The sequence below is a fragment of the Vigna unguiculata genome, chromosome 10, assembly GCF_037176805.1.
Source record: "Vigna unguiculata cultivar grain cowpea cultivar isolate G323 ecotype 2 chromosome 10, ASM3717680v1, whole genome shotgun sequence".
NCBI lineage: Eukaryota > Viridiplantae > Streptophyta > Magnoliopsida > Fabales > Fabaceae > Vigna > Vigna unguiculata.
Genome location: NC_140801.1, coordinates 37,772,770 through 37,844,858, shown reverse-complemented (window position 1 = coordinate 37,844,858; position 72,089 = coordinate 37,772,770). Strand labels below are relative to the sequence as shown.

Below are 72,089 nucleotides of genomic sequence, written 5' to 3'. Positions count from 1 at the left end.
GCCTAACTCCAAACACATGAACACATCTTATATCTTTGAATCTTATATACCTACAACACATGTTTATCAAAGTACTCCCAAACTGACAAAGTAACATCACCAAGTCATCACCAAGTACCAAACCCAACAACACCAATTCTGATCACCATTCCTACTAACAATTCAATGCATTTTAAGCCACACATATGTATCTCCTCTATTCACAAATTCCCACCTTAAGGCATCTAAATTCTCAACACTTTCTAATTGATACTCTACATCTTTCACATCTTAACTCCAGCAAGTTAGACCACCAATGCAGAACCAATACCCTTACCAGGTTACTTCTAATAAAACACAACATCCTACTTCTCCCATTACCTCAATCACAAGGAATTCAAGTGCTATTCCCTTCCAGTTTTATTGACCTAATTTCTATTCCAATCCATTCATATAAATCTCTTTCACGACTAGCCAATTCAAGATACGAAATTTGCCTTTGTACCAGTCATCGCCTGGCGGCACCCTGCTTGCCGCCAAGCGGACATCAACACCTGGTAAAAACCCCAGGTTTTTGTACCTACGAAGAACTTGAAATTCCTAGAATTTAATCCAGGTTCCAATTGCACCAGAACACAACAATTCACACATGTTTTATCAAACCAACCCCCAATATTATCCTTTACGCATCATACAACTTTCAATCACATCTTAATCACCCCTGAATCCATAATTCAGATTAATCCCTTAATTCTAATATGAACTCTTCATGTTTACATCCCCAATTATAATCGCGAGCACCCTCAATAATAGGAATATCATAGCATTACGCAATCACACAGACATAGAACCCTAACTAGAAGTTCAACATATCATGAAGTCCACAAAACACAGCAAAATGGTGACAAACAACGTGCATCGCCTGGCGGTTCGATCTTGCCGCCAGGCAGTTCATGACAGAACCTAGAAAATTGGGTCAAAGAAGATGCGTCGTTTGGCGGCACACTCATGATCGCCAAGCAATTTCTGGGCAGAAACCCAGAAACTATGAAAAACAGCGTAACAGAGATGGAATTTCATGCAATAGGTCGTGGCAATGTTAAACACATTATTCACGAATCAAAACAGATAAGAATAGCTCCCCTTACTTGAAAATCCTTGCTCCAAATGGTCTTCTAATTTGCTTTATGATGCCCAAGAACCTTCCTTTGCTCATCGAAAAACTTAGCTCTCCCTCTTCCAAAAACACGATCTCTCACAATTTTACCTTCAGAATCCCCTTTCGACACGCCCAATTCAGTTCCTCTCTTCCTCTCTCATGTTTTCCTTCTTTCCTCTCCAAAAACTACCTTAGTTAAGTGTAATTAACCCAAAATCGAAAATGCCATTGAGTTTCATGTTAATGGCTATTCAAGAAACATTATTGGTTATCTCCCAGCCCACTAGGCTGCCTCTCTTGTCAGCTAGGATTCCTCTTCCTTTTCACCTTCATGCCAAAAGAAATTTTGGCAAAAAAAAAGTTTAATTCATTCTTAGTAAGGTTTGAACACACAACCATTCAATCACAAAGCTAATGCACCACCAATTCATGTTTCGTGATAATTCTTATAATTTTAGGATTACATTATCACTACTCACGCTCAAACATAACATTAAAATAATGCACTTATTAAAATAATCATACAATTAGCATACATAGGACTCAAACCCAAGTCCTCTCACACAATCAAGTACTCTCAACCATTTGAGCTAATATTTTTCCACATCATAACAATCCACATTAAATGCCATAAAGGCTCCCACTACCCACATTTATAAAATAATTATTTATTTAAATTTCTCGGGTCTTACACCATCTTCAAGTGTGTCTTCATCTTAAGATCTCATCGCTCTATAATTTTTGAAAAGGCAACAATCTATTTTGCAATTATCAATACTTAGGTGCAATTCTTGGTTGACGAATTAAGTTCATTCCCTCATCAATGTAATTTATACTTTTGTCTTGTTTTGGTTAATTTGTTTGAATTTAATGTAATTTATACTTTTGTCTTGTTTTGGTTAATTTGTTTGAATTTAATGTAATTTAGACTTTATCAAAATCACACAAAGAACAAGTATTAAACTAATAATAATAAAATTTTAACATAGATATTATATCTTTTGAAATTCAATTTATGTTGGATGGTGATAAAAAAATTCATGGCGAATACATTAAGATTTTATATTATAATAAATAAAATGTATTTATACAGTTATAGTGACAAAATTACAGCATGATTATAATGGGTTAAAAAATAAAAAATATTTATATAAAATATATCAAAATAGTATTGTATTCAAAAATTATCAAATTTGTACAAAGTGCACAAAACAAAATAAATGTATAATTAAGGGTATTATAAGATGAAAATACCTTAGAGATCTACGAAAACTTTTCAAATATCAACATAGTCAATGACTGAAAAATAACGAAAATTATTTTAGCAAAACAAAAGAGTTCTTCAAATCAAATAAAAATTAATAATAATAGAGTAAAGAAGATAATTTTTTTATATTACCTAGTAAATGAAAGATTTATGCTATTAAACATTTAAATTGAGAGTCTTAAAAATATATTGGAGATGCGAATGAATTCACTACAAAAAATAATTGAATTACCAACTGATTTTACAGACTAATTTTCATATTTTAATTACAGATGAAAAAATTTGTCAGTAATATAGATTTCATTTTTAGACAGAAAATTCGTCGGTAATTTATTTTTTTTACCGACGAATTTATCTACGGATCAATCCGTCGATAAAAGAAGTAGAAAATTTCCAGCCCTTCATCAGTATAATTCGTCACCACATACATAACTTAAAATCCGTTAGTAAAGTCTGTCGATAATTTAAAATTTTTTTATCGACGAATTTGAAGAAGAAGGAGGAGGAGCTTCTTCTTCTTCTTCTTCCAGTTATGAGTGTAGCTTGTATTGTGGTAACACGTGACCACTCGAGGTTGTAGCCTAGTGGTTGTAGAAGTCTAGTGTGAGTGTGCGAGATCGTGGCTCGTACGGGTGGGTCCCGAAAGGTTGCCCTCTTCGGTGTTAGCCGGCGAGTTTGGTAGTCTTGGGAAAAATACAAAGTGCAGTTCGTATTGGGGAACTCCACTTAGTGTTGCAGATTGTAGTCTGTAAAAAGATCATCCCACGTGTGGATTTCGGGTGGTGGCCTGTAGTGAGAGGAGAGAGTAGACACTTGTGGCAGCAAGTATCAACTAAAGGAATCATCAGATGGTGTAGAATCTGGATGCTCATGGTGACGACTGTGGGGGGTGGCTAGTGACCAAAGATGGTACTTTTCGAGAGGGTCGTCAAATTAAGTTAGTAAATGGGGTTGTTTTCTTTTATACTGTCGTTATTTCTTTTATTTTGAGCTCACCCTCTCTGTTTGTGTTTGGTGATGATCATGTAACTTGTTACACGGGAGTAAAGGATGTTGCAAGTGGAGTTGTTGAAGAATAAAGTCGAAGAGAGGGCTTGTATGGGGATACTTTTTAAAGACTTGTATTTATCTCATTCGTTTTCAATGGAATATGAACTTGGAGTTGTACTCTTTTAATTGAATATTGGTTTTGGAATTTGTTTTCATTTGGCGCGATTAATAAGGATGAAAATTTTTCCCGCATTTTTTAGTAAGATGAATAAATAAATACGACTATTTAATGATATCTTATTTAAGTTTAATTAAATTAGTAATATCCGGTCTTGATGTTACAAATGGCATGCTTCTTTTTCTCTTTGGTTGAATGCTAATGGTGCATAAAGCCACTCTTTTAGCTCAAACCGAGATAATAAGTTGCTGGAAAGACCAGTTTACAACCCCAAAACATATTCAAATGCAAGCATATAAACACCCAAAAGAAGGTAGTAGTAGTGATTTTAGCTCACCTGTTTTGATCACTTTTTTCTTGATTTCTCTTTTCCTTTTTTTATTAACTTCTTTTTTATTTTTCTTAATAAATTTTCATCACCGAAATAGAACCACTACAACATATTTCCCACATATATATTCCACTTGAACAAATAGCAACTCAAAATGGAAAGAAACCTACAAGAATCAAAAGATAGATATGAAACTCAATAAAACATAATGGAAACCTAACTTTTTGTGTAACGTCCTAGCCGGAAATTACTTATTTAAAATAAAATAAATTAAAGATAATAAAAATAACCTCATTTATTCTCAACGCCTTTCCCAACGCGGGAAAATTAAATTCCAAAATCATCGCGTCATTAATAAATAAAACTGCAGAGTTTAATTATTACAAAATCAAACCATCCATAAAAGTATTACAAAAGAAAATCCATATTAAAACTAGTAAACAGTCCCATGGTTGATCCCACTCCATCTCTATGCATCCTCACACTCGCCTGCATCAACCTCCGCTCCCATGTAACAAATTACATGATCATCGCCAAACACACACAGATAGGGTGAGCCCAAATAACACAAATAAACATAACATAACGGAATTAAAATTTAATATCAAAACTCCAACACATGTGATCATTTTCCCTTTTTCTCAGTCCCTCAGCCTTCAACCCTTAATTTAGACGTCTATTATTTCTATACCTTTTGGGTGAGATCAATGATTGACCTTTGCTGCACGAGTGTCTACTCGCCCCTCTGACTACAGGCCACCACCTGATAGTCCACACGTGGAAATAACTTTGCCAGGGCCTCTCATCGCGACACCAAGTGAAGTTTTCCAAAACGAACATAAGCTCGTAGTTGTTTCCAGACTACCACAACTCTATCAGATGCACTGAAGAGGGCAATCATCCGAAACCTCGTCGTACGAGCCACGATTTCGCACACTCTGCTGGACTTCCTAAGCCACCAGGCTACAACCTAGAGTGGCCACGTGTTACCCCAATACAAGATACACTCGTAACTGGGCCCCTAACCAAAGCATTGCATCGTGAACATCACCTAAAGCTGCGTAGAAATCCTTCCTCGTGCATCAACTCTGCACCAAAACCGCCTGGCGCGCCTCTCACGCCGCTAGGCAGAATCTGGTCTAGACCGTCGGGCTGGTATCTCACGCCACTAGGAGCCAAGCACCTTATAGAAGCCCTATCGCTTCGTCACCGCCTGGCGGGCCCAATCCTGCCGCCGAGCGCCACACGTAGATAGTGGCCACTGCCACTGTTTTGAGACCCTACCGCCTGGCGGCTCACTCCGTGCCACCAGGCGTCATACCAGTAGCGTAATCCTACTGGTTTTTGGCACTTTAAATAGATCTCAAAGAACCTCAATCATACAACACACAAAATTATAGCATCATTATGGTTTTCCGGTCATTTACCACGAACCCATTTAGGCATGCCATCAAATCAATTATTATCATGCATACATACTCTCCTTCATTTACCACTTTAAACATGCCACATGCACTCAACATACTTCCATTCTTATGATCATACAGTTTAATATTTATATAAACTCATGCCACCACAATTTGGTCAATGTTACACATGTACTTTAATAACAAACCAAAACCACAAAGACCATGTCTCGGGGGAAATTGCACCATCCATACCATATCACACAAAATCAAGCACTCTTACCAAATTAGCATACATTCTGAATTATAGTTTATCACATGCAGCCAAACATTCAAAGGCAGCCACTACCCCATATCACACTTCACAACTTTCACTTATTTTAATCTCTTTTAGTCCCTATTATGCCACAGTCATCTACCTGCTTAATTTTCTTAAATCTTATTCGCATTAATTTATCAAGTAAAAACACCCAATATTACACATCACCAATGAGACTCCAATTATCCCGCTGCACTGAGATGTTGCCTAGCGGCAGTCCAGGCTCCGCCAAGCAGTGCTTAGCAATCTAGGCTTTGACAGATTTCTTCTACACCCTTCGTGACCCCCTAGACGCCCCAAACACAGTATTCAACTTACTAGTGGCATAATTTTTAACACGCACAACTTATACAGGTTCATGATTTGTTCATATAAACATATTTTCTCTTGAACTAGCGTATCAATCATTGACAAAACTCATGCTTACTTATCACCAACCCCAATAGGAACCCTAATTCCCAAATTCATTCAAGAATTCATGCAATTTCCACCGAATAGTAATTGTAAGTAATGATTCATCACGACAATAGTATACTTCCAACAGAAACCCAATTTAAACACCATATCACCACTAACAAACCAACCAAACCAAGAAAAATGATAGCAACGAATACATCGTCTGGCGGGTAACTTTCAGCCGTCAGGCGGATCATCTGAAAACCCAAAAAACTGGGTGCAAACACATGTACCGCTTGGTGGCAGTTCATGTGCCACCAGGCGATTTCTGGAAAAATCCAGAAACCTGAGAAATTTTGGGAATGGAAAAGTTCTACACGTCAAGCACAATCCAGAATACATATTCATACAACATCAGAGTTAAAATGCACATTAAGAACTCCCCTAACCTGGATTCCTCGCTTTAAGATTGATAATTCTAGAGCTTTCCTTTGACCAACAATGGCTTGCTTCCGCAACAGCCATCCACCTCTCTAATTGTGATACTTATGCTCTCCAAAACACTTTAGACTGTTCCCTCAGAATGCCCTCTATTTTTCACCTTATTTCTCCTTTCTCACTCACTCTCAATTTCCTTAATTATCCATAATTGAACCAAAAACGAAAAATGTCATTATGGTTGTGTTAATGGTTATTCAAGATACATTATGGGCTATTTTCCAGCCCCTCCCTTGGTTGCTCCTTTGGCCAGGTAGGGTTCCTATGCCTTTTCACATTCATGCCAAAAGTAACATTAGCAAAAAGAACTTAATTTGGCTCTACCAATGTTTGAACCCATGGCTATTCAATCAAAAAGCAATTGCACAACCAATTCAACCAATTTCTGTTTTGTGATAACCTTTATAAATCTAGAATTTTATACTTTCTTACCACTCCTAAACATATCATAAGAAAAGAATAAAAATTAAATAACATACAAATGGCATATATAGGACTTGAACCCAAGTCCTTTCACACAATTAAATACTCTCAACCATTTGAGCTAATACTTCTCCACGTCATAAAAGTTAACATTAATTGCCATAAAGATTTCCCCTACCCGTATTTATTAAATAATTATTATTTAATTATTCAAATTTAGTGGGTCTTACACTATGAACTTGATAATGATCTAATAATGAGAAAGCACTCAAAGGAACATATATGGTGACGTTTTGAAAATGAACATATATTTTTGAAATTTTTCAAAAGCTAAATTAAGAAAATGACATAAAAAGGACTATACATGATTCCAGACAATATGGATTGATTTGAAAAGACAATGAACATATGATGACTGAATATAAACAATAAGCTAGATGCATTTTAATTTTTCAAATCGTAGATGTTTAATGCTAGAACTGTTTTGTGTGTAAAGAAGGTTGATTGGGACCATTCCAAGATGCCCATAATAAGACAAGGTTAAGAAAACACAAAGGCAAAAAAAAAAAATTTAAAAACCTAAGATTTGATTACCTAAAGATTGTATATGTTCCTCCAAGCTATATGACTCAAGCCAAGGGGAGACTCTCAAATGGGTGGTGGTTTACAGAAGCTTGATGGTGGTGGAAATATGGTGCGTATATGGTGGTTTTGATGTGATGAGATGATGGCTCCTTCTCCAAGCTATATGACTCAAGCAAGGGATGAGACTATAGTTGTGTTTGAGTGCTCTCAAGAAAGGTTGGTCTAACTCTTAAAGAATGGTGGCTAGAGAAAACCTAGAAAGGGTGTTTTGTTCTAGCCTTGGTGACCTAAGATGAGTAGTATGGCACAAATTTAGCAGCATAACAATACTCAATTCAAAGGTAGATTTTGTAAAACTAATTAAGGATCTTTAAGAGTTACGATTCTCACTCGATAAAACATAATAGAGCACTAACCTTGATCCATGGGAGATCCTATGAATATGCGTTCTTCAAATTTGTAATCTTGTGTGCTCTTCAATCACTGTTTCCTAATCTATCTCTTTGCCTTTCTTTCTCTTCTTACACGTTCTTGATGGGTTACTGTGAAAAGAACCTTATGGCCAGAGACAGAACCCCAATTCCTTTTATAAACCAACGTCCATCAAGTTGGTTTTTATTTTATCTTTATCTTTATTTTATTTTATTATCACTTCCCATAATAATAACCAATAAGTCTTTATATTTTATTAAATCACAATTGGGCCCATCATAATATTTCAAATGAGTCACTAATAGAATTAATTCGTCAATTAATTCTAACATTCTCCCACTTGACTCATATGATGTCATAACATTATGTGATTTAATACATAAACATAATGCGCAATAAAAGACCTTGCATAAATTGGTTCCATCATTATTCATAATTAAAGATACAAAAATAATAAGAGTCATGGCGGTCACACATCTTTTGTTCGACATGATCCCGTCCATGTACTACTATATCATCCCTTTCTCCTTAATATGACCTTAAAAACGAGAAGCCCATAATGGGTTCAAACATAATGTCATTTTACAAAGCAATAACATAACATAATTTGTTTTCTTCATCATAATTTGCATGCATAAACATAAAGAAGAAAACACAGATTTCAGAAATTTATACATTAGGAAGCTTAGAGTGTCACATAAACATTCAAAACATTAACATTCAACATGCACTAGTAGAAATAATGCCCATATTCTTTACATGACCAGCATACAATTTGGGCGGTAACCCTTTTGTTAAAGGGTCAGCAATCATAAGATTTGTGCTAATATGTTCTATTGACACTTTACGTTTCTGAACTTCTTCTTGAGCGACAAAGTATTTCAACTCCATATGTTTAGCACCTTTAGAATACTTGTCATTTTTAGAAAAGAAGACTGCTGCGGAATTATCACAATAAATTTTCAGCGGCTTGGAAATACTGTCGACTACTCCAAGTCCTGAAATAAAGTTCCACAACCAATTAGCCTGAACTGTGGCCTCAAAGCATGCCACAAATTCAGCTTCCATGGTGGATGCAGCAATGACAGACTGCTTCGCACTTTTCCATGAAATCGCTCCTCCGGCTAAAAGATACACATAACCAAATGTAGACTTTCTTGTATCCACACAGCCGGCAAAGTCTGAATCTGTATAACCTATCACCTCAAGGTGATCAGATTTTCTATAAGTAAGCATGTGATTTTTTGTTCCGTGTAGGTATCTTAAAACTTTCTTTGCAGCTTTCCAATGCTCCAAACCTGGATTACTTTGGTATCTACCAAGCATACCAATTGCAAAGCTAATATCTGGCCTCGTACAGGTTTAAGCATACATCAAACTCCCAACAACAGATGCATAAGGGATATTTTTCATCTGTTTCCGTTCCAAATCATTCTTTGGACATTGCATGAGACTAAACTTGTCTCCTTTCTGCATTGGAACAGGAGATGCTGAACATTTATCCATTCTGAATCTCTGTAAAACTTTATTAATATATGCATTCTAAGACAAATCTAACAATCTTTGTGATCTATCACAGAATATTTCTATTCCTATCACATAGTATGCCTCACCCATATCTTTCATTTCAAAGTTATTAGAGAAAAGCATCTTAGTCTCACTTAATAGACCAAGATCATTAGTCGCAAGCAAGATATCATCAACATACAAAATCAGAAATATAAACTTACTCCCACTGACCTTCAGATATATACACCGATCAACGGTGTTTTCCTTAAATCCAAAGGACACAATAGTATCATTGAACTTAAGATACCATTGCCAAGAAGCTTGTTTAAGTCCATATATCGATCTCTTAAGTTTACACACCATGTGCTCCTTTCCTTCTTCAGCGAACCCCACCGGTTGGTCCATATAGACATCCTCTTCTAAATCCCCATTCAGAAAAACAGTTTTAACATTCATTTAATGCAACTCAAGATCATAATGAGCTACTAATGCCATGATAATTCTAAAAGAATCTTTCTTAGAAACAAGCGAAAATGTTTCCTTATAGTCAATGCCATCCTTCTGAGTAAAACCTTTGGCAACAAGACGAGCCTTGTAACGTTCAATATTGCCTTGAGAGTCACGCTTAGTCTTAAAGACCCATTTACACCCAACTCTCTTGCATCCTTATGGCAATTCCACAAGGTCCCAAACGTCATTATGTGCCATTGATTTAAGCTCATCTTTCATGGCATCTAACCACTTATTAGAATTATCACCATTAATGGCTTCTGAAAAAGAAATTGGATCATTATCAATACTTAAGTCATTTTCTGACTCTTGTAGATAAACCACATAGTCATTCGAAATAGTAGACTTTCTATCTCTGTGAGATCTTCTTAATACTATTTCTTGTGGTTGTTCTATTATCGGTTCATTATTAACCTCGGGATCATTAATTTGTTGTTCTTCTTGATTGTTGTGAGTTTCTACAACATGTGGAACAACAACTCTTGAGAAAGAAGTACTAGTTATAGGAACTTGTACTCTAACTTCCTTAATCTCCACATTTCGTGAAGCTTCACTCCCACTGATTTCACCATTTTCAATGAACTGAGCATTTCCATTTTCAACGATTCTTGTACTATGGGTAGGACAATAAAACATATACCCTTTTGATTTTTCTGGATAACCAATGAAAAATTCACTGATTGTTCTTTCATCCAGTTTCTTTTCTTACGGATTGTATATTCTTACTTCTGCCTGACAACCCCAAACATGCAGGTGTCTCAAACTGGGTTTCCTATTCGTCCATAACTCAAAAGGAGTCTTTTAAACAGCTTTACTAGGAACCCTGTTCAACAAATACATGACAGTCTTTAAAGCATACATCCACAATGATACAGGTAAACATGAATTACTTAACATACTCCTAACCATATCATTTAAGGTTCGATTACGCCTTTCTGATACACCATTTTGTTGTGGTGTGCCTGACATTGTGTATTGAGCACAAATACCACATTTCTCAAGGAACTTAGCGAACGGACCAGGGTGTTGTCCACTTTCATCATATCTTCCATAATACTCACCACCTCTATCAGACCTTACGATTTTCACCTTTTTGTCTAATTGTCTTTCCACCTCATTTATATAAACTTCCAAGGCATTTACTAACTGAGATTTCTCATGCAGTAGATAGACATGTCCATAACGCGAAAAATAATCAATAAAGGTGATGAAGTACTTCTCTTTATTGAAAGAATTTACATCAAACGGACCACATATATCGGTGTGTATGATTTCAAGAAGCTGAGTGCTTCTCGTGGCTCCTTTCTTTGTGTGTTTAGTTTGTTTGCCTTTAATACAATCCACACACACATTCAGATCAGTAAAATCTAAATCTGGAGGGATTTCATTCTTTACTAATCTTTGCATTCTTTCTTTGGAAATATGTCCCAAACGCTTATGCCATAAGTAAGCAGATCATTCATCCACTAAACTACGTTTAGTGCCAACATTGTGATGCAAAGTCATAAGAGTTTCAGCATATAAATTATCCAAATTCAATTTATATAAACCATCATAAAGTGTACCAGATCCAATCATAAAAGTACGCTTAAACAAACTGAAAAAACCATTCCCAAACTTAAAAGAGTATCCAGCAACATCAAGCTTAGACAAAGAAATTAAATTCCTAGTGATACTAGGTACATAAAAAGTATCCATAAGGTTTAAGTGATATCCAGTGTCAAGGATTAGACGATAAGTCCCGACCGTTTCCACTGGAACTTTCTCTTTATTGCCTATGAAGACAAACTTCTCATTTGGGTTTATGGTTCGGGTTGTAAGAAATCCCTGCATCACATTAGAAACATGAGTCGTACATCCAGAATCAATCCATCACGTATTATGGGAAACTTCAGTTAAGTTTGATTCAAAACATACGTAAGCATTATGCTCACCTTTCTTTTCGAACCAAGCTCTACGCTTTATGCAGTCCTTCTGGAAATGTCCAGACTTCCCGCAGAAATGACATTTGTCATTTTTCTTCTGGATTTTGGTTGAGGACTCGTCAATCTTCAGTGGTCCTTTACCCTTTCCATGTTTCTTAGCAACTTTCTTTCCAACAGCTTCTTGATTTTTCACATATTGAATAGAGTGGCTTCCTAAGTTCTTCAGTCGGGTCTCCTCCTGAACTAGCATACTGTGCAATTCATGCACATTCCACTTGTCTTTCACGGTGTTGTAGTTCATCTGGAACGGACCATACTCAGACGGTAATGAGTTCAGAATGAACTGCACGAGAAAACTTTCATCCACTGCCATTCCTAAAGACTTAAGTCTTGCTGCGATATTTGTCATCTCGATCACATGCTCATGCATAGTACGCGAACCGTCAAACTTCATAGTGGTCAACGTACTCATCAGTGTCCCAACGAGAGACTTATCAGCAGTTTGGGAGCGCTCTTCCACAAATTTCATAAATTCTTTTGCGTCATCAGTTTTGGGAAGAGCTGACTTTATATTGCTTGATATGCTCATTCTCATAAACATTAAACTAAGTCTGTTTGATCTTGCCCAAGCTTTGTAATGGGTTTTCTCTTCATTGCTACTAGCATCCGTGATAGCAGCCGACTTTTCAACTTGAAAAGCTAGATCAAGATCCAACACACCTAAGTGAAATTGGACTTGCTCACTCCAGTCAGGGAAATTCAACCCATTAAGAACTAGAACAGACGAAGCATATGAGTGTAAAGATACTGGAATAGAGATTGCAATTAACACATGCCTAACATTAATGCTTTGAGTCATAAAACTAAACGTAAAAACAGATTCAGATATAAACAATCATTCTATGCATACTAATTTTCTCCTTTGGGAGATCCACTGATACACAAACATAAACATAATGATGCTAATCACATTATAACATTATTGATAATTAAAATATGCATCAACTAGAATCACCTACTACCTTTGGGTATATAAATAAAACTAGTGACGCATACAAAATTATCTACAATCATGTTCATTAATTATGAGAACAATTAATCAACCTTTGGGCGATCCTTAAATGCCTTATAATTAATGAATTTTAATTAACCCATAAATTTAATTATTCATAATTTAGCATCCATACTATGGGTAATTAAAATAAAAACATTAATAATTTGAAATCATATAAACTTTAAAATTTTGGCCACTTTGGTGACTAACAAAATTTATCATACTTAATTTCAAATAAATAAATAAATACACATACATTTAATTACTATAAACTTTATATAGCATCCTCATTAATTTTAATTTAACAATAAAAAACATAAATATTATTGTAAATTAAAATAAAATTATTAATTGTTTAAATAAATAAAATAATTATTATTAATTTATTGGTAACGTAAACCAATCAAAACATTACCTATTTTCCCTAAGCACGTTCAGACATGGGTAGTTTTATTCCATTCACTACCTCATTTCAAAAATCACGTTCACAGGTAGGTTTTTTTAAACTTTCAATACCATTCACTTTGCCATTCACGTTCACAGGTAGGTTTTTAAGTCATTCACACATTACTTTATTCAAAATTAAAATAAACAACTTTCAACTTTCATACTATTAATGCAAAATGATGCAACGTAACTGCGGAAAAACAAGAATCCAATTTAATTCAAGGCATGGCATAAGGAAAAGCTTTGAATTCTATTTTCAGTTAAACCTTGCATTGCAATTATAAACCCTCATTAATAATTAGGGTTCGTGAACATTGGGAATAAAAATAAAATTGGAGTTTATAGCATAAGGGGAAAACATCATAAAAGAAACATCACATAATAGGAGAATCATAAATCCTACAACTTTGCTCTGATACCACATGTAAAACTAATTAAGGATCTCTAAGAGTTACGATTCTCACTCGATAAAACATAATAGAGCACTAACCTTGATCCATGGGAGATCCTATGAATATGCATTCTTCAAATTTGTAATCTTGTGTGCTCTTCAATCACCGTTTCCCAATCTATCTCTTTGCATTTCTTTCTCTTCTCACACGTTCTTGATGGGTTATTGTGAAAAGAACCTTATGGCCAGAGACAAAACCCCAATTCCTTTTATAAACCAACGTCCATCAAGTTGGTTTTTATTTTATCTTTATCTTTATTTTATTTTATTATCACTTCCCACAATAATAACCAATAAGTCTTTATATTTTATTAAATCACAATTGGGCCCATCATAATATTTCAAATGAGTCACTAATAGAATTAATTCGTCAATTAATTCTTACAGATTTTAGATGGTGGAGACACCTGTATTTATAAGCTTAGGTAACCCTAAAGGTGTATCACAAAATGAAGAAGTAAAATCCTAATTCTACAAACTTTGCACCAAGGAAAATCTTGTCCATTAGGAGTGTGCGACATGGCAAGAGCATGTGTCTCATAAAAGATAGCAACTTGTAGACCACCCTAGCTAACGACCAATAAGTTGTAGAAGTTTTATGCTCTAAGCTAGGGTTTTTAGTTTAGATCCAAGTGTCTCCTTAGGACTCATATCCTCCAGTCCCAAATGCCTACACTACAAACCTGAGTCCAAATACAAGGCACAAAAGAAAACCTAAAGTACTTGACCCATTATACAAGGCCTAAGAAAAACCTACTCAACTGAGAACTCACTAGTGGCCCATGATGATTAAGATCTCGGGCCCACCTTCCACGCACGACTCCAACTCTTCTTGAGTGTGCTTGGCCATGGCTATGGGTTATGTTATCTGCTCTGGAATTTTGAAAGGTGATTTATTTGACGCCCAGGATGATCTTGGTGAATATTTTTAAATGATTAACTCTAAGTCATGTTCCTCTTAGAGTAGACATTTCAACTCATTAAGTGAGAGCTTAATTGTAGCAATGTCATTTCTGTATAGGTTGGCGAAGAGGATTCAATTATTTACCTTTTAATTTCCTCCACCCTTTGACTATTGTTTTTCTCTTAGCAATGAGACAAAAGGATTTTGCATTTTAATGCTCTATTGACATTTCTTTAATACAAACACTTTGCTAATAAAATTTGTATTCTATAGAATGATTTAATCAACTTAGTAGAAAATCTTTGTTCACATGTAATGTAAAGAACTTGTCGGTACAATGAATTGGCATCAGAGTGATCTTTGTTGATCAAATTAGTGGGAATCAACCCAAGAATGTAGGACTCTATATGTCTAAAATTTATTCTGATATTACAATAATATTTTCACTTAGAGAGAAAATAATATCAGTTAGAAATCGTCTTATTACTTTTTTATGAAAGGTTTTTTACTATCAAATCCTAATACAAAATCCTGCTTGCAATGTTTAATTATGGGTATTAATTTAATTTTTGTGCCCAAAAGAATGTCTTAATGGACAATTCTCATAATTGGGTTTATCAGACTTGTGCGATAAAAATGTCTTAAAAAGTAATTTTAGTTGCATAAAATATTTTTGAATGTTCTAACGTTTGTTGATGCAGCTGAAGTTAAATTTAGTTCATTAAAGGTGTGAAATTGAATTGTTCAGAGTTACAAAATCAAGCCAAAATCATATCATGTCATCAATCCACCACTTTCAAATTTGGCCAACCATATGCTGCCATGTGTCAACCTCTCAATGCACAATCAAAGATGGTCAAAGTCTAGTCAAAGCTAGTCAATGTTGGTCAAATAAAAATGGGTTAAGATGCAATTATTCATATATTGGGATTTTCCTACAAATTTGGACTACAAGAGCGCAACGGCTGAATTGGAATTTTGGGCATGATTTAGTTATTGCTAATTATTTAGATACTTTTAGATAATTAATGAGATAATATCAACTAAGATAGGGGAAGCAGAAAGGGTAGCTCGACACTTCGGAGTTTAGGAACCCTTAAGGGGATCTAATTTCTTCCTCTCTCCATTCTTCTTCTATATTTCTTTTATTTTGATTTTATGGAGTTTTAAGCTTCTTGGTTGGTTCCATTCTAATTTCATGATGAATTATGAGGTTAGAATGAAATTATTTCTTTGTTCTTTTCATTATTTTTGTGTTTTTCATTCATCTATGTCTTTTATCTTTGAATGACGTAAAAAGTAATGATTTTAAATTTATATGTATGTTGGTCATATGAGTTCAAGGATTTTTAAATTTAATTGAGATTTTACTTTAATTTTATTTAGAAACTTTCATGTGATTAAATGAGTTTTTACTAATAATTGAGACTTTACTTTGGTTAAAGGTATTTACTCTAACTAAAATTAGTCAAGACTTAACTTTGATTAATTAGGCTTTTTATTTGTTGAGTCGATAAAAGAATAGACATGATTAGGCATAGTAAAATTTGATTGAGACTGTACTTTGGTTGAATTTACTATGAATAATCTAAACATTTTCACTTTTAATTGAGATTGTACTTTGGTTAAAAGTGAGAATGCCAACAATTAATTGAGAATTTACATTGATTGATTTACAAATCTACAACAATAATTAATTGAGCAATAGTCTTTAGATAACCGATGATGGATCTATTTTGAAAAATCAATGGAATCAATTTATTTTCTTTATCATTGTTTTTTTAATCTTTTTATCTTTATCTTCTTTTGTTATTTTTCCCAATTTTATTTGACTAACTATTTTGTATAGTTTTTTTATATGAACTAATTTGAAATAAATCAATTTCGTGTCGTTGGGAGACGACTAAGGGTTGACTTTACCCATACTAATCTTTTGGCTACTTTCTTAACAATACTGAAGTTGTTACATATAACTAGTATTAATTTGATTGCTTCATGACAGCGTTATCAAATTCCAAGTGTAGAGATGGTTTCCACAAGGAACACAAAAAACCACGGCCAGCAACCTCTACTGAGGCGTAGGCCAATATCTTTAGTGAAATGGCATTGTTATTAGAACTCTAGAAAAATTTGTTAGATTTGAAAACGCATATATAGCACAAATGAAATGAATGCCCTTCGGGAGGAGAATGCTAATATGAATAAGAGGTTAGAGGAGGTGGATCAAGAAGATGTTTGTGTCTGTGTGTATGCGAAGAGGGGGGAGGGGGAGGGGGGCACTCAATTGACAATGCTAGGAAACAAGAGGCACCCTTGTGGATAGAATCATGAAAACTTCATTGCCAAGAAATTGGAAGGCCCTGACTATAAACGATGACTTCACAGATCTTGACAAGCATATAGATGTTTTTGTGACTCAGGTTAACTTGTATGCCATGGATGATGTGGTTCTCTACTGAGTCTTCCTAACATCCCTCAATGGGGCAGCCTTGGGTTGGTTAACAAGACTCCGACCATTTTCCATAGATTGTTTCGAAACATTGGTATCCTCACCTTGGTACACGATTTGTCACAAGTTGACGACACCACCTCATTTCTATAGGCTTTGTTGATATATGACAAGAGAAGGGGAATCTATGAGAGTATTCATGGAGTGTTTTGGGAAGATAACGCTTAACATTTGTAACTTGGTCGCTTAGCACCACATGGTGATGGCTCTATGACTGGGTCACTTTGTAGACAACCTATGTAAGAAGTCGATTGTAAGACCCTTGGGAATGGCTAGAGTTTGAGTAGATGACTTAGGAGTAGAAGAGGTGCTTCGGTAGGTAGACAAGATGAGGGTGGGTAGATAATGAACTGTATTTATAACCGTATTAAGTTCATTCAAAACCAATTTTTCCCCTAAAATATAGTATAAAGGCAATAGAGGTGGGTAAAAAATCTAATTTTCTTGATTCAATCCACTTTTGCTATGATCTAATCCATTTAAAATCCATTTTATTAAAAATCCAATCCATTTAAAATCCATTTAATGGATCTGGATTTTAATTTAATCTACATTTTATATATTTTATGGATTGGATATCAATTTTATAAATCAAGATTTTCAAATAATCAAAAAAATTCAATCCAAATTTTTAATTTAAATTTTTAGTTGGGTTAGGCTAAAGGTTGAGATGGACTAGGCTAAATTCAGACTCGGACAGGCCTTGCTCGACGACCTATACGGATCGGGTAGGCCCGACGACCATAAGAGGTTGGGCAGGCCTAAAGATATGTACGGGCTAGGCAAGCCCGACAAATCAAATGAGTCGATCGGGCCCAACGATCTGGAAAATTCGGGTGAGCCCGATGACCCGAACGGACCAGGCAGGCCCGATGACCTGACGAGCCAGATGGGCCCGAAGACCCGAACGGGCCAAGCAGGCCCGAAAACCCGAATTGGCCAGGCAGGTTTGAAGATCCGAACGGGCCAAGCGGGTTTGAAGACCTGAATGGGTCAACGGGCCCGATGACCCGAACGGGTAAGGCAGGCCCTAAGACCCGAACGAGTCAGGCGAATCCGAAGACCCGAACGAGCCAAGCAGACCTGATGACCAAAACAGATCAGACGGGCCCAAAGACCCGAACGGGTTAGGCAGGCCTAAAGACCCGAACTGGCCAAATGTGCCCGATGACCCGAATGTGCCAGGCGGACCAGATTACCCGAACGGGCTCGATGACCCGAACGGGAATGGTGGGCCCAAACACTCAGATGGATTAGGATGGGTCGGCCTAACGACTTAGACGAGTCATGCTTGACGACCTGTACGAACTGAGTCATGTTGGCCTTAATGACATAAGTTTTAAAAAATTCAATTTAAATTTCTTTTATAAAAAATGGATTCTGGATTTTGAATTTGAGTCAAATATTTGGATTGGATTTAAATCTTGATCCAAATATTTGGATCTGGATTTTAAAAAAATCCAAACTACTTTTACTAAAAAAAATGGATTTGGATCGAAAATCTAATCCAATTATTTGGATCTAAAATGGATATGGATTGGATTATTAAAAATTCAATCCATGCCCACTCTTAAAAGGCAACCTTGGGTATCTATCCTACGAAATGACAATATGGGGATGCAAATGTTTGTAAACAACTTGTGTTGGAAAAATTAAACTAACTATCTGAAAATTAAATTCTAAACCTACTAAGCAATGCAAGTCTACGAATAAGAACTTCACCTAACTAGCTTGAATTAATCTATACAATGCCTAGATTATGGAAAAATTATGATTAGCATGCACTACTGAACATTAATATAATATATATATATATATATATATATATATATATATATATATATATATATATATATATATATATATATATATATATATATATATATATATAAAAGCTAACACTTAAAATCAACTAACAATCACTGAAAAACATAAATAAGCAAATTGTTTGATGAAATGCTCATCAAACTCGATTAAATGCATCAATGAAAGTGGACAAAATAATGAAGAGAAAATTAGAAAAAAGTGTTTCTGAGTTTCTGCAAAATAAATAGTATTTAAGTAGTGTGTGATGTTTTTTGCTTCTATCCTAAGCTATATACAATGGTTCCACTCCCTAAAATAAACTAACAAGGTATGGTTAACTATTCTACTTCTATAACTAGAAAACCTACTTTAAATAACTAGTCTAGTAACTAAACATGGTAGAGTCAACCTTGATTAAGTACAACAACTCTTTCAAAAGCTCTCCAATCATTCCTTAAGCTTCCAACACATGCAAACAAGTCATGTTTAGGGTCTCTAACAGCCAAAACTTGATTCAGAGTTTTTACTTGAAGAGTCAACCTTTGGGTCAACTATGCATCTTTAGTCCTTTTAAGCTGTGGTTTAAAATATGCACTGTTGCTGGATTTTCTCTTGATCAATCACTAATCACCTTTAATTCACTGCATTAGATTTCTGGAACTGCAAAAAAGTTACACTGTACAAGTATATTAGTTCTCTTAAAAATACTAAACTAGGCTAAACTAACTAGACTAATTAACTAAACAAGAATAAAATGATGTGCCTGATTTAGTCAACTTCTAGCCTTTTTTTCCAAGGTTCTCCAGCTCCTAGAAAGTGTATTTTGATGTCTCTTGAAGTTTTCCACGACTGGTACAAAGCTAGGAGTTAAATAAAAAAAAGTCAACTCAAAATCAACATTTTAGATTTTTTGCCCAAAGCTAGTCACGCCCAACTTCAGCGGCTGGTTTTTGCATTTCTTTGCTCTTGGTCAACCTCAAACAACTCCATTTAGTTATCCTTGGTTGACTTTTGCTGCACCTATTCAAGTTACACAAATTAGTTATTCTAGACCAATGAAAAACACTAGTTAACTAGACTATTACAGACTAAAAACATAACACAACTATAACTCTATTTTAACTAGTCTACGCTAACTCTAATTTCTAACTGCTGATTTAAATTCGAAAAGTTAAAACCTAAAGAAAAACTTATTCTAAGTTTTAAACTCTGAAACTATGTTTAAGTAGTACTACTCTAGACTAGGATTCACTACCAATTCTATTCACTAATGCTAAACTAGATTACTAAATTACTAAGCTAAATTCCAATTTAATTCTAATTCTAAAACTCAATGTAAACTAATCAACTATAAAATATCATGAAATTCTTCAACCCTAACTTATTCTAGACTGGGGTTTTTAACTCGCCTTATAGGCCTCGGTTACTGCGAGACCGAAGCCTACAAGGAGGCGGTGGCATTTTTGAAATTTTTCTCAGCATTTTGCCTCGGGTCCCAAATCAACCGAAGCATATAACCAGTTTTATGCTTCGGTTCTCAAACAACCGAAGCCTATAACTCATCTGTGGCCCCCAGATTTACAAAACTGCCACTGACAGCGCACACTTTGGCCTCGGGTGACAAAGGATCGAGGCCTATAACTTCGATTTGGTCTCGGGTGGCGAAGAATCGAGGCCTATCATTCTTTCTGCCTCGGGTGTTTACAGAACTGAGGCCATATCCTTTATTTAGGTTCCCAAATCGCGCGAACCCTCACTGTTCATCATCTTCTCTCTCGCGAAGCGATCCCCCACCGTGCCCTCCGTCAGGCACCCTCTCCATCGCCCTCTCCATCGCCGATTGCGCCTCCATCCACGAAGTTTGGGTCGCCAGTCTTGCTCCGCCACCGAACAACAGGCGAAAAGGAGGCAGCCACCGTCGCGCCACCGTCCAGCCCTCGTTGCGGCCTTCGTCGCACCACCGTCGCTCCTCTGTTGCGGCCTCCTGCGCGCCACCGTCACGCTGCCTCTGGTTGCACCCTCTTTCGCGCGTACGTCGCGCCCTCCATCGCGCCCTCCGTCGTGCCTCCGTCGCCCCACTTCGCCACGGTCCCCCACAACCACCACTTGGCGACAAACGTTGCACTGCTGCTCCGTGTGACTGCTCCGGCGAGTATCTTGCGCCTCGTTCGCCATTTCCAGCCACCGTTGCACCGCCAATTCTGTTCGGGGTAAATTCAAAACGCGTTATTTTTTCTTTCGTTTTGTATATTTTTTTATGATTTAGGTAATTGTTTTGCATTTTGATGAGATTTTTGGTTGATTTTTGCGTTTTTCTTTTGCTATTTTTACGGTCTCTTATTTATTTTATTACCTCTTATAGCTTTTGAAGACCTCAGTATCGTGGGTGTGCATCATCTTCCATTGTCATCCAATTTTCACGCTCCCAGGTTCTTAATTCTGTTATTTTGTAAGATTTTGTTGTTTATTATGTATTAGTAATATGTTATATATATATATATATATATATATATATATATATGTGGTTTATTATTTACTTAAATATTTGTTTGATTTGTGAGTTAGCCTTAGTTTCCCGTTTGAGATTCAATACGAAAATTATGTATTGTCCTTGAGTTTTCATTTTGAAAAAACTACATTTTTTTTTTAAATTAGATATAAGGGGATACAATACTAATAATTTAAATGTATTGAATCTTGAATTGTCCGATTGGACAGTTTAAGAAGATTAATCACTTTCTAGTAATTTATTAGTGCATATATATATTTTAAAATACAGATCTTAAAATTCATGAATCTTTGTCAATTGTGTTTTGTATTGATCTTCGGGTGCATATTTGATTGTGGTTTATAATCACTTTCATTTCGTGTATCCTGAAGGCCAATGCGAAATGCTGGCAAAATTTCGTGAAATTTAAGATTTGTATTTTAAAAGTAATATGTACCAATAAAATAAAGAAAGTGAATCTTCTTAAATGGGACAGGGTCACACCTTCATTACGACGTGAGCATTGATTCAAAGATTACTGAAATTATTCACGCAATTTCAGTATGGATCGAGATTGGATTAATTTACCATGTATTAGCACTGAGTATGAGAATGGAGTAGAGGAATTTATAAAATTTACGCAGCGTTATGAGGGGAGAAGTGATGATGAGGTGAAGTTCAGATGTCCTTGTGTCAACTGTTTGAATGGAAGAAAATTGAATGCAACTCAAGTTAGGGAACATCTTATTTGTGATGGTTTCCTTAGAAGTTATACAATATGGACATGGCACAGCGAATTAATACACATTCCAACTGTTTCTTGGACTGAATATCTTGCTAATTCCTCCATGAAAGAGCGACGGGAAACTAAACTAAACTACTAAACTAAATGACAAAGATACTCCTAACAATGTGCTAAAACTACTTTATTAACATTCATTCTAAAATAAAAGAGAAATTATAAAAACTAAGAGAATCTATTGTAACACAAGCTAATTAACTAGAATAATTCTTAAGAAAGACACCATTAACTAGTAAAAACATCACAAAATATGTACTTAACAATAGATAGGTTGAGTGTGAGTAGGCAAAGCAAGCAATGTTAAACTAGTCTATCATTAGATGACTCTCTATATACGGATCTAGCATTAGACGACTAGAGTCGGCTCAAGAGTAAAACAAGTAAAGTCACTCGCTTTAGGTCTATAGTAGAAGAAGTCTTCAAAAAAATTATTTTTACTATTAATATTTTCCTATTAATTAATTAATTATAACATTATATTTAAGAAAAAAAGCCTCAAAAAATATTTTTGTACTAATATACCTCTATTAAATTAATTATAAAATTATTTTTGAGATAAAAAAGGACTCAAAAAAATATTTTATAACTAATATAACTCTATTACATTAATTATAAGTTTATGTTTGAGAACAAAATTTAATTAAATTATTATTAGTGCATGTTAATTTTTATTGGTATTAAAAATAATAATTAATGAGCTAAAACAATTATTTAGTAAATTATAATTTTGTTTACGAAGAAGATAATGATTAGTTATTTTTATTCTCATATAATTATATTTTCTTTTATCTTTTTGAGACTTCTCTCGGCTCTCCTTACTTTCTTCTATTTTGAAAATCATTTTTTAAGGATTTGACATATTACATTCCTTCAATCTCATATTGTCCATGTGTACCAATTTTTCATCCGCATTTCTAAATAGTATTTTTTTTTTCTTTCTATTTTTGTTGTTGTAGTTTGTAGTCTGTTTTGGATTTGTACTAAATTAGAAATGTGTTTCTTTTGCTCAATTTTTTTTAGTATTTTTCGGTTTACAAGTTTTAAGATTCTTATGCATATATTTTGACGAGGAACTGAAATTTTTCTACAAAACTATTAATTAGATTAGGGGTTACTCTTTTGGTGGATAATAGATTAACTGAAGCATAATTCAAAGTTGGGTTTTCTTTAGAAAGATAATTCAAATTTAGGAAAAAAAAAGACTTACTATCGAATTAATAAGAACCTAAGTTTTGTGGAAAAAACGTACTAGACGCAAAATGAAACAATTTAATGAGAACATTAAGAATGAAATTGTAAAATCTCCTCAACAATCGTTTAGAATTAATTATTTTTTGTATATTGTAGATAAAGAAATTACCACATTTTATAATAGATTTGAACAATTTTAAATATGTGAAGATAACTTTTGTTTTTTATGTAGTGTTAAAAAATTAAAGTCACTAGATAGTACATTTTTGAAAGAAAAAATGCTTAAACCTTGAAAAATCTTTAAAACATGATAATTTGTTGAATAGTGATGAATTTGATTTATTTTCATAATTAAATATTTTAAGAAAAATTATAGGCCTAGAAAATGATAAATCAATCGACATTCTTAATTATATCAAAAGATTATATTTTTTTGAAATGCATATATAATTTAAAAAGTAGGTTAACAAATCTCGTGTCAACAATGTCTCAAGAAAAATCAAATGGTAAAATAAAAAATCTCATTTGTTAAGTTTATTTTAGGCGTCCTAGACTCTTGAAGTGCGCTGTAGACAACTCTCACATTAAACAAGTGCTTGCTAGACAAGTGGAGCTTTAGACGTCCGAGGGCATCAGACGATGTGGTAAAAACCTATTCTTCATATTTGGCTTTCTGGTTCCACTTGTTCCTCCAAAAGACTCTCAAAATTCAGAAGACGCAAAAAACCTCCACAACCCTCAAAAGCACCCCCCGCTGCAGCAAGCCAAGTCTGTGAAATCGCCAACCTAGTCCATGCCACTACAGAATTGAAGAAACAATGATCAACAACACAGTGAGGAGGAATCAACTACTATTTGTGCAGAAGAAAGCACATGTTCTCATCCGGTTGGTTCCCGGTTGTCAAAAGGTCTCGTTTCCGAATCTTCTAAAAGAGGCCACAGACTACATCTCTGCCTTGGAGATGTAACTGCGAACCATTGGCCCCCCTCGGTGCATGGTGAAAGTGTGCGAGTCTTCAGTTCACACCCTTCTCCATATCTTTATCATTGGAACATGGTTCAGAAGTTGTATTACTCGTTGGAGCGTGGTTTGATGTTTAACAAATGATGTGGGGAAGACGGTGTGGCCGTGGTTCCATTCACAAAAGTTTGCCACGCACGTGCAAAGGGCATAGAGTATGCGTGCAAGACGTTGAGAAAGGGGACCGGGAGGCGGAGATAATGCAACACATGTTGGGGCAATTTGGGGTTGCATCAGACATGCATGCCTGCAGTATCAAACAAAGAATGAAATGGAGTGAAAGAAAAGAAGTTATATAAACCGAAGCACACGTTCCGGAAGACAATATTTTTTTTTTTTTCAGATTAAGCAACTCGATCTGGTGAGACCCTCCAAATTATATATTCTGAAAAATATATTTATGTTACAGAATGTCTAATCTGAAACATCTCATCGGATCTAGAAGTGTATTCTAGATAGTTCAATTTACAATTAAAATCCCCAAATGCTACACACCCGTGAAGGAAGGTAAGGAGATCTGTGATCCAAGAAGGGAAGAAGGGGTTGTGAAATTAATATTTTAGGGTTTTTAATAAATTTAAAAAAAAATTAAAATGAGAAAATATTAATTTATTGAGGTAAGGAAAAAATGCCCTTCTAGAAAAGATCACATGACAATAATCTTATTCTTATTAACTTACTTTTAAGCACTAAACATTCATTGAACATTTCTTCCTACACCTCCATATTTTTTATATGGCACTTGCACAGGTATGTTGAAATAACTACTTTACCCTTAATGAAAAAAACATATTTTAAATTAATTCAATATTTTTAAATTCAAAATTATCTTTGAATTACACAATTTAAAACATATCTTTTTAAATATATTTCAGATTATTAATTGCAAATTGTATAATTCAAAATATATTTCTAAATCTGAAGATATATTTCAGGGATTACACAATCCGAATAAATTTAAGAAAATCATTCTAAATTCTTTTATTCTTCCCATTTCTTTTATATCCTTCAACCTTGACTCTCCTTTTTCATTTGCATGCCTTTCACCTCCTCTCTCTTTTAATTGATTGCATCTTGCTCAGTGTGGTGCAGATATGTGAGATTCTTTTTTTCCGATCGGTTTGCGCATTTCAGTGAACGATGAATGGGAATTTGGGTTTTGGAAAAGGAGTAGAAGGATTTGTTCAGGAAAGGGCACTCGGTCGTGTATAGTGGAAGGGATCGTGAAAGAGGAATTGAAGGTGTTCACGAACAAGTAGGAGATTAGAGTGTTATTTACATTCTAGACGAATTATATTATCCGAAAGATAAATTTTATATTTAGGATGTCATAATTCGAAGTTTAATGTAACAAAAAGAAAGAATAGTTTAACCTTAGTGAATGACTCACTTAGGCCAAAATAAATTTATCCCTTGACTATGGGAATATTTTTTTTTTATAGAGTAATCAATTACAAATATTAAATTTTGTAGATAATACATAATAATAAAAAATTATCTTTCTTAAAGATAATCCAAAATATCTCCCAAAATAATAACAACCCCCACAAAATAACCACTTGAGAAATATTTCGTGAATCTTCCAAAAATCAGATCTCTTGAATATCGGATATCAACTATCTTGAAATCATATTTCTAATTTCTGCAAAAGCCTCAAATTTATACTGATCCCATTCTGCATATATCACCTCGTCCTTACACCGATCCCATTCTGCATATATCACTTTGTCATTACACCAATGCCATTATGAATTTCAGTCTTTCATACACAACTCTGGATTCTTAAATAATAGTTCCTTGGTACTTGGCCTGTTGCCGAGAATACTTTCCTTACAGTTCGACAAGATAATGAAGTGCATTTGCTAGAAAGGTACATAGCTCTCCAACTTCTGAGCATCCTCTTCTCAGGAACGAGAAACTCAAAAGTTGTCTCATCAATAACTGTCTTTCGCCATTTCCCACACTATCATCATTGCTTCTCAACTACTCCCTGCCACGTGTAATTCATCAGACGATTTCTTTTCAAATCATGATCAGTGCAGCTTCTTTCCCTCTTTATCTCCTTAAACGTACAACCCTAAATAACTATTCACCTTCCCACTTCCCCACAATCTTTCTGCTTCCTTCATGTCTCTCCACTGTCTCCATTTCCTCTACAACACTTCCTTCCCTAGGTATTTTTTCTTTCTCTCATTTCATTTGGATCTCTTTAATTTTTCTGTTTCATCATTATTGATATACCTCCCTTGATTGCCTTCTGTTGATTGTTTATGTTAATTGCCCTTTATTGATTGCCTTTGCCTCTACTGATTGTTTTAGCATTGTGACTACTATTTTCTCCCCCTGATTGTGCTTAACTTATTTTGGAAAAAACTCCTTGCCATCTGCAATACTCATTTCACTGTGTTCAATGACTACCTACTGCGACTCCCTCTATTCTTAGGCTCCTCTCGCCTTGCGGAGGGAAACCTCCTCCATGACCACCTTAACTAGGATTAGGGCATTAAGACGCCATCAAACTTTACGTAAAAGTCTCGACAGGGATTTATCACAAGTAGATGTCTCCAAATCCATCGTTGACGGGCAGCTCGTCGAAGCTGAAGATTAAAGTTTTTTATTTAACTTTAGACTTTTTGCAACTCTATATTTCTTTTTGGCCTGTACCCCGTACATCTTTTAAGCTTTATTTATTATGACTCGTTTTTAATGTTTTGTAAATGTTCATTTACTTAAAACCAATTATTTATGCATTAATACTGACGTTATAACCTTATGATAATTCCCAAAAAAATCCTACTTATTCAGTTAAAAACTTTCATCTCTATTACACCTCTGCACTTATTTTTCACATTATAGCGAGCTTGCTCTTTTTAACACTACTTATTTTTCACCATTTCTCTCGTTAAACTTCGATCTCTCACTACGTAACTACCTCTGCCTTATATACTTAATCATTATACTTGATTCCACACCGAGCTCTCATTCTTTAACACTATTATATCATATACTTAACCATTATGCTTAACTACTTTATACACTCACCCCTTATACTCGGTCATACACCGAGCTCTCAGTTCTTAACACTACTATAATATATACTTAACCATTATGATTAACTACTTTATACACCAACCCCTTATACTTGGTCACACACCGAGCTCTCAATTCTTAACACTACTATATTATATACTAAACCATTATGATTAACTACTTTATACACCTACCCCTTATACTCGGTCACACACCAAGCTCTCAATTCCTAACACTACTATTTAACCATTATGATTAACTACTTTATACACCTACCCCTTATAAGTCACATACTAAGCTCTCAGTTCTCAAAATAATTGAGCCCACTAAGCAATTGGAATAGAACACAAAGGCTTTTTTAAACATTAAGCAACTCGGCTTGGAATAGAACACAAAGGTTCTTTTAAACATCAAGCAACTCAGCTTGGAATAGAACACGAAGGCTCTTTTAATCATTATGCAACTTAGCTTGGAATAGAACACGAAGGCTCTTTTAAACATCAAGCAACTTGGCTTGGAATAGAACACGAAGGCTCTTTTAAACATCGAGCAACTCGACTTGGAATAGAACACGAAGGCTTTTTTAAGCATCAAGCAACTTGGCTTAAAATAGAACACAAATGCTCTTTTAAACATCAAGCAATTGGGCTTGGAATAGAACATGAAGGCTCTTTTAATCATCAAGCAACTCAGCCTGGAATAGAACACGAAGGCTCTTTTAAACATCAAGCAACTCAGCTTGGAATAGAACATAAAGGCTCTTTTAAACATCAAGCAACTCGGCTTGGAATAGAACACGAAGGCTCTTTTAAACATCAAGCAACTCATGATTTTTATATATAAAAAGAAAAGTACAAATAACTTAAACAATAAAAAATAATGTCACCTTCTTAACTAAAATAAAAACGTAAATTTGTTGCGTTCCACGTTCGTGGTATCTCCTTACCATTCAATGTTTCCAACTTATATGCTCATTCTCCCAGCACTTCTTTAACACGGTAAAGTCCGGTCCATTTTGGTGCCAATTTGTTGTCTATCTGAATCAGCTAGGCCTTTCTTAACACTAGGTCCTCCACTTGAAAACTCCTGGGTACTACCTTGGTTTTATACCTTCTTTCCAATCTTCTCTTAATTGCTTCTCCCGAAATCCTGACTTCCTCTATGGTGTCAAGATTTACACAAAGTCCACTCTCAGAAGCTATAGCCACAAATGATCTTACTCTCCCAGTATTTTCAACAACTTCCACGGGTATCATGGCATTTGTACCGTATACCAAACTAAAAGGAGTTTCACGTGTAGATGACTAAGGTGTAGTATGATAGGCCCACAACACTCGGTGTATCTTATTTCGGCCATTCCTCTTTTGATGCTACCAATCTTCGTTTTACTCCTCTAAGTATCACCTTGTTGGCCACCTCTGCTTGACCATTTGTTTGAGGGTGTTCTACAAAGGAAAAAACCTGCTTGATCCCAATCGCATCACACAGTTGCCTTACCTGTGAACACGCAAATTGGGTCCAATTATCCAAAATAATGCACTGAGGAACTCTAAATCTACATATTATATTCTTCCAAATAAATTCTCTAACTCTGCTGCCAGAAATTACAGCTACGGGCTCAATTTCAATCCATTTTGTGAAATATTCAACAACAATAATCAAGAATTTATGTTGTCTCACCCCTTTAGAGAACATACCTAAAATATCTATTCCCCAAGTAAGAAATGGCCACGGTGTGTTAATAGAGTGTAACACTTCAGGTGGTGCCTTACTCCAGTCGGCATGTTTCTGACATTGCTCACACTTCCTTACATACTCCATACAATTATGCTTCATAGTTGGCCAAAAAAATCCACCACGTATAATTCTCAACATCAATGCCCTTCCACCAATATGACTCCCACATATACCTTCATGCAGTTCAGTCATAATCCGAGTAGCCTCCCCCATGTCCACACAAATTAATAAAGGACGAGAAAATTGTTGACAAAAGCAATGCAAGTCTAAATGCTGAAGCAAGATTTTGATGATGATAAAAGAAGCCTGAAAGCCATCTGGAAGACAATATGAAGACTACTTGTTATAATGTTTAAAGCTATCTTGTAAAATGTAATTAGATTAAGTTAGAAGCTGTATTGTACAAGAAAATTCTAGTATTTCTCGAAACATCAAAATGATAATCGATTATCACTTGAAATAATCGATTATCCTGAGCTGAACAATTTTTTTCAAGAAAGCACTGGAATAATCGATTATTACTTCTGATAATCGATTATCTGCTCAAAAATTTGTTTTCCATAAACCACACTGGAATAATCGATTATCACTAGTGATAATCGATTATCCTGGTCTGTTGGGGCGCGACTGTTCAGCTTTTGACCTAATTTTTGGAACCCCTATTTAAGGAACTTCAGAGTTACTTCTCAAATCACCTTTTTGAGAAGCTAGAGTACTAGTGTTGTGACTGCAAGAGAGTTCTCTGAGTGTTCTCAATTGAAGCTTTGAAAAACCTAGTGTGGGTAGAGCGATAACTTTTCCTGAGAGGTGTTCTAGGAGATTGAGTGCTGCTGCTGTTGCTAGGAAAGCTAAGGTCAAGGTTCTCTGTGTGATTCAGAGAGGTGTTCATCTCTTGTGTGTTTCAAGAGAGGTGTTTTCTATCCTTACACTCTTATTATCTGATTGTAAATCTGTTACTCATTAGTGATTTGGTTAATCTCATTTTTTGTGAGATTAACAACTGGACGTAGGGTCTTTTGATCCGAACCAGTATAAATACTTGTGTTCAATCTTCTTCTTTATCTCCTTATTTCATCTATTATTGTGTTCAAAGAAATTAACTATTGATTTAATTGATAAATTTTGGAAAAATTTTTAAAGTATTAATTTATTATTCAAAAACCAATTCACCCCCCTCTTGGTTTTGTCCGCACGCTCAAACATTCCGCTGCGCGATACCAACAATTGGTATCAGAGCTTGCTTTGATAGTTATTCAAAATTTTCGAAAATGGTTGGACAAAATCAAACCTTTGCCGAGGGTGCGTCTATCAACAGACCTCCTCTATTTACTGGTGAAAATTATCCTTTCTGGAAAGTTAGGATGCAAACTTTTTTGGAATCTGTTGATAGAGGTATTTGGGATGCTGTTTTAAATGGTCCATTTGTTCCTGTTAATATTGTTGATGATGTGCAGGAACCAAAGCCATTCTCACAATGGACAGCAGACGAAAATAGAAAAGCCCAATATGATGTAAAAGCAAGAAATATAATTTCATCTGCCTTAACCCTAGATGAGTTTTACAGGATCTCAGTATGCACCAGTGCACAAGAAATGTGGGAAATATTGCGTGTAACCCATGAAGGAACAGATGATGTAAAAAGAGCACGCAAGAACTCCTTGATCCAAGAATACGAAATGTTTCGGATGCAGCAAGGAGAAACTATATACGATGTGCAGAAACGATTCACACATATCGTCAATCATCTCAAAGGTCTAGGTAAAACTTTTGACACTGATGAATTAAATATAAAAATTCTTAAATCCTTGAACAGGACTTGACAGCCTAAGGTGACGGCCATCACGGAGTCACAAAATCTTGCGACAATGACGATGGCGGCTCTGTTTGGAAAGCTGAGAGAACATGAGCTTGAACTAGGCAGATTAAATGATGAAGAAGATATTGGAAGAAAGAAGAACATAGCCTTTAAAACCGAAGTGGTTAAAGGCAAACGACAAAAGGAAGAAGAAGATTCAGATGATGATGAAAATCTGAGTCTCATGATTAAGAAGTTTACAAAATTCATGAAAGCCAAAGGTAAAAATCAATTCAAGAGCAACAAGAAGGATAATCAAGGATCTTCCTCAAATTTCAAATGCTATGGATGTGGAGAATCTGGACACGTCAAAGCTGACTGCCCAAATTCAAAGAAAAATGAAGAAAAGAAGAGTAGAAAATTCTTCAAAAAGAAAGCATATATAGCTTGGGAAGACAATGCCTCAAGTTCATCAAATTCCAGTGATTCTGAAAATGAAGAAGCAAATTTATGTCTGATGGCAAATCATGATGATTCTGATAGTGAGGTAAATTCTTCTTGCCCCGAAAATGATTATGATGATTTGTATGATGCCTTTCAACAATTGCTTATTAAATCTAGTAAATTGGATACTGCTCATAGAAAGTTGAAATCTGATTTTAAAGATTTACAAAGTAAATTTGAAAAATCTCTTGAAGAAGAAGAATTTTTGAAAAGTAAAATTTTAATTTTAGAAAGTAAAGAAAAAGAAACTATTGAATGTGCATCATGTAAAAGTTACATGTTTGATATATGTATTTTGGAAAAACATCTCGAGGATGCTTTAGAAAATAAAAATTGTGAAAAGTTTAAAATCAAGGAAAATTCAAATAAGACCAAGCATGCTCATAATCATAGTTTTAAAAATAAAACTAAAAGAACTCGTAGAGTTTGGGTAGAAAAAGGAACATATCATTCTAGAAATACATATGCATGTACCACTACATGTTTTTATTGCATGAAAAAGGGTCATACTTCAAACAAATGCAATATCAAACATCTTGGTGTTCCTAATAAGAAATATATTTGGGTTCCTGTTCATAAGTAGATATTTTTTTCTCTAACCCCAAGGACCCAAACAAGTTGTTGGGGACCTAAATGAATTGTTTCCTTATTTTGCAGATAACTTCTAAATCCAGAAGATCATTGTGGTATCTTGACAGTGGTTGTTCAAGACACATGACTGGAGATAAAAAGAAGTTTAAGAACTTTAAAAAGAAGGAACAAGGATTTGTCACTTATGGGGATAACAACAAAGGAAAAATACTTGGAACGGGTGATGTAGGTGGAGGAAATACTTTGGAGATCAAGGATGTACTATATGTGGAAGGACTAAAGCACAATCTTCTCAGCATAAGCCAATTATGTGATAAAGGACTCAAAGTAATATTTGAGAGTGACTACTGCACTATTCATCAAAAGGACTCCAAAGAAGTAGCATTAAAAGGTATGAGACACAATAATATTTACTTGATTGATCTTGATACTGCATCATCTAGTGATATAACTTGTTTGGTTGTTAAAGAAGAAAATCCTTGGTTATGGCATAAACGAGCTGCTCATATTAACATGCAACAATTAAACAAACTAATTTCCAAGGAATTAGTAATAGGATTACCAAAAATAAAGTTTGAAAAAGATAAACTATGTGATGCATGCCAAAAAGGAAAACAAGTAAAATCTTCATTTCATTCAAAAAATATAATTTCTACATCAAAACCATTAGAACTTTTGCATATGGATTTATTTGGCCCTTCAAGGACAAAAAGCTTTGGAGGAAACTATTATGCTCTTGTTATTGTTGATGATTACTCACGATATACATGGACTTTCTTTCTCACACTAAAAAGTGAGGCATTCAAAGCTTTTAAAAAATTTGCAAAAGCTGTTCAAAATGAAAAGGATTTGAAAATTAAAGTTTTAAGAAGCGACCATGGTGGAGAATTTCAAAATGAATTATTTGAAAACTTTTGTGAAGAAAACGGAATTATGCATAATTTTTCTGCACCTAGAACTCCTCAACAAAATGGAGTTGTAGAAAGGAAAAATAGATCTTTAGAAGAATTAGCTCGCACCATGTTAAACGAATATGATGTGCCTAAATATTTTTGGGCTGATGCTGTAAGCACTGCTTGTTATGTATTAAATAGAATGCTCATTAGACCTATTTTAAAAGTTACCCCCTATGAATTGTTTAAAGGAAGAAAGCCTAATGTAGCACATTTAAAAATATTTGGATGCAAATGTTTTGTTCTGAATAATGGAAAAGAAAATTTGGGTAAATTTGATTCTAAAGCTGATGAAGCTATTTTCCTAGGTTATTCATTAACTAGTAAAGCTTATAGAATTTTTAATAGAAGAACCTTAAATATGGAAGAATCTGTGCATGTTGTTTTTGATGAAATTGTGGACCTTGAGGAGAACCCTCTTGAGTCAAATAAAACAAATGCAGGTGATGAAGAATATTTCAAAGAAGCCCTTGATGAGATGTATCTAAATGAAAATCCACTGACTGAACCTGAAGATCTTGCCAAAAGTTGGAAATCACCTAGAGGATTATCTCTGGAAAATGTCATTGGAGACATATCAAAGGGAGTTGTTACTAGAAATATGTCAAATTTCTGTATGACTGTTGCCTTTGTTTCACAGATAGAACCCAAAAGTGTAGACGAAGCTCTTCAAGATGATCAATGGTGCATTGCAATGCAAGAAGAGCTTAATCAATTTGAAAGAAATGAAGTTTGGGAACTCATTCCTAGGGATGATTCACACCAAGTAATAGGAACAAAATGGGTGTTCAGAAACAAGCTGGATGAGGATGGAAACATCACTAAAAACAAAGCCAGACTTGTAGCAAAGGGATACAGACAAGAAGAAGGTATAGACTATGATGAAACTTATGCTCCAGTTGCCAGGTTAGAAGCTATACGTTTACTTCTTGCCTATGCTTCTCTCATGAAATTCAAACTATATCAGATGGATGTCAAAAGTGCTTTCTTAAATGGATTTATAAAAGAAAATGTGTATGTTGAACAACCTCCTGGTTTTGAAGACTATAAGTTTCCTAATCACATTTATAAATTAAAGAAAGCATTGTATGGACTAAAACAAGCACCTAGATCTTGGTATGAACGATTAAGTACATTTTTGTTAGAAAATGATTTTGAAAGAGGTAAAATTGATTTAACTCTGTTTATCAAAAGAGTAAATAAACATATTTTGCTAGTTCAGATTTATGTAGATGACATAATATTTGGGTCTACTGATAGTTCATTATGTAAAGGCTTTGCAAGCATAATGCAGGGAGAGTTTGAAATGTCAATGATGGGAGAGTTGACATTCTTTTTGGGTCTTCAAATTAAGCAAATGGAAAATGGAACTTTCATTTCTCAATCTAAGTACTGCAAGGAAGTACTTAAGAAATTTGGAATGGATACTGCTAAGGAAGCAAGTACTCCTATGGGAACCTCCTGCTACTTAGATAAAGATGAATCAGGAATAGAGGTAAATCAAACTATGTTTAGAGGCATGATAGGTTCTTTGTTGTATCTTACTGCTAGTAGGCCTGACATTATGCAATCTGTATGTGTGTGTGCTCGTTTTCAAGCCAATCCAAAAGAATCACATCTTACTGCAGTAAAAAGAATTTTAAAATACTTAAAAGGCACTGCATGTTTTGGACTATGGTATCCTTCAGGAGCATCTCCTAATTTGATAGGCTATTCAGATGCTGATTATGGTGGTTGTAAAATAGATAGAAAAAGTACCAGTGGTACTTGTCACCTCTTAGGTAGTTCATTAGTTTCTTGGCACTCAAAGAAACAAGCTTGTGTGGCTTTATCAACTACAGAGGCTGAATACATAGCAGCTGGAAATTGTTGTGCTCAAATTCTTTGGATGAAACAACAACTAGAAGACTATAATATCTTTTTAAATCACATACCTCTGAAATGTGATAATACTAGTGCTATTAATTTAACCAAAAATCCCATAATGCACTCTAGGACAAAACATATTGAAATAAGACATCATTTCCTAAGAGATCACATTAACAAAGGAAATTGTGAGATAGAATATGTAGATACAAAGCATCAATTAGCTGATATCTTTACAAAACCTTTAGCTAAAGATAGATTTTATGAACTAAGAAGAGACTTAGGCATATTAGAGATCTCTTAATGCTTAAAAAATTCACAATCCTTAAGAAATCCGAAAAATAGCGTAAATAATCGATTACAAGTGTCAATAATCGATTATCAGACTCTCTTCAAAAATCTCAAAACATACTGGAATAATCGATTATTTTGGATAATAATCGATTATCATTAACATCTCTTCCTAAAAATTCAAAAAGATTTTGAAATAATCGATTATTCAGGGCCATAATCGATTATCCTTAAATTCTGAGCCAAATATCAAAAACTCACTGGAATAATCGATTATCACTTAGGATAATCGATTATCAGCTCGTCAGACTTCATATTTTGCCCAGTTTATGAACCAATAATCGATTATCATCTTGGAATAATCGATTATTACACGTCGTTGGACAAACAAATTTCAAAAACTAGCCGTTGCAACGGCTAGATTTTCATCAAAACGCGTGTATATGGCCGTTGGAGTCTTCTCTTTATAAATATTAGCCATTTTTTCACCAGAACACTCTTTTCTCTCCATCAACACTCAAGACCCTTCCCTTTTTCTCAATTTCTCACAAAACTCTCAAAGGCTTCCCTTTTCTCTTTACCTAAACCATGGCTGAATCCTCTCGTAGAAAAATTCCTACACGCAGAAGGACTGCATCTCATGCCTCTCGTCCCTCAACTGCACCAAGAACAGCCTCCATTGAAGGATGGATTTCGGATGAAGAGAGACGTTCTGAATTCATCACGCTATGGAAAGACAAACCCCTCATCACTCCAAAATTCATTCAATCTCAATGGTTTGTAAATCACCATTTCACCATTCAAAACTTTCTGGCTGAACAAGGTGTGAAATTCTTCACAGAGATGCAAGGCACTTACTATCCAGATTTGGTTCGAGTCTTTTATTTCAACTACAAATTCAGAGATAGAGTTGGGTTCACAAAAGTAAAAGGTATTGATATCATTTTAGATGATGATATTTGGGAAAATGTTGCACAATTTCCCATTCATGAAGGCACATCTCCCATTCTCACGGCTGGCATAGAAGGGTTCAACAGAATTCTTGCATACAGATCCTTTATGCGACGCCCAGATCAAGAAATTGGTCGTCAATTACTAGCTGGACCTCTCAAAATCAATGAGCGTCTACTTCACTATCTCATTGTTTGGATTCTCTGTCCACGTGGTACAAATCACGCACAGTGCAGTGAAGCTGATCTTATGATAATATATGCCATGCTCAACCACATCCCCATCTATTGGCCAAGCCTCATTCTTGACACCATGCTAAAAGCCAAACGATTGCCTCAATATCCTCTTCCGTATTCCTTGCTCATCTCTCGTATTTGCGAGTATAAAGGAGTAAATGTCTCTGATGAACAGTCTCATAAGACAATTGAAGCATACAAAATTGCAGAAAATTCCTTGAAGCAGATGAAATTCATTCCTTTTGGGAATACCTACATTCACAAGGATGATATGCCTTCTTCGGACAATGAAGAAGAAGAAAATCCTCCCACTGCTCCTATTCCTCCTGTTGACACACATATTGGATCATCCAGTGGTGTTGGTGGCTCATCCTCTTCTTTAGAGGATCACATTTTAAATCTCAATCAGAGGCTTGAAGAATTCTTTCTTCTCTCCACTCACAGACATGAAGAAGTCACTGGCTTAATTAGAGGATTAGATTCTAGGATCTCTAACTTAGAACATAAATTTGACAAATATGAGGATGATGATGACATGAGTCAAGACTTTTAACAGTCTACATCATTGTCTCATTGTTTGCAATTGTAATATGTTTTCCAGTTTTATTTTATTTAATATAAATATATTTGTCTTGTTATTCTTTACCTATGCCAAATTGAGGGGGAGCTTCGTTGTTAAAACCTTTTTCATGTGATCAAAACAGGGGGAGAAAAAGTTTAAACATTTAAAAAAACAGTGCTACTAACAAATCTCCTTGTAAGATATTTTGATTGCAGATACTTTAAACATATTGTTTTGATCATCATCAAAAAGGGGGAGATTGTTGACAAAAGCAATGCAAGTCTAAATGCTGAAGCAAGATTTTGATGATGATAAAAGAAGCCTGAAAGCCATCTGGAAGACAATATGAAGACTACTTGTTATAATGTTTAAAGCTATCTTGTAAAATGTAATTAGATTAAGTTAGAAGCTGTATTGTACAAGAAAATTCTAGTATTTCTCGAAACATCAAAATGATAATCGATTATCACTTGAAATAATCGATTATCCTGAGCTGAACAATTTTTTTCAAGAAAGCACTGGAATAATCGATTATTACTTCTGATAATCGATTATCTGCTCAAAAATTTGTTTTCCATAAACCACACTGGAATAATCGATTATCACTAGTGATAATCGATTATCCTGGTCTGTTGGGGCGCGACTGTTCAGCTTTTGACCTAATTTTTGGAACCCCTATTTAAGGAACTTCAGAGTTACTTCTCAAATCACCTTTTTGAGAAGCTAGAGTACTAGTGCTGTGACTGCAAGAGAGTTCTCTGAGTGTTCTCAATTGAAGCTTTGAAAAACCTAGTGTGGGTAGAGCGATAACTTTTCCTGAGAGGTGTTCTAGGAGATTGAGTGCTGCTGCTGTTGCTAGGAAAGCTAAGGTCAAGGTTCTCTGTGTGATTCAGAGAGGTGTTCATCTCTTGTGTGTTTCAAGAGAGGTGTTTTCTATCCTTACACTCTTATTATCTGATTGTAAATCTGTTACTCATTAGTGATTTGGTTAATCTCATTTTTTGTGAGATTAACAACTGGACGTAGGGTCTTTTGATCCGAACCAGTATAAATACTTGTGTTCAATCTTCTTCTTTATCTCCTTATTTCATCTATTATTGTGTTCAAAGAAATTAACTATTGATTTAATTGATAAATTTTGGAAAAATTTTTAAAGTATTAATTTATTATTCAAAAACCAATTCACCCCCCTCTTGGTTTTGTCCGCACGCTCAAACATTCCGCTGCGCGATACCAACAAAAATGTATACCTAAACAAATTGCCATTAATAAGTGTATATCGACTCGAATTCTTCGATATTCTTCTTGCCTCCTCTACATCTCCAAGTAATTGATTATCTGCAAGATACCTCTTTATTGGTGTCATCCAGGATTCTTGAGTTGTTTAGATCTCCATAATTTGATGTTTTCCCCTATATCTACTCGAGGGGACATTAATGTTTCTCTTATTACTAACTTGTGCTGACCTGGCTTCATACAACTTGCTAATTTTGATAATAATTCTGCTCGGCAGTTTTGTTCTCTAGGTACATGTATGATGAGCATATCATATATAGATATATTCATGGATTAGTTTAGGACATTTTTATTCATTTTTGAATTATTGGACTCATTTCATCATGCATTATCTAGTCTCGAATTATACATTTGGATTGGCGCGTTGTTTGTGTAAACAGGTCTAAAAGAAGTACGTTAGGCGCAAAACAGTATGTTTCACAAGTGCCTGGTGGAGTCTTCCACGACTTGTGGATGTGGCTTCAGAAGATGCAAGTTTCAAAACAGTTTGTTCCATAGGTGCCTGGTGGATTTTTCCACGACCTGTGGTTTTGTAAAGTGAATCGGAGGATACAAAATAGGGTGTTCCACAGGTGCCTGGTGGATTTTTCCACGACCTGTGGTTTTGACTTCAGAAGATCATGCGCAAAACAGAGTGTTCCATAGGTGACCTGTGGATTTTTTCACAACCTGTGGATTTTCTAGCGAGAAAATTAAAGATTACGTGGACTCAAAAAGATTTAAAAGAAAAAGAAAATATAAAGAGGAGAGATAGGGGGAAACGGTTAGAGGAGAGAGAAAGTGATCTCAGCAAAGAGGAACGTGAAGGAAATATAAAAGGGGAGCGTTCACGGAAAAGAACCTTCTTCTTCCTCTCGTTTTTCATCTGTTTTGGCTACCATTTAGAGTTTTTATTTTCAGTATGTAGAACTAATTTCATTTTGTTGGAGGATTGATGTAAGACTTTGGATTATAGGTTCTACTCTTTACATTTGATGTTTTGTTAATGTTCTTCATCTCAGTGCTCTGTTTATGGTTTTATCGTTTATTTATGAGCAATTTCACAATTGGGAAATTGGGGATTGCTTGCGGTTATAAACAAGACAGGTTAGATTATGTCACAATTGGGAAATTAGGCGTATCTAATTAGTTTGCAATAGAGATTATTATTGATTTTTCATGATTTTATTGAATTTTTGTAAACTAGCCTAAGGAATTGGGGGTTCGAATTCAATAAATAGATTTTACCTACTAAGGGATTAGAGGTAAAACAGCTCTTAGTGAACTCAAGTGGATGATTACATTACTTGCATCAATTGAAAAGGAGTAGAATTTTATAGGAAAAAGTACAAAATCAATCCTCTAACGATTCTTCTCTTGATTAAAGTTTTTGTTATAATTTTTGTGTTTGCAATTATATTGATTCACATTTGCTCAAAATTACGTAAATTAGGAATCTAGTATTCAACAAGTCAATCCCAGAGGACGATATTTTATTATTACGTTAACGATTGGTTCACTTGCCAAACGTTCATCAAGTTTTTGGCGTCGTTGCCGGGGATTGATTTTTCTGTTGATATTAGTGATTTAATTTGCTTGAGATTTGAGTTTTAATTTTTAGTTAGTTAAATTGTTTAAGTTTTCAGTTTGTTGTTTTTTTTGTTTTGATTATCTTGTTTGTTGTTAATTTGTTTTCACGTGATTTTTGTTGTTAGAATCTTGTGTCTTTAAGTGTTTATGACCTAGATGTTTTGATTAAATTGTTTAAGTGTTTTCACGTGATGTTTGTTGTTAGAATTTTTGTTTAAGTCTTTAATGCGAGGTACAGTTGCAGAAAAAATCTTACTTTTTGACCTAGAAATTGAACGTACTGCTAGACATAATAAGAGTATCGCAAGAAAGAAGAAGCAAGAAAGAAAAGCAAGGCCATCAATTGATAAGAAGGAGCACATTTCAACAATGGTTGAGGAACAACCTATGAGGAGGACTTTGCTTGACTACTCAATGCCAAATACAAATACTTACAAGGGGAGCATCGTGAGACCTCCTATTCAGGCCAACAATTTTGAAATCAAGCCGGCACTATTACAAGTCATCCAGCAAAATCAATTTGGAGGTGAAGGTTCAGAGGATCCTAATTCTCATCTGGAGAATTTTCTGGCCATTTGTGACACTTTGAAGATAAATGGAGTTTCAAATGATGCAATCCGCTTGAGGTTTTTTCCTTTCTCATTACGGGATAAAGCTAAAAGTTGGCTTCAGACACAACCTCAAGGTAATATTTGTACATGGGAAGATATGGCTACAAAATTTGTAACCAAATACTTTCCTCCATCTAAGTCAGCGAGAATGAGGAATGAAATTACTACTTTTGTGCAACAAGAAACTGAATCGTTGTACGAGGCTTGGGAAAGGTACAAGGAGCTATTGAGGAAATGTCCACATCATGCTTTACCAAATTGGTTACAAGTCCAAATATTCTATAATGGTCTTGTACCATCTTTTAAAGCAATTCTGGATGTAGCAAGTGGAGGATCGTTTAATTTGAAAACACCCGAGGAAGCTTTGGAGACTTTGGAGTTAATGGCGAGTAATACAATGAATATGCAGTTTGACTGGCAAAATAGAAAAGCTGGAGTGTTGGAGGTTAATACCTTGGATGCTATCCTTACCCAAAACAAGTTGTTAACACAACAAATTACTGAGTTGACGCAGAAGTTGGGTAATATGCAAGCAAAAGCTATTAATACAACGTCTCTTTTATGTGATTTTTGTGGAGGAATGCATCAAAATGGTGAGTGTCAAGTAACTCAACAAGAGGTGCAGGTGAATGCAATGGGACAACAACAAAATCAGTTTGCTAATAATTTTTCAAATTGGAGGAGCCCACCAAATAAACCTTGGAGTGGTTCAAATCAACCCAATCAACCAAGGCCTCCTTATCAATATCAAGCACAATCTAGTAACCAAGGAAACAAGATGTCTATGTTGGAGAGTGCTGTGGAGAAATTAACTGTGCAAACCTCAACATTTGTGGAGCAAACTTCTAATTTTATGAATGGGACAAGGACTAATTTCAAGAATCAGGAAGCTTCAATCCGGAAGTTGGAGAATCAAATTGGTCAACTTTCACGTCAAATTTCAGAGAGGCCTCCTGGAACATTCCCTAGTGACACCGTTCCAAACCCAAAGGAGCAATGTAAAGCAATTCAATTGAGGAGTGGGAGGTTGGTTGAAAATGAGAAAAAGAGTGAGGTGAGTAGCGAGAAAAATGCACAAGGAGATGACATTGTAAAAGAGAGTGAGAAAAATGAGCGAAAAAATTGTGAGGAGAAGTGTGAGGAGAAGAGTGAGAGAGAAAAAAATGAAGAGAGTGAAAAAGGTAAAATGAGAGATTATGTTTCTACAATCCCATTTCCTCAAAGGTTGAAGAAGAAAGATCAAGAGAAACAATTTGCAAGATTTCTTGATGTCTTTAAGAAGCTCCATATTAATATCCCATTTGCAAAGGCATTGGAACAAATGCCAAGCTATGCAAAATTTATGAAGGATTTGTTGTCTAGGAAGAGGAGGCTGCAAGAAGATGAAACCATAATGCTCACAGAGGAGCGTAGTGCCATAATTCAACAAAAATTACCTCCCAAGTTGAAGGATCCAGGAAGCTTTGTGATTCCATGTGAGATTGGAAATATAATGGTGAGTAAGGCATTGTGTGATCTTGGAGCAAGCATTATTCTGATGCCTTTATCCATTTTTAAAAGGTTGGGTATTGGAGAAGTGAAGCCTACTATGATAACTCTCCAATTGGCGGATCGTTTAGTGACTTATCCATATGGAGTAGTGGTGGACGTCTTAGTAAAGGTGGATAAATTTATCTTTCCAGCTGATTTTGTGGTCCTTGACATGGAAGAAGATACTAAAGTTCCAATTATATTGGGAAGACCATTCTTAGCTACGGGGAAAGCATTGATAGATGTACAACAAGGCAAGTTGATGTTAAGAGTGGCCGATGATAAAGTCACATTTTCCATAAATGAAGCAATGAAACAAAAGGTGGAAAAGGAGGATTATTTTCGAGCTGAAACTATTGAGTCTCTGGTGTATAAAGAAATGGATAATCATGGGAGGAAGAGTCCATTAGAGCTCACTTTGTTATCAGGTATGCAAGCGGAGGAGTTACTGGCAGAAGTGAGTGATGAAGAGGTGGTTCAATGTGCACATCAATTAGAAGTTCTTAAGCCTTTATTCAGTTCTACCAAAAGAGTAGAAGATCTCAGCAGGAGTGAAGGTGGAGGAAACGAGACATCCAAGGTAGAATTAAAACCACTTCCTTCTCACCTTAAATACAGTTTCTTAGATGAGAAAAAGCTCAATCCTGTCATTATAAGCAATGAACTCATTATTGTTGAGGAAGAAGAGCTTGTGAAGGTGTTGAGGAAGTACAAATCTGCTATAGGTTGGCAAATTGATGATATATAAGGTATTAGTCCTATGATGTGCATGCACAAAATTTATTTGGAAGATAACTTCAAACCTATCCGACAACCACAAAGAAGGCTCAATCCCACAATGAAAGACGTGGTGAGGAAAGAAGTGATAAAGCTATTAGACGCGGACATTATTTATCCAATTTTGGATAGTGAGTGGGTGAGCCCGATTCATGTGGTGCCTAAGAAAGGTGGGATGACAGTTGTGAAAAATGAAAAGAATGAACTCATTCCCACAAGAAAGGTGACTGGGTGGCGCATGTGCATTGACTACAGAAGACTTAATCAAGCTACAAGGAAGGACCATTTTCCCCTCCCATTTATAGATCAAATGCTTGAGAAATTGGCTGGACATGAATACTATTGTTTTCTAGATGGTTATTCTGGTTACAACCAAATAGCCGTAGCCCCTGAAGATCAAGAGAAGACAGCGTTTACATGTCCTTATGGAGTCTTTGCATACAGGAGGATGCCCTTCGGTCTCTGCAATGCACCTGCAACATTTCAAAGGTGTATGTATTCCATTTTCTCTGATTTGATTGAAAATTGCATTGAAATCTTCATGGATGATTTTTCTGTATTTGGCTCTTCATTTGATTCTTGTCTATCTAATTTGACTTTGGTGCTGAAAAGATGTCAAGAAACTAATTTAATGCTAAATTGGGAAAAATGTCAATTTATGGTAAAGGAGGGAATTGTTCTTGGTCATCAAATTTCTGCTAAAGGCATTGAGATTGATAAAGCAAAGGTAGAAATAATTGAACAATTACCTCCTCCATTGAATGTAAAAGGGGTAAGGAGTTTTTTAGGACATGCAGGTTTTTATAGGCGATTTATTAAAGATTTTTCTAAAATTGCAAAGCCTATGACAAACCTTCTTGAAAAAGAAGCCCCTTTTGTGTTTGATGATGCATGTTTGAAAGCATTCATAACTTTAAAGAAACAACTTGTCTCTGCTCCTATAATTACAGCACCTATCTGGTCTTTACCATTTGAACTTATGTGTGATGCTAGTGATTATGCTGTGGGTGCTGTATTAGGACAGAGAAAAGACAAAGTGTTTCATGTTATTTATTACGCCAGTCGTGTATTGAATGAGGCTCAAAAGAATTATGCCACGACTGAGAAAGAATTGCTTGCTATAGTGTTTGCTTTTGATAAATTTAGATCCTATCTTGTGGGATCTAAAGTTATTGTTTACACTGATCATGCTGCTTTGAGGTATTTGTTTGCTAAACAGGATGCCAAGCTACGATTAATCCGTTGGATTCTTTTGTTACAAGAGTTTGACTTGGAAATTCGAGATAAGCAAGGGAAGCAGAATTTAATAGCTGACCACCTTTCAAGACTAAAAATTGGTGAGGATGATGCTCGAGAAATACAACCTATTTCAGAGGAGTTTCCAAATGAGCAGTTACTAGCCATTACTTCTTTGCCATGGTTTGCAGACTTTGCCAATTTCAAAGCGGCTGGTATAATTCCTCATGACTTGACTTTTCAGTAGAGAAAGAAATTCTTGCATGATGTTAAAAGTTATTTCTGAGATGATCCTCTGTTGTTTAGAAGATGTGGTGATGGTATCATTAGGCAATGTGTTCCTGAGAATGAGTTTGAGAGTATCCTGTGGCATTGTCATGGATCTGATTATGGGGGGCATTTTAGTGTTGCGAGAACAGCTTTTAAAGTTTTACAAAATGGCTTCTATTGGCCTACTCTCTTTAAAGATGCTCGTGGTTTTATTGAGAAATGTGACAGATGTCAAAGGGTAGGAAATATTTCAAAGAGAAATGAGATGCCTCTAAACAACATTTTGGAAGTGGAAATTTTTTATGTGTGGGGTATTGATTTTATGGGGCCATTTCCATCGTCTTTTTCAAACCAATATATTTTGGTTGCAGTGGATTATGTGTCAAAGTGGGTGGAGGCTAGGGCATTACCATCGAATGATGCTAAAGTGGTAATTTCTTTCATTAAGAAGCACATATTTTCTAGATTTAGGGTACCCAGAGCAATCATTAGTGATGGAGGTTCACATTTCCATAACAAGAAATTTGCAGCAGTGTTGGGTAAATATGGTGTTAACCACAAGATCGCCACTCCTTATCATCCACAAACCAGTGGGCAAGTGGAAATTTCCAATCGAGAGTTGAAGAGAATTTCAGAGAAAGTTGTGAGCTCATCAAGGAAAGATTGGTCTAGGAAACTAGATGATGTACTTTGGGCTTACCGTACAGCTTTTAAAACTCCTATTGGAATGTCTCCATATCAACTGGTGTATGGGAAGTCATGTCATTTACCAATGGAATTAGAGCACAAAGCATTTTGGGCTATTAAATTCTTGAATTTCGATTTGAAGATTGCGGGTGAGAAGCGATTATTGCAATTGGATGAGTTGGATGAATTTAGACTTCAAACCTATGAGAATGCTAGCATTTATAAGGAAAGGACAAAAAAATGGCATGATAAAAGAATTGCGCATAAAGAGCTTACACTAGGACAACATGTGTTATTATACAATACTAGGCTCAAATTGTTTCCTGGTAAATTAAAGTCAAGGTGGTCTGGTCCGTTTGTTGTGAAGCAAGTATTTCCCTTTGGTACAGTTGAAATTTCAGACCTCAATTCAAAAAGAAGTTTTAGAGTGAATGATCAAAGATTGAAGGTGTATGTGGGTGATGTTTTCAAAAAGAATGTAACCACTGTTGCATTAACATCACCACAATCAGATACCGAATGAGTCCTCCTTTTTATCTAAAACAAAACAAAAAAAAAAAACCAAAAAAAAAACGAGAAAAAAAAAAGGGACCAGAAGAGGATTACAACGGGTGCGAAAGAGGTAATTCCTTTTCACCCTCCAAAACCCTAAAGCTCCCCATTCACGTCAAAGCTCACTTTTACCCCTCCTCCGTCACGTCTCTGCCATCCACCAAGCCCCTCCGTCACTTGTACCCCTCTGCCGTCCACCGTCCACCGTTTCCCTCTCCAACAATGCGTCGCAGTTCTAGCCGCCTCCTTTCGATTAGGAAACCGCCCCGCCCAGTTAAAGTCTTTGCGCCAGTCACTGTAAGTTCGTCTCCTTCTTCGTCATCGCAACCCATTCCAGAGGAACCTCAACCCACTCAAGAAGAAGAATCTCGAGCCTCTCCAAAAGCTCCTGCCTCATCAGAACTTTGAGTATCTCCCGCCTCGCGAACCTCTCCCGTACCTAGACCTTCTCTTGCACCAACTTGTGCGACATCAGCGTATTCTCAGACGGTGGGAAGGTCTGTCGGCATAAGAAAATGTAGGCATTCTTCTTCATCTGCGGACAATGGCCATGGAATTTTTTTTCAAGATGAAGAACAAAAACTGAGGTATGCTTCTCTACACAAGCGAGTGATTCTCCCTACACGGTATCTTGATGAAAATTCTTTGAATACATTGGGAATGTTAGAAGACATGACTGCTATGCTGAGACATATTGGTTAGACCACTTTTACCAGTTTTATAAACCCTGCTTATGAGAGGATTACTCTTGAATTCCTCAATTCTGTGAGCGCAGAGATTTTGCAGGGAAAGAATTGCGAAGAGGGGTTGATTAAGTTTCGATTACATAACACTGATTATACTCTTGAATTGGCTGAGTTGAATGCTATTTTCGGGTTTCCTAGTGGTGGTGAGAGGAGGTATCCCCGTATTTTCAATGAACATGCTTTTTGGTGTCGTTTATCTACTACTAGTCAGTTTGTTTCATCAGATTCCAAAGAATCTCATATTCATCATCCCTGTTTTCGTTATGCTCATCGCTTGTTAGCTCACACACTGTTTGCAAGGGGTGATAGCATTGCTGCTGTGAAAAAATCAGAGTTGTTATTTATGTAGGGTATGGTCAATGATTTTCACCTAGACTCCGGTGCATGGTTGGCTCGTCAGCTCACAAAGGTTGGAAAAGCCTCTTTAGGAAATATCGCGATTGGTGGGCTGATCACAACTATTGCTCTCCATTTCAAAATTCCCTTGGAGGATGATAAGCCAATTCTGGGGACATCTCGTATTGATCTTGATATGCTTGTCAATAATGACATGTTGGTTAAACGAGATGGTCAATACTGTTTGGTGATGAATTCTATAGGAGGCATGCCACCACAACCTCTCCCTAATCCTGCCTTTACTATAGTGTATGGTAGAGATATATGAACATTCTCAGCATCTGATGCACACCATTCCTCTCCTCCTCCACTTTTTCCCCCTTCTCGGGTGCCATCAAGCACTATAGAGTCTCATGCTGAGGCATTTACCCATATCCATCAATCCCTTGCTGAGCTCCACTTGCAACAACAACGCCATTACAATGAGTTCGAGCAATTCAGGGATAGTCAACTTCTCCATCAGCAACATGTGGAACAATTGCTCCATGATACTTTTGCTTTGCTTCGTCCCCACCATTAATATTTTTGTGAGTCTCTCCCTTCCTTTCTTAGTTGTTTTTGCTTATGTTGAGGACAACGTCTACATCTAAGCTTGGGAGAGTCATTTGCATGTTAGTTGTTGCATTTCATTTGCATAGCATAAAAATAAATATAACTCAAGTCTAAGTTTATTCAATTATATTTGGAGAAGCACATTAGATAATTGTTGGGGAACTCACACACTACACAAGATGAGGGTTTGACACTTGACATGTAAGGAAGATAATTTTTGAGTGATAGACTTTAAGAGTTTCTTTTTGGGTTTCTAAGGTGACACTCACTGCATTTGGTCACTAGAGAAATGTCTGTTTGTTTCACAATATAAAAAAAATAAGAGAAAAGAAAAGAAAAAAAAAGAAAAAAAAAGAAGGAGAGTATAATTAATAATAATAATAATAATAATAATAATAATAATAATAATAATAATAATAATAATAATAATAATAATAATAATAATAAGTGAAATGGACATCCCTTTGAGACTGTTAGTTACTGGGAAAAGAGACACTCCTTTGAGACTGGTGTGGTAAGTGCAAAGCATTTGAGTGGAGGATCCATGCTTAGTTAGCAGGTAAGTGTTTTCTAGGCTAGAAACCTAAAAAGATATCTTTTTGCAGAGCACTTTAAAACCACATCAAATATTCTCCTCCTTAGTGTCTTGTGTCTTTACTCATTGATTGAATTGCACTTAGGGACCCAACATATGTGGAATGTGTGTATCTGGAATATTTTTGGATGAATTTAGATTTGAGATTAGATACCAACTCATCATCATTCTGTTTGCATTTGATCTGTTGTTTATTACATTTTCTTTGCTTGAGGACAAGCAAATGTTTAAGCTTGGGAGAATTTGATGAGCATATTATATATAGATATATTCATGCATTAGTTTAGGACATTTTTATTCATTTGTGCATTATTGGACTCATTTCATCATGCATTATATAGTTTCGGATCATACATTTGGATTGGTGCGTTGTTTGTGTAAACAGGTCTAAAAGGAGTAAGTTAGACGCAAAACAGTATGTTCCACAAGTGCCTGGTGGAGTCTTCCACGACTTGTGGATGTGGCTTCAGAAGATGCAAGTTTCAAAACAGTTTGTTCCATAGGTGCCTGGTGGATTTTTCCACGACTTGTGGTTTTGTGCAGCGAATTGGAGGATACAAAACAGGGTGTTCCACAGGTGCCTGGTGGATTTTTTCACGACCTGTGGTTTAGACTTCAGAAAATCATGCGCAAAACAGAGTGTTCCATAGGTGACCTATGGATTTTTCCACAACCTGTGGATTTTCTAGCGAGAAAATTAAAGATTACGTGGACTCAAAAAGATTTAAAAGAAAAAGAAAATATAAAGAGGAGAGATAGGGGAAACGGTTAGAGGAGAGAGAAAGTGATCTCAGCAAAGAGGAACGTGGAGGAAAGATAAAAGGGGAGCGTTCACGGAAAAGAACCTTCTTCTTCTTCCTCTCGTTTTTCATCTGTTTTGGCTACCGTTTAGAGTTTTTATTTTTAGTATGCAGAACTAATTTCATTTTGTTGAAGGATTGATGTAAGACTTTGGATTATAGGTTCTATTCTTTACATTTGATGTTTTGTTAATGTTCTTCATCTTAGTGCTCTGTTTATGGTTTTATCGTTCATTTATGAGCAATTTCACAATTGGGAAATTGGGGATTGCTTGCGATTATAAACAAGACAGGTTAGATTATGTCACAATTGAGAAATTGGGCGTATCCAATTAGTTTGCAATAAAGATTATTATTGATTTTTCATGATTTTATTGAATTTTTGTAAATTGGCCTAAGGAATTGGGGGTTCGGATTCAATAAATAGATTTTACCTACTAAGGGATTAGGGGTAAAACAGCTCTCAATGAACTCAAGTGGATGATTACATTACTTGCATCAATTGAAAAGGAGTAGAATTTTATAGGAAAAAGTACGAAATCAATCCTCTAACGATTCTTCTCTTGATTAAAGTTTTTGTTATAATTTTTATGCTTGCAATTATATTGATTCACATTTGCTCAAAATTACGTAAATTAGGAATCTAGTATTCAACAAGTCAATCCCAGAGGACGATATTTTATTACTACGTTAACGATTGGTTCACTTGCCAAACGTTCATCAATGTACAAATTCAAAAACAACAAAATTCTTTGCTATGGTCTGAACAACCTCCAAATACCTAGCTAACTGTGGATCCCTAGCTTGAAATTCGCCTTTTACTTGTCATACCACTAATGCAAAATCACTTTTGACTAGCAACTTAGAAACCTCCATTTCTTTTGCTAAAAGCATCCCGACTATTAAAGCCTCATACTCTGCTTGATTGGTGTTGGCTTTGAATGCAAACCTTAACAATTGTTCAACCAAAACTCTTTCAGGTCCTTCCAACACTACCCCAGCTCCACTTCCTTTCAATTTAGAGGCCCCATCAACAAATAAGATCCATGACAACATATTAGTCTGTCGATCACAAACCGAATCAGAGAGCTCTACCAAAAAGTTAGCAAAAAATTGAGCTCTAATCGATCCTTTGAACTCGTATTGTAGGCCATAATCTAGGAGTTTTATCGCCCATTTGACCAATATACCTGATATATCTGGCTTTTGTAATATATATCTAATAAGTAGATCTGTCATCACCTTTGTCTTATGATTCTGGAAATAATGCCTTAGACGCCAAGCTGACACGACTATACCTAATGCAGCCTTTTCTATTATCAGATATCGTACCTCAGCCCTGTGAAGTACCTTGCTTAAAAAATACACTAGCTTTTGCTCCTCCCCTGATTCTCGTACTAGTACTGAACTAATTGCCTGCTCGGTTACTGAGATGTACAATGCCAAATCACTATTTTTCTCTAGTCTGCACAATATTGGAGGCTTACTCAAGTATTCTTTTAACTTCTGAAAAGCATCTTCACATTGATTAGTCAATTGAAATTTTTCATTTTTCCTCAAGTATTGCAAATACGGGAAGCCTTTATCCCCACTAGCAAGAAAACGAGATAATGCCGCCATTTTCCCTGTTAACCTCTACACTTCTTTCACGTTGTTTGGACTTCTCATATTTTGGATAGCTTCGCATTTGTCCGGATTAGTTTATGTCCCCCTCTCAATGAGTAAGAATCCCAAAAATTTTCCCGCTTTAACACAAAAAACACATTTCTCAGGATTCAGTTTGAGCTGATATTTGTTGATTATAACAAATAACTCTGCCAAATCTTCTTGATGTCGTACTTCTTCCACCGAAGTTACTACCATGCCATCCATATAGGCTTGTACTTTACGCCCCATCATTGACACTAATATCTTATCTATCAACCTCTGATAAGTGGCATCGGTATTCTTCAATCCAAATGGCATCACTTTGTAACAATAATTCGAAGTTTCCTCCATGAAGGTTGTCTTGTCTTCATCCTGTGAATGCATCTTTATCTGATTATATCTTGAGTAAGCATAAAGAAAACTCAACAAAGTGCAACCCGATGCGCTATCCACCAATGCATCTATGTTGGGTAAAGGAGAAGAATCCTTAGGACATGCGTTATTTAAATCAGTAAAATCAACACACATCCTCCACTTGCCATTAGATTTTTTTACCATTACCACATTTGCCAGCCATGTAGGATACTGAATCTCCCTGATATGGGCTACTTTTTAAAGTTTTTGTACCCTTCTACAGCAGCTTGAACACGCTCCCCACTTAATCCTCTACGCCTTTGAGCTTTTGGATTAACTGAGGGATTTATATTGAGTATATGATGTAAAAAATTAGGATTTATCCCCACCATATCTGAAGTACTCCAAGCAAATGAAGAAAGATTATTCTGTAACACTTGTATGATCCGTTGTTCTTGGTCCGAATTCAGATCTCCCCCTATCTTGAGTCTCTTGCCATCTATTAATATCTATTTAACTTCACCCACAAGTTGAGGTCTTCTCTCTGGATGCACTAATTTGGGATCTAATTCTGATTCAATGGGTGTCCCTATTATAGTCACGCAATATGTAACCTTTCGTCTTTCCTTAAGACTATTTTCATAGCACTTACGAGCAATTTCTTAGTTTACTGCCACCGTGACTATCTTCCTATCGTCGGTAAGAAATTTCATCTTCAAATAAACAGTAGATATTACGACCCCAATTTGTTGATAGAAGGCCTGCCTAAAAGCAAATTATATGAGGATGAAGCATTTACAACTATAAAAATGGTTTCTACAGCCTCCTTATCTCTAAATGTTGTCCGCAGATCCACATATCCTCTAACCTCCACCTAATCTCATGAGAATTCAACGAGCACCCCATCAAAAGGTTGTAGATGATCCATGGGGATTTGTAACCCTCTAAAGGTGTTCCAAAACATCACATCTGTCGAACTCCCTTGATCCACCAAAACTCTATGAACATTCTTTCCTATCATAATGACTGATAGCACTATCAGATCATCTTCATAGGTTACTACTCCTTTTAAATCTTCACTTGAAAAGATAATATCAGGGACTTTCTTTGGCCACTCAATTTTTGTTGTTGTCATAATGTTTCTTACATATCTTATACCGTATTGCATCAGTTCCACCTGATATTAGCATTCAGGCCTGAAATGTCTTCAAATGCAATTCGAGATCAAAATTCCCTAAAAAAGGTGTAATCTTTGGGATCACAAAAATTTTTGGGGAATCGACTCATCCATGATTTCCTTTGATAGCGAGTGGGCTTCATTCACATCAATGGTTAGGCGACTAGCATGTCGATAACCGATCCTAGTTGCATCTGTTCTAATCTGCATCTCCTCATTCGTTTTCCTCAACTGCTCTTGTTGTTGGAGAGCCTCTTCTAATCGCTGATGTGTTTCTTTGGCTTCTTTTCGAAGTCGCTCTCTTTCCCTCAAAGCCTCATCTCGAAGGAGTTGAAGATCTTCTTCAGCTTTCTTACGAGCTTCCTAATTTGGCTGCATACGGAACTTTTTTGCCTAATGGTGTCACCTCAGTCCCCCAATGTCTCCTAAACAAAAACATGCCAAGCAAAGTTGTCTGCGGTACTGGATTATACTAAATTCTCAAATTTCTGAGTACTAATATGTTTACAAATTTTGTATCAAATAGTGCATGGGAAGAAATAAGCAGGGCAAATGAATTATTAGTACTTAAACATGCGAGTATTTGATTTGAAATATTGAAAAATTCAAATATTTTATTTGAATGTCCAATTTCAGTTTTCCATTTACTGCTCAAAAGGAGATACAACCTCTAATTCGCTCTATCCAAACTGCAATCCTTGAGTTGACATGGTTACTTATATCAGTACCAAAGATAACGTGAACATTACGTTCGAAAGAAACAAATGACACAATCTCTCAATGAGTAGTACATAACTTTCTTCTCTTTCATTTCACTTGCAACAAATATAGCACCCATGATGAACACATTAGGGTTTTGGAAGGTCTCACATCATTTACCTCAATTCTTAAAATTCTTATAAGTCTTAAAATGGTACAATTGCGTGTTTAGTTTTGCGTAAAAGTGATGTAAAATTGATTAAAATTGATTTTTTAACGCAGAATCGGTACATGTTTGATTTTCAAAATCAATTAAAGAATAAAAAATTCACGTTGAATGAGAAGCAACTAATTCTTGCTTCTGCGTTGTAATCAATTTTCCAACGCTGAACCAAATATACCGTACATCTATTAGACAATTTTACTTAATGTCAATTGGCTTTAATATGAAATTTTGGAGCAGAATGAGGAAAGTGAATATTGGAAAAAGCACAACAAAACATTTCTGGAGACAGATTCGGTCCTTGAAATTAATTGCTGCAATCAACAAACCACTAATCAAATACAGGATTTGACAAAACTAAAGCAATCCGAAAGAACATAAAACTAGTACAAGTCATAGTGTAGTTAAATAAATTTCTCTATATTAGAATTTCAGTTCTGATTTATTTGTCTACAAGAGTTATGCACCCAATGTTATATCTAAAACAGAATGAGGACTGTGCACACTGCATACAAGTGCTGCAAACCTACTGAAGGGGGTCATAAGATGCTTGCAGATGAGCATCAAGGATACAAGTTCTCCATCCTCCAAAGTCCTTCCTGTGTCATACTTAATCTGCTATATTTTTCACATCTTTGCTCAATAACGGCTACATGTATTGTGTCATTAACAATACTTGGAAAATTTCACTCTGTTTCTTAATTTTTTTCATAGACACTAAAAGAATGAAAAAGTAAATATACTAAATGTCTTTAATTAACTAAAATCAACTTATACACTTTAGTTCTCTGAAATATTTATATGTGAACAAAACTAAAATAATTCAAAACTCGTATTCCATTTCACGGTCTTGAATCTCAACCGTCGAAGTTTTAATCAATATATCCATGGTGAATTTATATGGTACATACATTTCCTGAGGTTCCGCATTAAAAAAGCATGGGAAAATGAACCTTCTGTTTTGAAAATGACAACCATCACCACCGAACATTTCAGGTAGGCATCTTCAATCTCTACTATTTGTAACATCTAACGGTTAATTTTGAGGGTAGGTATTTCAGAACTGTGCAACTTAAGTGAAGAGAGTTGACTGAAATGGCTTTCCTTTCTGATCACATCTCTCAACAACTGTTTTCTGCAACCGATTCCTTTCCTTTCTGGTAAATAATCAATTGCTTGCTGTTGAGATCATGGCATTAGCTGTTGTAGGTGGTGCACTCCTTTCTGCTTTCATTGAGGTTGTTTTTGACAAACTAGCTTCCCCTGAGGTTGTAAACTTTATCCGTTGGAAGAAGCCTGACAAGTTACTTCAAAAGATGAGGAGCCAGCTGCTAGTGGTTAAAGTTGTGCTTGCTGATGCTGAGAAGAGACAAATCACAGATTCCAATGTCAAAGAGTGGCTCGATCTTCTCAATGATGTTGTGTACGACGTTGATGACTTACTTGATGAAGTTTCTACGAAAGCTGCTACTCAAAAGAAGGTAACCAATTCCTTTCCTCACCTTTTCAAGGGGAAGAAAATTGTTAGTATTAGTAAGTTGGAAGACATAGTGGAAAGATTAGATGACATTTTGAAACAAAAGGAGAATCTTGATTTGAAAGAAATTCCAACGGAGAACAATCAGCCATCGAAACCTCAGTCAACATCTCTGGAAGATAGATATGATATGTACGGTAGGGATAAAGACAAAGAGACCGTTATGAAGTTGGTGTTAGAGGATAGCAGTGATGGTGAAGAAGTGTCTGTGATCCCTATAGTTGGCATGGGTGGGGTTGGAAAAACCACTTTGGCCCGATCTGTGTACAACGACGACAAATTGAAGCAGATATTTGATTTAAAGGCATGGGTTTGTGTTTCTGATATATTTGATATTGTGAAGGTCACAAAAACTATGATAGAGGAAATTATTCAAAAGCCTTGTAAATTGAGTGATCTAAACTCAATTCAACTTGACTTGTTGGACAAACTGAGGGGAAAAAGATTCTTGATTGTCTTGGATGATGTTTGGATTGAGGATTGTGATAACTGGAGTAGTCTTACAAAACCTTTTCTAGGTGGGATCAGGGGAAGTAAAATTTTGGTCACAACCCGCAATGAAAATGTAGCGGCTATAGTCCCTTTTCATACTGTTAAAGTACATCATCTAAACAAATTGTCAAATGAAGATTGTTGGTTGGTGTTTGCAAACCATGCATTTCACCCATCAGGAGGCACTGAGAATAGAGGAACTCTAGAAAAGATTGGGAAAGAGATTGTTAAAAAGTGTAATGGGTTGCCTTTAGCAGCACAGTCACTTGGAGGAATGTTGAGAAGAAAGCACGCTATTGGGGATTGGAATAATGTACTTAAAAGTGACATTTGAGAACTTCCTGAAAGTCAGTGTAAAATTATTCCAGCTCTTAGAATTAGTTATAATCACCTTCCTCCTCATTTAAAACGGTGTTTTGTTTATTGCTCACTCTTTCCCAAGGATTATGAATTTCAAAAAGATGAACTGATTCTGCTGTGGATGGCTGAAGATCTTGTAAAAGCGCCAAAAACAGAAAAGAGTATAGAAGAAGTTGGTGACAAGTATTTTGATGATTTGGTTTCGAGATCGTTCTTCCAATGTTCAAGTCATCGCACTTGGGGTAATTACTTTGTAATGCATGACCTCATGCATGATCTAGCAACTTACCTTGGCGGGGAATTCTATTTCAGAGCAGATGAACTTGGAAAAGGAACCAAAATTAATAGAAAGACTTGTCATTTGTCCTTTACAAGGTTCAGTGATCCAGTCTCAGATATTGAAGTTTTTGAAACAGTTAAATTTTCAAGAACTTTCTTGCCGATCAATTATAAAGATTACCCATTCAACAATGAAAAGGCACCACGTATTATAGGGTCGATGCTTAAGTACTTGAGAATTTTATCTTTTCGTGACTTCCGAAGTGTGCTTGCTTTGCCTGATTCAATAGGTGAATTGATCCATTTGCGTTATTTAAATCTCTCTTATACAAGTATAGCATCACTACCGGAGTCATTGTGTAATCTATACAATCTACAGACTTTGAAGTTGTATTGTTGCTTTAAGCTGACTAAGTTGCCTGGTGCCATGCAAAATCTTGAACACTTGCGTCGTCTTGAAATTCTTAATACTGCCATAAAAGAGATGCCTAAAGGAATGGGGAAACTAAATCAAATGCAGAATTTGGATTTCTATATTGTTGGTAAGCATATAGAGAATAGCATCAAAGAACTAAGAGGACTTCCAAATCTTCATGGTTCCTTTTGTATTCAGAAAATAGAGAATGTTACAACAGGTGAAGAAGCATTAGAGGCCAGGATAATGGATAAGAAGCACATACACGATTTATCCTTGGAATGGTCTATATGTAACGACAATAGCACCAACTTCCAAATTGAATTAGATGTACTCAGCAATTTACAACCTCATCAAGACCTGAAATCACTTTCAATAAGCGGTTATAAAGGAACGAGATTTCCCGAATGGATGGAGAATTGTTCCTACTATTACATGACAGTTCTAAGTTTAAATAATTGTAACAACTGTTGCATGCTTCCTTCACTTGGGCAACTACTGTCTCTCAAGCGCTTACATATTTCGAACATGATTTCGGTGAAGACTATTGATGCCGGCTTTTAAAAGAAGAATGATTCTTCATCTGTGACGCCCTTTCCCTCCCTTGAATCTCTATACATTTATAATATGCCTTGTTGGGAGATGTGGGTTGCCTTTGATTCAAAAGCTTTTCTTGTGCTCAAGGATCTTTATATACAAAATTGCCCCAAACTAAAGGGAGATTTGCCTGATCATCTTCCTGCTTTGCAAACACTCGCAATTAGAAATTGCGAGCTTCTTGTCTCTTCTGTTCCGGGGGCTTCCACCCTTCGAACATTAGAGATAAGTGAAAGCAACAAATTAGCATTTCATACGTTTCCTCTTTCGGTAGAACGGATAGAGATAGAAGAAAGCCCAGTGGTTGAGTCCATGATGGAGGCCATCACTAACATTCAACCTACTTGCCTCCATTGTTTGACACTAAGGGATTGTTTGAAACGTAGGCTGATTATTTTATTGAAAAGGAAAGCACAAAGTGCAGTGGTTCAATAAAACAGTGAAATAGAATATCAACACTCAATCTATTCTATCAGCCGTTTGCCTTCTTCAACTAATGCTCTGCAATTCACCTATACCAAAGGATATTCCAGCCAGTATTAGAATCGGTAAAAGAAGAATGATTAGGGTTTCAGGAATGGAAAAGAATAGCAGAGAGACAAAGCAGAGGGGAGCAACACCTGGACTGTCTTCACCAGTAATCCTTTAGCCGTATATTCTCTTTCCTTGGCCTAGTGTCTTTCCTGATTTTCCTCTCACCTAGATCAGCAGCCATGTGTCCACCCTTTCTAACAGCATTTGACACTAATTTCCCTTCTATCTTGACACCTGTTACATTGCCCTTCTCATCGAGACAAACCTTGTCCTCAAGGTTGAACAAAGGATAAGAATCAACAATGTCCTGAAAATCTTCCCACGTAGCATCCATGGCATCAGTGTGTTCCCATTGAATCAATACTTGTGAAACTTCCTTGTTAATTCTTTTTATAATTCTGACATCCCACACTTTAACAGGATTGAGGAGTGGACCCATCTCTGTTGATGTAAGAGGTAAGGGAACATAAGGCGGCGAAATCTCTCCTTGAAACGGTTTAAGTAGTGCCACATGAAAAACCGGGTGAATCCTTGCTGATTCTGGTAATTGCAACTTATATGCAACCGTGCCAATCTTCGCCAACACTGGAAAAGGTCCAAAATATCGCATTCCTAATTTTTGATGCTTCCTTAAGGTAACAGAATGTTGCCTATAAGGTTGAAGTTTCACCAAAACCAAATCTCCTTCTTTAAACTACAAATCCCTTCTCTTTCTATCCGCCTGCATTTTCATATAGTGTTGAGCTTTCAATAAATTTGCTTTCAGTTGGGATAATAATTGATCTCTTTGCTTCAAAGAGTCTCGTAACTGACTAGGATCTCGACCATCTTCTATGTATGGACTTATGGATGGTGGAAGCCTGCCAAAAACAGCTTGGAATGGTGTCATTCCTAAACTTTGATGATGAGAAGAGTTATACCAAAACTGAGCCCAGGGAAGCATTGAAACCCACAACTTGGGTTGCTCAAAAACAAAGCAGCGTAAGTACATTTCCAGCGTTTTATTAAGGTTCTCAGTCTGGCCATCTGACTGTGGGTGGTAAGATGAGCTCATAGCTAAGGTTGTGCCTTGAGCCTTGAATAATTGCTGCTAGAAGGAACTTATAAAAACTCTGTCTCGATCTGATACTATGGTCTTGGGAAACCCATGTATTTTGACAATGTTGTTAATGAAAACTTCTGCAACGGGTTTGCTGTTAAAATCAGCTTTCATAGGGATGAAATATCCAAATTTTGAGAGTCTATCCACCACCACCAATATCGTGGAAAACCCTTGTGATGCCGGTAATTGGACAATGAAATCCATGGCTATATCTTCCCAAATTTGTTGTGGAATTGGCAGTGGTTGAAGCAACCCCGCAGGGAGGACATGATCTACTTTAGCTTGTTGACAGATGGAACATTCTCTCACAAATTTAGTAATATCGCTTCGCATGCCCTTCCAAAAGAATTATGCTGCAATTCGATCTACTGTTTTATTAATTCCAGCGTGTCCTCCAATTTTGGAAGCATGAAATTCCTGTATGATTTGCTTTAGCAGAGCTGCATCTTTAGGCAAAACAATTTTACCTTTGAAAATCAATAACCCATTATGAGCAATGTAGTCTGTGAAAAGTGGTTTCCCTTGCACACAACTTTGATAAATTTTCCTCATTTCAGAATCTGTTTGAGTCATATCAATCACTTGGTTCAGCCAAGCATGAATGGGTCCCAAAACAGCCATAAAAAAAGTCCTGGATAACGCATCTGCTGGAATGTTTTCTTTCCCGGGCTTGTATTGAATAGTGAAATCATATCCTAAGAACTTAGGAAGCCATTGTTGTTGCTCTGGGGTTTGTAACCTCTGCTCCAATAATTCTTTTAAACTTTTCTGATCCGTTTTAATGATGAACTTATGGCCAAGAAGATAGTGTCTGAACTTAGCCATTGCTTCCGTAATGGCATAAAATTCTCGAGCATAAGCAGATTGTTTCTGCATTCTACATGATAACTTCTTGGAAAAATAGGCAATAGGATGCATGTTCTGACTCAACACAGCGCCTATTCCACTGCCAGAGGCATCAGTTTCCAAGACAAATGGTTCTTTAAAATTAGGCATTGTCAAAACTGGTGCAGAAGTCATAGCCTGTTTCAGGGTTTCAAAAGCATGAGTAGTAGACGGGCTCCATACAAAAGAATCCTTCTTTAACAAGTCAGTTAATGGAGCAGCAATTGTGGCGTAAGACTTAATAAAACGTCTGTAATACCCTGTAAGTCCCAAAAACCCTCTCATTTGTTTTAAATTAGTTGGAATAGGCCACCTTTGAATAGCCTCCAACTTCATTTCATCCATAGCTATGCCCGAGCCCGACAATGTGTGTCCCAAGTAATCAATTTGTTGAAGACCGAAGCAACACTTAGAGAATCGTGCAAATAACTGGTGTTGTTTCAAGATATTCAAAACCACTTACAGGTGCTGTAAATGATCCTTCCATGTTACACTATAAACCAGTATGTCGTCAAAGAAGACTAATACAAATTTTCGCAACAACCCAGCAAAAATATCATTCATTAAGCACTGAAAAGTTGCAGGGGCATTGGTTAAGCCAAATGGCATAACCAACCACTCATAGTGACCGTGATGTGTACGAAAAGCTGTTTTATGCCTGTCATCTGGATTCAACAATATCTGATGATAACCGGCTCTGAGGTCCAACTTAGAGAAAAATTTAGCTCCAAATAATTCATCAATTAGCTCATCTACTGTCGGAATAGGAAAAGAATCCTTAATGGTGATGGCATTAAGGGCCCTGTAATCAGTGCAAACTCTCCAAGACCCATCCTTTTTCTTGACCAAAATAATTGGAGAAGAAAAGGGACTTTTGCTAGGTTGGATTATTCCTTCAGCAAGCATGTCATTCACTAATTTTTCGATTTCCTCCTTTTGACTATGCGGATACCTGTAGGGCTTGACTTTAACAGGTTGAGATCCTTCCAATAAGGGAATTGTGTGATCATGAGATCTCTGAGGAGGTAAACTGGTGGGTGTATCAAAGACAACACTATAGGTGTGCAACAACAAAGCTAGTTCAGGCTCCATCTGTGTAGGTAAGTCTAACATGGACTTAGGTAAAGGAGTTTCATCACTTACTTGCATGCTATAAACCTCAGCAATTGAATTTGTTGTCATCATTCTTCTAATATGATGAAGTTGAGCTTGTTGAGGAACCAAGCTAGAATCCCCCTGTAATGTGTGAAATTTTCCAGCCACTAAAAACTTCAGTTGTAATGCATCATAATCTGCAATGTGTGGACCAATTGTCTTCAACCAGCTTGCTCCCAAAATAAGGTTTGCACCTGATATGGGTAAGAGAAACACAAGTAGCTGAAATAGATTTCCTTGGGCTTGAACTCTCAATTGCTTAACCAATCCCTCGGCCTCCATGTAGTTACCATTACCCACCATAACTTTAAACATGGGGGCTGGTTCAATGGGCAACTTCAGAAATTTAGCCACTCTAGGCTGCAGAAAATTGTCTGAGCTGCCACCATCAATTAAAACTATCATAGCTAATTTATCTATGTATGCTAAAAAACGTATCGTACCAATTCCAATACCTCCCTTGAGAGCATTCAAGGATAAATGATGATCTATATTTTGTTCAGAATCTGAAACAGTCTGCAACTGCACTTGGGACTTAGTAGAATCCTCACTTTCTTCTTCTAATTGTAAGAACAATAATTGTCTATTTGGGCATTTGTGATTGAATGAAAATTTTTCATCACAGAAATAACACAACCCTTTCTCTCTGCGAAGTTGCATTTCTGTGGGACTAATGCGTTTCACATTTGTGTGCTTCAATGGTGGTGCCACAGGAGTTGGTAACAGACTCGGTAAGGAAGGTTTACTGGCTATCTTGGAAATAACAGCATTGGGTGTAGCTGTATTTGCAGTGACAGCAGAATACCGATGAGTATAATTTGTATTAACAGATCTCGATGTAGGGTAATATCGGTCCTCATATAATCAAGCCAAAGCCACTGCTCTGAGCAATGTAGGAGGCACCATAGCTACTACGTCACGCTTAATTTCAGTTTTCAATCCCCCAACAAAACAGTTCAACAAAGCTTCATCTGTTAATCCAATAGATCTATTGGCGAGAGCCATAAATTGCAGATAATACTCTGAAATAGAACCTGTTTGCGTCAATTTGAACAGGTCAGCCATAGGACAATCATAAGGAGATGGGCCAAATTGAGACTCCATTGCTCTAGTCAAATCTGACCAACTATTAATCGCTGCAATCCTGTGCAACATTTGAAACCATGGAACAACCTCTTTGTCGAAGTGCATAGCAGCGATATCCACCCTAGCAGCGTCGGGAGTATTGTGATACATGAAAAATTTTTCTACCTTGAAGATCCACTCCAAGACTGGTGTAGTTCCATCAAAGTGGGGGAAACCCAATGAAATCTCCTTAATTGGCGTTACTCCACTGGGAGTTGTGATCCCCGATATTCTCGAGACCCCGGAGCTCGACGGACTTCCATGCGTCTTCGCCGTATTTTGTAAGATCTGATTCAACAATACCTGTATCTGATTCATACGTTCATTATGTGCTGAGAATTTAACATCCATCGTATTAGCGATACGACCTATCTCCTCGGAATGGGTTTTAACCGCCGCTTGAAGCTCTTTTAGGCGAGTGTTGTCTGCCATGGAAGCTCAATGAAAGCACCAATGAAACGTAGGCTGATTATTTTATTGAAAAGGAAAGCACAAAGTGCAATGGTTCAGTAAAACAGTGAAATAGAATATCAACACTCAATCTATTCTATCAGTCGTTTGCCTTCTTCAACTAATGCTCTGCAATTCACCTGTACCAAAGGATATTCCAGCCAGTATTAGAATGGGTAAAAGAAGAATGATCAGGGTTTCAGGAATGGAAAAGAATAGCAGAGAGACAAAGCAGAGGGGAGCAACACCTGGACTGTCTTCACCAGTAATCCTTTAGCCGTATATTCTCTTTCCTTGGCCTAGTGCCTTTCCTGATTTTCCTCTCACCTGGATCAACAGCCACGTGTCCACCCTTTCTAACAGCATTTGACACTAATTTCCCTTCTTTCTTGACACCTGTTACATTGTTCCTCATCCATATCATTTCCAAGTGATCGTCTTCCTGCATCGCTGAAAACCCTGCAAATCAGTGGATTAAAGAAACTGAAATTCCCAATGCAACAAAAACATGAATTACTGGAATCACTGACAATAAATAGTAGTTGCAATTCACTAACGTCTCTCCCATTGGTTAGCTTTCCAAATCTCATACGTCTGCAAATCACAAACTGTGAATATATGGAATCACTTTCGGTCTTAGGGTCAGATTCTTTTAAGAGTTTGAGTTCTTTTGAGATTGACCGTTGCCCCAATTTTGTGTCATTCTCGGGAGGATTGTCTGCGCCCAATTTGACTCGTTTCATTGTTTATGACTGTGATAAGTTGAAGTCGTTGCCCGATCAGATATGTACTCTTCTTCCAAAGATGGAATATCTTAGCATATCAAACTGCCAACAAATTGAGTCATTTCCTGAAGGGGGTATGCCACCTAACTTGAGAATAGTAGAGATCAACAATTTTGAGAAACTACTGAGCGGCCAACAATGGGTATCCAAGGATATCTTTACCTATCTCAAAGTCTGGGGTCCATGTGATGGCCTCAACTCCTTCCCAAAGGAGGGTTTGTTGCCTCCCTCTCTCACGTATTTGCAGCTATTTGGTTTTTCAAGTCTGGAGACGTTGGAGTGCAAGGGCCTTCTCCATCTCACTTCGCTACGAGAATTGCACATTCAAAGTTGTAAAAAGCTGGAGAATATCACGGGAGAAAGGCTGCCCATCTCTCTAATAAAATTAAGCATTCACAGATGTCCCTTGCTGCAGAAACGATGCCACAGAAAAGATCGTGGAATTTGGCATAAAATCTGCCATGTCCGTGGGATAAACATTGACGGTAGATGGATTCAATGAGGAAGGATCGTGAGCAGGTGATTCTCCTTCTTTGACTTACTCATCAATATCTAATAATGAAAAACCATTTCTTTCAACGTTATGTTTCATTTCATGTCTTTCCCTTTCACATTTAACGATTCTTAAATTACTTATTTGTTCAGTTTGATACTTGACTGGAATTGCAAGTATAAAGAAACCTAACATCAAAATAATACAAATCATTTTTTCCCTGAACAATAACCCCGAATCTCAGTTTATAATAATACAAATCCTGTTTAGTAAAAAGAATCAAAGAAGGCAGCACTACCGTTTATGCTATGTGCCCCTGTACAATAAGGAACCCCGAATCTCAGTTTATTGAGAAGCTAAATCATTATAAAGACCTTAGTATGTAAATCAAAAGGTACCATCCACGTTTTGAAGTCCATATTTTACAAACTTGTCCTGGTAAGTCAAAAGGGTCCATAACTTGTAATAATTAAATTAAGAGTGTGTTTGAAAAACTATTCAAACTCCGTTGAACATGAATCCAATTATTATCAGTCACATTTAGTTTCTTGGAAAGAGAGAAATGAATGTTGCATCATGAAAAGAAATACAAGGTAAATTCACTACATTTACTCCCTCACCAAAACTTCTTCCTATTTCTCATGTTCACTCTCCAAAACTAAAATCTTGAAACAAAAGTTTGCAGAAATGAAAAATAGTATTCATTAAGTGCAACCTCCTTATCATGCTCAGTTCAAGAAAGAGCGGAGAATATATACCTCTGCACTGGCTTCATCATCTTCATCATTCACCTCAGATTCGGACTTGTCTGATTCATCATCATCTGCAGAGGTTGCCTGCAACGACTATAGAAAATAAAGTATATAAACAAGACAATCAAAACACCACCAAAACAGAACAACTCGCACGGTCACTCACCTGTTTTTTATCAGTTTTTCAAACTCAGCTTTCCCTTTTGTAGCCTTGGCTTAATATGGAGCTTTTTTCCTTTTCATTTGAAAAAAGAGGAGTCAAAATTAATTTAAAAAAATAAATCCCTTTTTCAATAGAATGAATTCATTTGGTACATGTATTGATAGATCGGAATTCAATCGAAGCATCATTAGCTTACAAATATATCAACTTAAACATAAACTTGTATCTGAATGCATCTAAAATTACGACAAAGAACCATAATCAATATAAAAAAGAGAAAATGAGCATTATTTATCCCAATTGAACAGCTTACAGCACTGGATAAGGAAATGGTGTAGCAAACAACTTAGACTTACAGCAAATGCCATCTTCGATTGCTTCCACAAGCGCAGCAGTACCACCTTCCTCCACGATCGCCTCCTTTCCCTCCTCAATCCCCGCCAAGCTGTTCAGCAGCACCATCGCCTTGTCTCCTATCCCATTCCCTTCCTCCGCCACCAGTTCCACCAGCTGCATCACTGCCCCCGCAGCTGAAAATTCTCCAGCTAGATAATCTAGGTTATCTGAGAAACTCTACCATTGGGTAAACTCTAAGCAAGGCTTGGGCTCAGATTCAGGCTGGCGGTCCCTGTCAACAGCGGGTTCGGAGGAGAAGACGGTGGCGATCCTCTCGAGCTCTACCGAGGTATCGCTACTGCAGGCGGAGAAATAGGTGAACACTGAAATGTGTGCATTTTGAACGAGTGGAATATGGAACAGAAAATGGAGGAATATGAGCTTTAGCCAGAAATTTGGAGCCAATAACGAAACCCAAAATTTGGAGCAAACACAAAACAGGGTGGAGGAATGTGAGCTTTAGTCAGAGATTTTAGGCCGGAATTTGAAATTGTAAAACTAAATAATTTAATTAGCTGTACTATATTAATATAAAATTCCCTTTTTATTAATTTATTCTAATTAAACATTAATTTTTACTTTTTAAATAAAAAATCATGTAAGTTTATTTGATGTCATTTCTCAAATACTAAAATATAAAATAAAAATATCTTAATAAACATTAAAAAAAATCATAATAATAAATACATGTTAGTAAAAGAAAATCATGTTTGAGAATTTCATGTTAAAGTTAAAATTGTGTTATTTATTAACTTTAAATATAAAATATTAAATAGGTAAATAAAGAAATGAATAATATTTTAATCATGGATATTCAATATTTAAAGACTAATTTAATGATTAATTTTTATTATTTATAATAGTGAAAGCACAATTATATTTATTTTAGTTTAAAAAGTTATTAATTTAAAGAAAAAGGAAAATGAAAAATTAGTTAAATCTAACATAGTAAAATAATTGTTTAATTTAAAAGAACGGTTAAAATTTGGAATAGAAATGTGATACCAAAATGAAAATTTTTTTTCTATTAAAGAGATTTATTTTAGTTTAAAAAAGTATTAATTTAAAAAATTTAAATGAAGAAATAGTTATATCTAACATTATTTAGAAAGATAAAAATAATAAAATAATTGTTTAATTTAAAAAACGGTTATTTATTTCAAGATAAAGTTTGAAATAGAAATATAAACAACAAAATAAAAAATCCTCTTTATATATATAGATATATAGATATATAAATATATAAATATATCAATATAGATATAGAAGATAGGTATATATTTAATCATTAAAATAATTTATGTTTAAATTATCTCTTAATCATTGCATTTCAAATTAGAAAAATTAAGATCATGAGAAAAGTCATATTAGAGTACTTAGATGGAGAACAATAACTTAGATTTACAAGTTAGAGTGCTTAGATCGTAAGACTTAGAAATTCTTTAAGCGAGATGGAACTTTTATAATTAACACTAAATATTTAATTATTAAAAAACTTTAGTATAAATAGAAACCAATTAAATAGAGTTTATTCTATAAAAGCTATTGTCTGAAGAATAACCTTATCCTTCCTCTATTTTCTCTCTAAAAATTCTAACCCTCTATTCATTTGTTTGAAGATCTGAGCAAACCATATGACTCCTAGTGACAAGGCTTACCTTTTGATCTTATCACTTTGTTGAACCGAGTAAGTGCTTACTTTTTTTCCTTTTAGAGTCATTTAGTTTATGGCTGACATGTGTAACATCTTAACTGGATATTACTATTTTAAAATAAAATAAACTATAATGATTAACAAAACGCATTTATTATTAATACTTGTTCCCAAAACACAGGAAATTCAAAAATCGTTATGAACATGCCATAACTAAAATTACATAAGGTTCAACATCTATTACAAAATTCATGATGTAGTAAAATAACTGTTTATAAAACTATTAAAAGGCTCCATAAAAACTTCCCAAGCTAGCCCCTTTTCAACTCTAAGCTTCACCAGGTCCACCTAAAACATTGTCTGCTCTCGCATAACGAATTACACAATCATCGTCAAACACACATAGAAAGGGTGAGCTCATGTAATTACACATAAATAAGCATACCATAAACTAGAAATCATGGCCACCACCATGTACATCCAAATTCTACACACTCTAGTAATAACTTTAAGATGACACTTGCCCCCACAAGCCACAACTCGTGGTTCCACCATCTACAAGCCACAACTCGTAGAAACACGAGTGGGAATATCATGTTACAGACCACATTCCGCAACGCCAAGTTCCTAATACGAACTACAATTCGTACTCTCGACAGAAGTTAGCACATCATTGGCCACAACCTGTGATTGCTTAATCAAGTGGAGACCTTTCGTACGAGCCACAACTAGCACACTAACACCGGCAACACTCACCATTCCGAGTCACAACCCAAGAAATGCCATGTGTTCATCCTTCATCCCAAGCCACAAGGGATGTCATTCTAAGCCACAACCCAAGGAATGTCATGTGTTTACCCTCCATCCCGAGCCACAACTCAAGGGATGTCATTCCGAGCCACAACTCAAGCAATGCTCCAGCAAGTCTCAGCCTTAAAGTCATCTCCCCAATCGTGTAGAACTCTCAATCTCATATAACCTGACCTATACTAGATCAGTACACACTCAATATGGTCTTAGGGATTCCAATGCTTCCACGAACTTGCCCACTCGTGGTCGAACTCTATGAACCTCCCCGCTCATAGTCCAACTATATGGACCTCCCTACCCGTAGTCCAACTATACGGACCTCCCCACCCGTAGTCCAACATGTATGATCCATCTAGCGACAAACCTTTTCGCTCGCTGCAACTCTCAAGTGTGAGCACGAAACATACGAACCTTCTCGCTTGTATCCTCACATGAGAGTATCATTAATATGACCTCCTCGCTCTTATTAACCACACGTTCCAACACCAATCACGAACCTACCCGCTTGTGATAAGGTCAACCATATCCCAGACCAGAACCAACACAACAAGCCATGTAAAACGCATCATAAACGCACTATGCCACTTGCACTATCGCCTGGTGCAGCTTAAGTGCCGCTAGGCGAAATGGTAGTGCAAACCGCCTAGCGGTTCCATAACACCATTGAGCCATTCAATTCTCAAACATCCAAAAGCCAAAATATGCATTTGTATACTTCATATACTCAAATTTACAACATCATAGCTCATATGCAGCATTCAAGTATAAGCACACATCCATCCATTTATAAATTCATATATGATCACATCTTAAATCAATGCCAACATTCAATTTGAACCCAAGAGTAAACCATGCTCATATGAAATTATGAAATAATAAGGAAGTAGGCACATAACTCATTTATTCATACAAAGCATAAGTCTTACCTTAATCAGTAACTATATGAACCCCCTTTTTACCAATTCCTTATGGCAAATTCAGATTAACATCAACACTTAGTCATTTAAACTCACATATACTCGAATTGATACAATTGCATAATTACATAACTCATACACCACATAAGACAAAATAAAAGCTATATACTTATTCCTTATGCCCCTACAAACCCATTACATTTAAAGCATGATTATCATATTCCCATAGTTGCCTAAAACCCATCATGATCATGCAACACTCGATCATAGTGATATCATCGATAGTAACCTTTTTCACACACTTATAACATCATACATTTGGGCTAACATATATAGATTTATATATTCAACATGAATCAACAAGTACTACCAAAAACATATTCATCAATCACACACACACACACACACACACACACACATATATATATATATATATATATATATATATATACATATATATATATACATATACATATGTATATGTATATATACATATATATGTATATACATATATATGTATATATACATATACATATGTATATGTATATGTATATATATATATATATGTATATACATATATATATACATATACATATACATATGTATATGTATATATACATATATATGTATATATATATATATGTATATATATTTATATATATATACATATATATGTATATATACATATACATATGTATATGTATATGTATATATATATATATACATATATATATATATATACATATACATATACATATGTATATGTATATATATATATATATATATATATATATATATATGTATATATATATATATATATATATAAAGTCACCAATCAACGCCATATCAACACTTAAGCACACTTAAGCATCCATTACAAATCATACTCTTAGGGAATTCAAACCAACAATCATGAGTAACATATATCTCTAGCTACAGACCTCCAATTAAAGTCTCCACCATTCAAAGTAAATAACAACATATTATGGATCACCTGTCAAAATTTCACCTAAATCGAACGGTTAACGAATTGGTAAATGCAGTTTTACGAAAACTATGCATACTAGAAAATTGGTGGCGCCTAGCGCCTAGAAGTCAGGAATCTGGCGTGTAACGGTATAAAACCAGCGGCCGATGGTTCTTTTTAAGACCCGAGAAATTTAAATAATTAATTAAATAATTATTTAATATATGCTGGTAGTAGGAGTCTTTAAGGCATTTAATGTGGATTGTTATGATGTGGAAAAGTACTAGCTCAAGTGGTTGAGAGTACTTGGATTGTGTGAAAGGACTTGGGTTCAAGTCTTATGTATGCCATTTATGTGTTATTTAATTTATTATTATTTTAAATTTGTGCTTGATCATGTCGAGTGATAATATAATCATAGAATTATATTAATCATCATGAAACATGAATTGGTTAAATGGTTGTGTATTAAGTTAGCATTGGCATGGTCATGGTTTCAAACCTTGGTAGAACCATATATAGCTTTCTTTTTGCCAAAATTTCTTGTGGCATGAAGGTGAAGGGGCATAGGAACCCTAGCTAGCCAAAGAGCAGCCAAGAGTGACTGAAAAACAACTCATAATGGAATTTGAATGGCAATTACATTCATTTTAATGCCATTTTCGTTTTCGGCCATTAACCACAATTAAGGACCATGATAAAAAGGCAAACTAAACCAATTGGAAGGGTTTTTGAGACTGGAAAATTGGAGTGTTGTAAGGAACACGAATTTAGAGGAAACCAAGTGATTAGAAAGTAAGAAAATGAGCTAAATTGGGTTAGAGCCAAGGGAAGAAATTGGTGATCAAGGAAGAACTCTATAATAATCTTTTTTTTAAAGCAAGGAATCCAGGTTAGGGGAGCTGGAACCGAATCTTTTATTTCTTGTTTCTATTTGTATGAAATGTATGAGAATTTGAATGCATGTACTCTGCTATTTCATGTATTTTCGTATTTTCTGCAATTTTCCAGAAATCGCCTGGCGGGTGATGAAAAATCGCCAGGCGACTCATCTTATTTATGGGTAAGTGGGGGTTCTAGAGACGGAACCGCCTGGCGGCACGGGCTTAACCGCCAGGCGGTGCATGTTAGAGTACCCAGTTTTCGGGGTTTTATGAAGGGCCTAGCGGTGACGAATACCCGCTAGGCGACGCAAGCCACTTTTGGCTCGATTTTGATGTTTCACAGGTTCTGGGAGGTTTCTAATCAAGGAGAAATCGCGTTCTAATATTTATGAATGATTAAACATCGTATTTCATTGGAAATTCGTGGAATTGGGGTTTAAGTGAGAAGAAGATTGCATGAAGGTTATCTTAGGGTTGATGAATTGGGGATTTCAAAAACGACACTAATCTAAATGGAAAGGGTGAATGAATTCGCGTATGGGAAGTGTTAGAGAATGAATTGTAATCCTAAAACATGGAATCGTATCCTATAGAGTCATAAATTGGTTGAATTCAGAGTTGTTGTGAAAGGGTTGAAGTTCGCAGGTGCAAAGAAAAATGTTGAGGTTCCTGGAACAGCAGGAATCGCCTGGCGGCACGTTGGTTACCGCCAGGCGCCATACCAGTGAGGCGTGGTGGTATACAAAAAATGCTGTTTTTGTACTTTTCGTGGAACCAGAACCGCCCGGCGCTAGTTTCATGCCGCCAGGCGACATCGATTTTTCTAGTCTGCGCAGTTTTCGTAAAACTGCATTTCCCGCTTCGTTAACCGTCCGATTTAGGTGAAATTTTGACAGGTAGTCCATAACATGTAGTTCTTCACTGTGAACGGTAGAGATTTGATTTGGAGGACCGTAGCTAGAGATATACATCACGCATGATTGGTTGTTTGAATTCCCCAATAGTATGATTACTAATGAATGATTAAGTGTTCTCAAGTGCTGGTATGGCCTTGATTGGTGAATGTATATATATATATATATATATATATATATATATAAATGTGTGATTGATGGGTATGTTTTTGGTAGTGCTTGCTGAGGCATGTTGAATATATGAACCTATATATGTTAGCTCGAATGTATGATGTTATAAGTGTGTGAATAAGGCCATTATTGATGATACCACTATGATCGAGTGTTGCATGATCATGACGGGTTTTGGGAAAGTATGGGAACATGATAATCATACTTTAAATGTAATAGAATTGCGAGGGCATGCAGAATAAGTATATAGCTTTGATTGTGTCTTATGTGGAGTATGTGAATTGTAAGCATGCAAAGGGTTGGAAAAATGAGAAGGGGAAATAAAGTATGTGTTGGAATTGACTTAAGAGGTAAGTATATATGAATTATAAAGAGAGGAATGTGTGCTTATACTTGAAAGATGCATGTGATATGATGTTGTAATTTGGAATATATGAATGTGTATGTTGATTTTTGGGTGTTTGAGAATTAAATGGTTGAATTCTAGGAAATGAATTAGAGTACCTAAAACCAGTAGTGTCACATTACTGGTGTAGCGCCTAGTGGTGTAGACTGAACCGCCAAGCGATAGTATGAAACAGGAATGTCTTATAAGTTGTGGCGCCCGACGGTGATATGGAACCTCCAGGCGGTCTGTACTGCCATTTCGTTTAGCGGCGCTTCGGCTACGCTAGGCGATGGTATAGTGGCAGGGTGCATTGTGATATGTTTTGCATGGTTTGTTGTGTGGGTCCTGGTCTGGGATATGCTTAATGTTGTGCCATGAGCGGGTAGGTTCATGGATGGTGGTGAACACGTGATGATATGAGCGGGGAGGTTCATATCATGTTACTTTCGTGTGGGGATACGAGCGAGGTAGGTTCGTATGTTCCGTGCTCACACTTGAGAGATGCTGCGTGTGGGGAGGTACGTAGCTGGTGGATCACGTGTGTTGGACTACGGGCTGGTAGGTCCGTAGAGCAGGACTACGAGCGGGGAGGTTCGTAGAGCAGGACTACGAGCGGGGAGGTTCGTAGAGGCAGGACCACGAGCGGGCAGGTTCGTGTGAGCATCATAAACCCTGAATCCGAGGCTAACTATTTGTGTGTTGTAAGGGTTGAAAAGCCTTGGGGATTAAGGTCTGGGCCAAGAATTAACTAGAATAAAATAGATGGGTGTATATTGACTTTTTTATTAACTTATATATTAATTGTTTATGAGTTCACCCTATCTGCTTGTGTTTGCCGATGATCGTGTAATGCGTTGCACGGGAGCAAATGATGTTGCAGGTGGTATTGATGAGGCCTAGCATCGGAGAGAGGGTTGACTGGGAAAAGCTTTTACTGGAGTTTTATCATTATTGTTTTTATGAAATTTGTAAACAGTGTTTTACTGATTTGTGAATTTGGATACTGTATTGGAGTTTCATAAAGTATGGATTTTTGGATAACATCCGATTA

The 72,089-nt window shown here is 35.9% G+C and overlaps 1 protein-coding gene, 1 long non-coding RNA gene, 1 other non-coding gene and 3 pseudogenes across 3 annotated transcripts; 4 read left to right on the top strand and 2 right to left on the bottom strand.

Annotated features, from left to right (window-relative positions):
• Nucleotides 1–19,300: 19,300 nt before the first annotated feature.
• Nucleotides 19,301–20,155, bottom strand: LOC146882524 (uncharacterized). The gene is made up of 2 exons (XR_014984992.1): nucleotides 19,842–20,155; nucleotides 19,301–19,754 (listed from the first exon to the last, which is right to left on the bottom strand). It is a non-coding gene; the product is annotated as an uncharacterized LOC146882524 (long non-coding RNA).
• Nucleotides 20,156–30,615: 10,460 nt separating this feature from the next.
• Nucleotides 30,616–32,644, top strand: LOC146882523 (uncharacterized; annotated as a pseudogene).
• A 7,542-nt stretch (nucleotides 32,645–40,186) lies between these two features.
• LOC146882521 (uncharacterized) lies at nucleotides 40,187–45,595 on the top strand (annotated as a pseudogene).
• LOC146882522 (small nucleolar RNA R71) lies at nucleotides 40,718–40,824 on the bottom strand. Its single transcript, XR_014985671.1, has one exon. It is a non-coding gene; the product is annotated as a small nucleolar RNA R71 (small nucleolar RNA).
• An 8,408-nt stretch (nucleotides 45,596–54,003) lies between the features above and the next one.
• Nucleotides 54,004–56,928, top strand: LOC146882520 (putative disease resistance RPP13-like protein 1; annotated as a pseudogene).
• Nucleotides 56,929–62,167: 5,239 nt separating this feature from the next.
• Nucleotides 62,168–63,609, top strand: LOC146882519 (putative disease resistance protein At3g14460; the record flags this gene model as incomplete). The annotated part of the gene is made up of 1 exon (XM_085667439.1): nucleotides 62,168–63,609. A coding segment is annotated over one exon (864 nt), but the record flags the coding sequence as incomplete, so codon positions are not given.
• Between the last annotated feature and the right edge of the window lie 8,480 nt (nucleotides 63,610–72,089).